Source organism: Loxodonta africana, chromosome 7 (assembly GCF_030014295.1).
Source record: "Loxodonta africana isolate mLoxAfr1 chromosome 7, mLoxAfr1.hap2, whole genome shotgun sequence".
NCBI lineage: Eukaryota > Metazoa > Chordata > Mammalia > Proboscidea > Elephantidae > Loxodonta > Loxodonta africana.
Genome location: NC_087348.1, coordinates 25,714,560 through 25,786,648, shown reverse-complemented (window position 1 = coordinate 25,786,648; position 72,089 = coordinate 25,714,560). Strand labels below are relative to the sequence as shown.

Sequence of the window (72,089 nt, the reverse complement as noted above, 5' to 3'; positions counted from 1 at the left end):
ACAAAGAAATGTCTCTATATCTCATGTATTATGTTTTAAGTTCCCTCAGAAGATAGCATCTCAAGCATAATAACAACTGATGTTATATCTCACACAGGTAACTAAGATGAACCAAATGGAGAAACACAATCATACGGCAGTGACTGAGGTAACTGAATTTATTCTCACGGGCATCACTGACAACCCAAGGCTGCAAGCACCGCTCTTTGGAATCTTTTTCTTCGTATACTTAGTCACGGTGGTAGCCAATCTGGGCATGATTATCTTGACCCATTTGGACTCCAAGCTACACACTCCCATGTACTTTTTCCTTAGGCATTTGTCTATTACTGATCTTGGTTACTCCACTGTCATTGGTCCTAAAATGATGGTAAACTTTGTAGTACACAAAAATACAATTTCCTTCAATCGGTGTGCCACCCAGCTAGCATCCTTTGGGATTTTCATCACCACTGAACTGTTTATTCTGTCAGCAATGGCCTATGATCGCTATGTGGCCATCTGCAAACCTCTTCTCTATGTGGTGATCATGACAGAGAAAGTGCGCTGGTTGCTTGTGCTTACTCCCTATCTCTACAGCACATTTGTGTCCCTATTTCTCACAATTAAGTTATTTAAATCATCCTTCTGTGGCTCGAACATTATCAGCTATTTTTACTGTGACTCTCTCCCTCTGATGTCCATGCTGTGTTCTGACACACATAAATTAGAATTGATCATTTTGATCTTTTCAGGCTGTAATTTGCTCTCCTCCTTCTTGATTGTTCTTGTATCCTACATGTTTATTCTTGTGGCCATCCTCAGAATGAATTCAGCTGAAGGAAGGCATAAAGCCTTCTCCACCTGTGGCTCCCATCTGACAGTGGTGGTTGTATTCTACGGGACACTATTGTTTATTTACTTGCAGCCTAAATCCATCCATACATTTGATATTGATAAAATGGCTTCTGTGTTTTATACTCTGGTGATCCCTATGCTGAATCCATTGATCTACAGCCTAAGGAACAAAGAAGTAAAAGATGCCATAAAGAGAACATTAAGTAACCGATGCAAAATTCTCAATATATTTTAATATTTGCTTATGAAGGTGGGTCCAGTAATCTTTGTTTAATAGTGTTAGTTCAATAATGGTATTAAATGTGAAACTATTTTATCAGTTGTTTTTTGTTTGTTTGTTTGTTTCTGAACAAAACACTTTGTCTTATATCTCCCTATACTCTTCCTCTTCACTTCAATAGATATAAATATTGTAGCTAGATAATACCCCAAGTAATTTGTAAAGTCATAATGCAACCCTCCATTATTTATAAATAAGACAAACCATATCAAATTTGGGTTAAATGTAGGCTTACAAAGATAAATTAGCGTAAAATAGCCAAAATGGAGCAACATTAACCAGAAATTTAGTATTATATATTTTATAGTGGTCACTGGGTATTAAAGATAAGTAAGGTTGAACCCTGAAGAATATGTACACTAGACAAGAAGCAGGAAATAGTAACAAGTACTCATTACACAAAATGAAAATTATGTTTCAAGAATCTAGGCTAAATACAGAAACAAAATATGTCCCCTCAGGCTGTGGTTTTCAATCAGGTCGATTTAATATTTTATATGTCAAGGATGGAGTAAGAATCAGGAATAGTTCTCATTCCGAGCCATGAGAAAAATGCTGAATAGTTCTAGATCAGCCTGGATAGATCCTCACACTATAGTCTCTTCTGGTTTATGTGAGCTTCCAAATGAACAAGCTGACTTAAATTTTGTAAACCAAGTTAAGTGACTCACTTGGCTAGTTAAAAGAGTTGTATCAGTATATTTTGAAGTCATTGGCAGTGATAACACAGCAAAAAGATAACTGATACGCTCAATCATTAACTGTGTTTTCATTGCGACTATATTGTCTACTTCATGAGCTTGTATACACAGCAATCTTACCTTATGTGCACTCTGCTAACACCATGCTTATTTCACAGGTATACTTGCTCAGCAAATAAACCATTTCCTTACACTTTAGTGTTTTCCTCATCATTTGAATGGGCATTCTCAGATTTTTTAAATATATTTACTAACTTCATGGAGCTTGTTTTAATCTGCCCTAATATTTAAAGTGAACATTTAAGAAATTGAATCAGAATTTGAACCAGTGACTCTTGATCCCAGACGCATGCTTTTTCTGCTTCTTTTAGTGTACTATATTTTATTAAAAACATAAATCGAACATAATTAAAGAAATACAAAACTACATTCCCAATCAAATCAATTTTGTTTACCATGGTATCTTCAGATCCTATCCCTCAGCATGGTTAATATTATGAGCAATTTTTATTTTCTACAGTTATATTTTATGTCATATTGCACAGATTTAACCTGTATTTTTTTCCTTCCTCAAATTATATCATCCCCATCAATTTTTACAACCAACAGAGAAAGTTAAATATCAATAGCATTCTTCAACATCATCCATCTCAAATGTACTTTAAAAATATCAGACATCAATTTCTCCACAACTTGCTTTTCTTACTTAAGACTGAATCATCATCATCATCATCATCGTCATCATCCTCATTTTTCTTGGTCAACAAATATTAAATATTTTTCATTTTTAACACCAGCGTACAACTGTGGAGCATAGCTCAATCACTTTGTACTTAACCAGTTCTTGATTTACGAATGCTTGATTGGTTGCAGCTTTTCTTCTCTTTTTTTTGCTACTATAAAAAATACAAAAAGTTAAAAAAAAATGCTCTAATAATCAGTCATGTGCTTATAATGTAGTACATGAATGCTTTTTATTTCTAAAATACATGTGTAAGGACTCTTCCACATTCTAAAGATGTGTTAGTGGGTAATTTTTTTCACTTATATACATAATAATATAATTTTTTCAAAAATCCCAGAAAAAAGTGCTACGAATTTTGATTTTATCCAAGTACTATTTTTTTTTTTACCCATCTTCCACAAAGTAACACTAACATTTACTGATAAATCTTCCTCTTTGTGTGATGGAAAAAGTGTACAGTGAAAATAATAGTGCTTGACATCAGCTACCTGATATCACAGAGTCAACCTAATGGTTCTCAAAGATCCACTTCTTTCTTTCAGGAATTTTGCAGCATTCTAGACCTCATGGGACAAGCTACTGCCCTTTCCTTAGTTGGCACAAAGTAAATATTCTAATTATAACTAAATGATGAACAGTTCAGAAATAATGTTGCCTGCCTACATGGATGGGTATTTGCACATTGTCAAAATGCTTTCCAGCTTTAAAAACTTTAGCTTTCTTTTCATTATTTTCACTCCATATGCAACTGATGTCTTGATTCACAAAGAATTTTTAGCTAGGAAATTGGACTGTATTGTATTAATGCTTAAATAGCAAAAGTTGCAAGGTTCTAATACTGGATTGAATAAACTCAGCCTCCATTCATTTCTAAAAAACCCTCAAGGTTGGTTTCTTACATGTGCTATGTAATGAATTTCCCCAATTTGTATTCTCTTGTTTCTTTATTCAGCAGTAAGACATACTCTTCAAGCTATTTTTCTCAAAGTATTCAAATTTTCCATATGGAACAGGGAGCCATTTTGGCTCTAGGATATTGGAGAAGGATGGCATAAAAGCCAAGCTTATAACTTTTAACATTTTAGCTTAACCATGCAAGTGATCCATCCCTAATTTCACACTATAGGGTTGAAACCAAGATATAACTTTTACAAGACTCTATTTTAAGTTAGGGGTAAAATTTTAATACTAAAATAACATAGCTGTTATAACATATAGCTGTTCTCACAGCAGGTAGGCCTAGACTTAGTCTCAAGGTATAAAACAAGCTACTCTACTCCATATCTGACTTGAGGTCTGTTCCCATATTCTAGAGGCAAAAGACTCAGAATAGCTAAACCAAACTTGAAAAAGAACGGTATTAAATACTCATTGCCATTGAGTTGATTCCAACTCATAGCAACCCTATAGGACAGAGGAGAACTGCCCCATAGGATTTCCAAGGAGCAGTTGGTAGATTTGAACTGCTGATCTTTGGTTAGAAGCCATAGCTCTTAACCACTACATTTTCCCTGCACCACGTACTTATGTATATTGTCTTTAAAATTTCAAGGTGGTATAGTATTTTGTAAACATAGATAAATAGTGGAACAAAATAAAGAACCCAAAACATATGGTCTTATGTATGTTCAAATGATAATCACCCAAGAATCTAAAGTAATTCTACGAGATCTAGAATTAATATAAATATCCTCCTAAAATTGATTAAAAAAAAAAAAACAGCGCAAATATATAAAAGATGTGCACAGACACCCTGCAAAAGAAATATTAATGACCAGTAAACATTAAAAAAAAAAAATTCCAACACTCTTATCCATCAGGGAAATTAAATTACAATGAGATGCCACTTCTTACCCACTAGGTTGGCTAAAGTTAAAAACACTGATTTTACTAAGGGTTGGCTGCTACTTGCAGCTCCTGGAATTTTCATGCATTGCTGGTTGGAGTGTACAGTGGTATAAGTCACCTGAGAAAACAGTTTGCCAATTTCCAATAAAGCTAAACATATAACTACAATGTATCCCAGGAATTCTCCTCCTGGATTCTTACCAAAGAGGAATGAAAAAAAATATACCCAGAAAAGAACTGGTACATTAATGTTCATGATGTCTTTATTCTTTATAGTCTAAGCTAGGAATATTCTGGTTGACTATCAATAGATTTTTAAAAAATGAACAATTTGTGGTATATTTGTACAGCAAAAAACTACTCAACAATAAAATTGAATGAGCTTCTGCTACAAAGCCATGTGAAAATTTCAATAATATTAAGCTGTGCAAAAGAAACCAGATACAAACATACAGTATTATTGCATTTGTATAAAGTTCTAGAATAAGTAAAACTGGTCAATGGTGAGAGAAACCATATCAATTTTTAAATTTTGACCTGAGACACAGTGTGGGAGGATTTACTGCAAAGAGACATCGAGGAACTTTCTGGGATAATGGAATTACTCCCTTGATTGGAGCAGTAGTAACAAAGGTGTCACACTGGTCAAATCTCAGCTGTGCATATATAAATCTGTGTATTTTATTATACTTAAATTACACCTAAGTAGCTCTGATGGTTCAAAGGTTAAATGCTCTACTGCAACCAAAAGTTTGGTGATTTAAAGCTGCCAGTGGCTACACGGGAAAAAAGACCTGGCAAACTGCTTCCATAAAGATTAAAAAAAAAAAAAAGTATAAAGATTACAGCTTAGGAAATACTATGGGATGGTTCTATTCTGTCACATAGGGTTGCTATGGACAAAATCTTACAAAAACTGCAACATATTGGAGAGAGAGCCAAGATGGTGGAATAATCAGATACACTAAGCCACCATGCTGCAACAAAGATCCAAAAAGACTAGTAAAACAGATACAGATGTCAATCCTAGAAACTTGAATCTTAAATGAAGGGAGAAAGTATTAGATTTTAAGTCACTGAGAAAAGGAAGAAACTGATAGAAAATGGGAAAGAATGGTGGTAGTGAGTGGAGTTTCCAGATCAAAAAGCATGACTCAGCATTGCCATCTTGAAATTAATCCACCAACCCACCACACAGAAAGGCACCACCACAGAATTCCCAGTAGGAGATAGAGATTGAGAACCAACAATGTCAGACAACCATCTGAATACAGGACACAGGTCAGTATCAGCCAAATACAGACTTGGGAAGGAACTCTCAATGACTTAAAAAAAAAAAAAGATTCAAAACAAGGAACTAGATCATTAATATGTAAATGACAACAATGTCAGAACAGCAAAAGGGGAAATACACGGTGTAGATGTAGAACTTTCAAGTGGATAGGAAATCAAGGTGATATCAAGTAATAAAACACTGGTTCAAACTTAAGAAAATAAGAGTAAATTTCAAGGTAACCACAAAGAAAGTTAACAAACCTGTTCATCAAAATAAACAAGAAAAACATAAAGTCTCTGTTAACACAACACCTACTGTAATGAAAGAAATGAAAGGAAATTTCACAAACAAAAGGAACTCAGCACAGGAGAAAGAGGAACAAAGAATATGTCAGCATCACCAAAAAAAAAAAAATAATAAAGCACTACAAAATGACTAATAAACTCACACCTATGGAAAATTGCTTAAATGCACTCATAAAGAGACAGAGAGTGACAGAATGCATTAAAAAAAAAATGACCTATCAATATGCTATCTACAAGAGACACACCTTAGACACAAAGACAAAAATATATTAAAAATCACATAATGGAAAAAAATACATGTATCTAGTGAACAGCAATCAAAAAAGAGAAGGAGTGGCAATACTAATCTCAGACAAAATAGACTTTAATGTAAAATCCATCATAAAAGACAAGGAAGGGCACTATATAATAATTAAAGAGAGAGTCCACCACAATGACATAACCATAATTACTAAAGGACATAATTGTAAAGGACAAAACATCTAGAAAGAAACTCAGCAAAGATACAGAAGACCTTAAGGCAACAATCAATGGTCTTTACCTCATAGACATATGTAGAATACTCCACTCAATAGCAGCAAATTATACATACTGTTCAAATGCACATGGAACATTCTTCAGAATAGACCACATCTTAGGCCAAAAAGCAACACTCGACAAAATCTAAAACACTGAGATAATACAAAGCATCTTCTCTGATCAGAACATCATAAAAGTAGAAATTAATAACAGGAAGAAAAAAATCAAATACATGGAAATTGAAGAACACCTTGCTTAAAAACCACTGGGAAATAGAAGAAATCAAAGATGGAATCAGAAATTTCTAGAATTAAATGAGACTGAAAATACAGCATACCAAAACCAATGGGGCACAACTAAGGCAGTGCTAAGAGAAAATGTAAATAAAAAAGATCATAAGAGAGTACTATGAAAAATGGTATTCCATCAAATTTGAAAATCTAGAAGAAATGGACAAGTTTCTAGAAACACACAACTTACCTAAACTATCACATATTGAGGTAGAAAATCTGAACAGACCCATAATATGAGAAGAGATTGAAAAGGTAATAAAAAATAAAAGTAATAAAACTCCTAATAAAAATGTCCTCACTCAGATAGCTTCCCTGGAGAATTCTACTAAAATTCAGAGAAGAACTCACAGCGGCACTACTCAATCTATTTCAGAACACAGAAAAGGAAGGGATACTTCCAAATTCATTTTATGAACCCAGCATAACCCTGATAACAAAACCAGGGACAGACCCCACAAAAAAAGAAAATTTCAGACCAGTATCTCTCATGACCACAAAATTCTAGCCAACAGAGTTCAGAAACATGTAAGAACAAAGAAAAGTAATACACCACAACCAAGTGGGATTCTTACCATATATGCAAGGATGGTTCAGCCTTAGAAAATCAATCAATGTAATCCACCACATTAATAAAATAAAAGAATCACATGACCATTTCAAATGGCACAGAAAAGGCATTCCATAAAGTCCAGCAACCATTCCTGATAAAAACTCTCAACAAGATAGGAATAGAAGGAAAATTCCTCAACATAAAAAAGGGCATCTATAAAAAAATGACCTATGAAGAACTGACACTTTTGAATTGCGGGGTTGGTGAAGAATATTGAATACACCATGGATTGCCAAAAGAAAGAGCATATCTTGTCTTGGAAGGAGTACAACCAGAATGCTCCTTAGAAGCAAAGATGGTGAGACTACGTCTCACATACTTTGGGCAAGTTATCAGGAGGAATCAGTCCCTGGAGAAGGACATCTTGCTTGGTAAAGTAGAAGATCAGGGAGAAAAGGAAGATCCTCAACAAGATGGACTGACACGGGCGGAGCCAAGATGGCGGACTAGGCAGGCGCTACCTTGGATCCCTCTTACAACAAAGACTCGGAAAAACAAGTGAATCGATCACATACATAACAATCTACGAACCCTGAACAACAAACACAGATTTAGAGACGGAGAACGAACTAATACGGGGAAGCAGCGATTGTTTCCAGAGCCTGGAGCCAGCGTACCAGTCAGGTACGGCACAAGCACAGAGAGCTGCTCCACCCCCCTGAACTAACCCCGGGAGGGGGACCAGCCGGTTCCACGGGCGGCATGGGACGCAGCCGGTAGGAGAAGTCCCCGGGAGGCAGTGCCTGGTCTTGGAGCAGAAAGAGCAGCGTCCGAGCCGGGGAACCGTCCCGCAGGGATTTGGACTGGACGCAGGTACGGCATAAACACGGAGAGTTGCTCCACCCCCCTGAACTAACCCCGGGAAGGGGCCCAGCTGGGTCGCACGGGCGGCGTGGGACGCAGCCGGTAGGAGAAGTCCCCGGGAGGCAGCGACTGGTATTGGAGGGGGAAGAACAGCGTCCCAGCCAGGACACTCGGTCATGGCACAAGCACAGGGAGTTGCTCCACCCATCTGTACTAACCCCGGGAGGAGGCCCAACTGGTTCTCGGAGGCGGCACGGCCACGTGGCTGGAGGGACGAGAAGTCCCCAGGAGGCAGCGACAGATTTTGGAGTCGAGAGTGCACCGTCCCAGTAGGGGAGCCTTGACGCTGTGCGTGGGGCTGGAAGCGGAGGATCTGACCGTGACTCCAGCAGGCCAGACCCCCCGGGGGCAATCTCCACACAGCCAGCACACATAGGCGAGGCGCCTGCGGGAATCTCAGATATAATAGTCATTACAAGCAAGACAAGCAACTCTGGCTATATTCTGAGGTGCTATTCTCCTATCTCTCTGTTCCCTCCCCCACCCTCCCCAGGCGGCTTCATTAACATCTGAATAGCCTGAGCCAGAGGGAGAACTCTGATAGGGATCTGACTGCATTTTTTTTTTAAGCGGATTTTCTGGAAAAACTAGTTTCCCAGTGATGGCTCGGAGACAACAATCCATATCAAACCACTTAAAGAAGCAGACCATGACAGCTTCTCCAACCCCCCAAACAAAAGAATCAAAATCTTCCCCAAATGAAGATACAATCTTGGAATTATCAGATACAGAATATAAAAAACTAATTTACAGAATGCTTAATGATATCACAAATGAAATTAGGATAACTGCAGAAAAAGCCAAGGAACACACTGATAAAACTGTTGAAGAACTCAAAAAGATTATTCAAGAACATAGTGGAAAAATTAATAAGTTTCAAGAATCCATAGAGAGACAACATGTAGAAATCCAAAAGATTAACAATAAAATAACAGAATTAGAAAACGCACTAGGAAGTCAGAGGAGCAGACTCGAGCAATTAGAATGCAGACTGGGACATCTGGAGGACCAGGGAATCAACACCAACATAGCTGAAAAAAAATCAGATAAAAGAATTAAAAAAAATGAAGAAACCCTAAGAATCATGTGGGACTCTATCAAGAAGGATAACCTGCGGGTGATTGGAGTCCCAGAACAGGGAGGGGGGACAGAAAACACAGAGAAAATAGTTGAAGAACTCCTGACACAAAACTTCCCTGACATCATGAAAGACGAAAGGATATCTATCCAAGATGCTCATCGAACCCCATTTAAGATTGATCCAAAAAGAAAAACACCAAGACATATTATCATCAAACTCACCAAAACCAAAGATAAACAGAAAATTTTAAAAGCAGCCAGGGAGAAAAGAAAGGTTTCCTTCAAGGGAGAATCAATGAGAATATGTTCTGACTACTCAGCAGAAACCATGCAGGCAAGAAGGGAATGGGACGACATATACAGAACACTGAAGGAGAAAAACTGCCAGCCAAGGATCATATATCCAGCAAAACTCTCTCTGAAATATGAAGGCGAAATTAAGATATTTACAGACAAACACAAGTTTAGAGAATTTGCAAAAACCAAACCAAAGCTACAAGAAATACTAAAGGATATTGTTTGGTCAGAGAACCAATAATATCAGATATCAGCACAACACAAGGTCACAAAACAGAACGTCCTGATATCAACTCAAATAGGGAAATCACAAAAACAAACAAATTAAGATTAATTAAAAAAATAAATACACATAACAGGGAATCATGGAAGTCAATAGGTAAAAGATCACAATAATCAAAAAGAGGGACTAAATACAGGAGGCATTGAACAGCCATATGGAGAGTGATACAAGGCGATATAGAACAATACAAGTTAGGTTTTTACTTAGAAAAATAGGGGTAAATAATAAGGTAACCACAAAAAGGTATAACAACTCTATAACTCAAGATAAAAACCAAGAAAAACGTAACGACTCAACTAACATAAAGTCAAGCACTATGAAAATGAGGATCTCACAATTTACTAAGAAAAACGCCTCAGCACAAAAAAGTATGTGGAAAAATGAAATTGTCAACAACACACATAAAAAGGCATCAAAATGACAGCACTAAAAACTTATTTATCTATAATTACCCTGAATGTAAATGGACTAAATGCACCAATAAAGAGACAGAGAGTCACAGACTGGATAAAGAAACACGATCCATCTATATGCTGCCTACAAGAGACACACCTTAGACTTAGAGACACAAACAAACTAAAACTCAAAGGATGGAAAAAAGTATATCAAGCAAACAATAAGCAAAAAAGAAGAGGAGTAGCAATATTAATTTCTGAAAAAATAGACTTTAGACTTAAATCCACCACAAAGGATAAAGAAGGACACTATATAATGATAAAAGGGACAATTGATCAGGAAGACATAACCATATTAAATATTTATGCACCCAATGACAGGGCTGCAAGATACATAAATCAAATTTTAACAGAATTGAAAAGTGAGATAGACACCTCCACAATTATAGTAGGAGACTTCAACACACCACTTTCGGAGAAGGACAGGACATCCAGTAAGAAGCTCAACAGAGACACGGAAGATCTAATTACAACAATCAACCAACTTGACCTCATTGACTTATACAGAACTCTCCACCCAACTGCTGCAAAATATACTTTTTTTTCTAGTGCACATGGAACATTCTCTAGAATAGACCACATATTAGGTCATAAAACAAACCTGTGCAGAGTCCAAAACATTGAAATATTCCAAAGCATCTTCTCAGACCACAAGGCAATAAAACTAGAGATCAATAACAGAAAAACTAGGGAAAAGAAATCAAATACTTGGAAAATGAACAATACCCTCCCGAAAAAAGACTGGGTTATAGAAGACATCAAGGAGGGAATAAGGAAATTCATAGAAAGCAACGAGAATGAAAATACTTCCTATCAAAACCTCTGGGACACAGCAAAAGCAGTGCTCAGAGGCCAATTTATATCAATAAATGCACACATACAAAAAGAAGAAAGAGCCAAAAGCAGAGAACTGTCCCTACAACTTGAACAAATAGAAACCGAGCAACAAAAGAATCCATCAGGCACCAGAAGAAAACAAATAATAAAAATTAGAGCTGAACTAAATGAATTAGAGAACAGAAAAACAATTGAAAGAATTAACAAAGCCAAATGCTGGTTCTTTGAAAAAATTCACAAAATTGATAAACCATTGGCTAGACTGACTAAAGAAATACAGGAAAGGAAACAAATAACCCGAATAAGAAATGAGAAGGACCACATCACAACAGAACCAAATGAAATTAAAAGAATCATTTCATATTATTATGAAAAATTGTACTCTAACAAATTTGCAAACCTAGAAGAAATGGATGAATTCCTGGAAAAACACTACCTACCTAAACTGACACATTCAGAAGTAGAACAACTAAATAGACCCATAACAAAAAAAGAGATTGAAACGGTAATCAAAAAACTCCCAACAAAAAAAAGCCCTGGCCTGGACGGCTTCACTGCAGAGTTCTACCAAACTTTCAGAGAAGAGTTAACACCACTACTACTAAAGGTATTCCAAAGCATAGAAAATGATGGAATACTACCCAACTCATTCTATGAAGCCACCATCTCCCTGATACCAAAACCAGGTAAAGACATTACAAAAAAAGAGAATTATAGACCTATATCCCTCATGAACATTGATGCAAAAATCCTCAACAAAATTCTAGCCAATAGAATCCAACAACACATCAAAAGGTAATTCACCCTGATCAAGTGGGATTTATACCAGGTATGCAAGGCTGGTTTAATGTCAGAAAAACCATTAATGTAATCCATCACATAAATAAAACAAAAGACAAAAACCACATGATCTTATCAATTGATGCAGAAAAGGCATTTGACAAAGTCCAACACCCATTCATGATAAAAATTCTTACCAAAATAGGAATTGAAGGAAAATTCCTCAACATAATAAAGGGCATCTATGCAAAGCCAACAGCCAATATCACTCTAAATGGAGAGAACTTGAAAGCATTTCCCTTGAGAACGGGAACCAGACAAGGATGCCCTTTATCAACGCTCTTATTCAACATCGTGCTAGAAGTCCTAGCCAGGGCAATTAGGCTAGACAAAGAAATAAAAGGTATCCGGATTGGCAAGGAAGAAGTAAAGTTATCACTATTTGCAGATGACATGATTATATACACAGAAAACCCTAAGGAATCCTCCAGAAAACTACTGAAACTAATAGAAGAGTTTGGCAGAGTCTCAGGTTATAAAATAAACATACAAAAATCACTTGGATTCCTCTACATCAACAAAAAGAACACCGAAAAGGAAATAACCAAATCAATACCATTCACAGTAGCCCCCAAGAAGATAAGATACTTAGGAATAAATCTTACCAAGGATGTAAAAGACCTATACAAAGAAAACTACAAAGCTCTACTACAAGAAATTCAAAAGGACATACTTAAGTGGAAAAACATACCCTGCTCATGGATAGGAAGACTTAACATAGTAAAAATGTCTATTCTACCAAAAGCCATCTATACATTTAACACACTTCCGATGCAAATTCCAATGTCATATTTTAAGGGGATAGAGAAACAAATCACCAATTTCATATGGAAGGGAAAGAAGCCCCGGATAAGCAAAGCACTACTGAAAAAGAAGAAGAAAGTGGGAGACCTCACCTTACCTGACTTCAGAACCTACTATACAGCCACAGTAGTCAAAACAGCCTGGTATTGGTACAACAACAGACACACAGACCAATGGAACAGAATTGAGAACGCAGACATAGATCCATCCACGTATGAGCAGCTGATATTTGACAAAGGACCAGTGTCAATTAACTGGGGAAAAGATAGCCTTTTTAACAAATGGTGCTGGCATAACTGGATATCCATTTGCAAAAAAATGAAACAGGACCCATACCTCACACCGTGCACAAAAACTAACTCCAAGTGGATCAAAGACCTAAACATAAAGACTAAAACGATAAAGATCATGGAAGAAAAAATTGGGACAACCCTAGGAGCCCTAATACAAGGTATAAACAGAATACAAAACATTCCCAAAAATGATGAAGAGAAACCCGATAACTGGGAGCTCCTAAAAATCAAACACCTATGCTCATCTAAAGACTTCTCCAAAAGAGTAAAAAGACCACCTACAGACTGGGAAAGAATTTTCAGCTATGACATCTCCGACCAGCGCCTGATCTCTAAAATCTACATGATTCTGTCAAAACTCAACCACAAAAAGACAAACAACCCAATCAAGAAGTGGGCAAAGGATATGAATACACATTTCACTAAAGAAGATATTCAGGCAGCCAACAGATACATGAGAAAATGCTCCCGATCATTAGCCATTAGAGAAATGCAAATTAAAACTACAATGAGATTCCACCTCACACCAGCAAGGCTGGCATTAATCCAAAAAACACAAAAGAATAAATGTTGGAGAGGCTGCGGAGAGATTGGAACTCTCATACACTGCTGGTGGGAATGTAAAATGGTACAACCACTTTGGAAATCCATCTGGCGTTATCTTAAACAGTTAGAAATAGAACTACCATACAACCCAGAAATCCCACTCCTAGGAATATACCCTAGAGATACAAGAGCCTTCATACAAACAGATATATGCACACCCATGTTTATTGCAGCTCTGTTTACAATAGCAAAAAGTTGGAAGCAACCAAGGTGTCCATCTACAGATGAATGGGTAAATAAATTGTGGTATATCCACACAATGGAATACTACGCATCGATAAAGAACAGTGACGAATCTCTGAAACATTTCATAACATGGAGGAACCTGGAAGGCATTATGCTGAGCGAAATTAGTCAGAGGCAAAAGGACAAATATTGTATAAGACCACTATTATAAGATCGTGAGAAATAGTAAACCTGAGAAGAACACATACTTTTGCGGTTACGAGGGGGGGAGGGAGGGAGGGTGGGAGAGGGTTTTTTATTGATTAATCAGTAGATAAGAACTGCTTTAGGTGAAGGGAAAGACAACACTCAATACATGGAAAGTCAGCTCAACTGGACTGGACCAAAAGCAAAGAAGTTTCCGGGATAAAATGAATGCTTCAAAGGTCAGCGGAGCAAGTGCGGGGGTCTGGGGAACATGGTTTGCGGGGACTTCTAAGTCAATTGGCAAAATAATTCTATTATGAAATCATTCTGCATCCCACTTTGAAACCTGGCGTCTGGGGTCTTAAATGCTAACAAGCGGCCATCTAAGATGCAGCAATTGGTCTCAACCCACCTGGAACAAAGGAAAAGGAAGAACACCAAGGCCACACGACAACTAAGAGCCCAAGAGACAGAAAGGGCCACATGAACCAGAGACCTACATCATTCTGAGACCAGAAGAACTAGTTGGTGCCCGGCCACAATCGATGACTGCCCTGACAGGGAGCACAGCAGAGGACCCCTGAGGGAGCAGGAGATCAGTGGGATACAGACCCCAAATTCTCATAAAAAGACCAAACTTAATGGTCTGACTGAGACTGGAGGAATCCCGGCGGCCATGCTCCCCAGACCTTCAGTTGACACAGGACAGGAACCATCCCCGAAGACAACTCATCAGAAATGAAAGGGACTGGTTAGCGGGTGGGAGAGAGACGCTGATGAAGAGTGAGCTAATGATATCAGGTGGACACTCGAGATTGTGTTGGCAACTCTTGTCTGGAGGGGGGATGGGAGGATAGAGAGAGAGGGAAGCCGGCAAAATTGTCAAGAAAGGAGAGACTGAAAGGGCTGACTCAAGAGCGGGAGAGCAAGTGGGAGTAGGGAGTGAGATGTATGTAAACTTATATGTGACAGACTGATTGGATTTGTAAACGTTCACTTGAAGCTTAATAAAAGTTATTAAAAAAAAAAAAAAGATGGACTGACACAGTGGCTGGAACAGTGGGCTTAAGCATAACAATGATTGTGAGGATGACACATGACCAGGCAGTGGTCTATTGTACATACCCTCACTATGAGATGGCACCTAACAATGACAACATAAAAAAACAACAGCAAACAACATTTTTCAAGAGAAGAAAGGCAGAAAACATTCCCCTCTGAGAATAGAAACAAAACATGGTTGCCCTTTATCATCACTCCTATTTAACATTGTGCTGAAAGTCTTAGATGGAACAATAAGGTAAGAAATAGAAATAAGAACATCTAAATTGTAAGGAGGAAGTAAAACTGTCCCTATTCACAGATGATATAATACTACACATAGAGAACCCTAAAGACTCCACAAGAAAACTACCGGAACTAATAGAAAGATTCAGGAGAGTAGCAGGATACAAGATAAATGAATCCAAAAATCAGGTAGATTTCTATACACCAAAAAAGAACTACGAAAAGGAAGTCAAGAAAGGAATACCATATATAAAACCAAAACAAATCCCATTGCCATCAAGTCGATTCCCATTCATTGAGACCTTATAGAACAGAGTAGAACTGCCTCATACAAGGAGCACCTTGTGGATTAGAAATGCCAACCTTTTGGCTAGCAGCAGTAGCTTTTAGCTCTCAACCACTGTATCACCAGGGCTTCACTTCTAAGGGCTTCTTTCCTTTCCATATAAAGTTGGTGATTAGTTTTTTTTAAAATGCTACAGATGATAACCAAAAGATTGGCAGTTCGAACCTACCAGGTGCTTTTTGGAAACTGTATTTAATTTAGGGGCTATTATAAATTAAATACCATTTATAATAGACCGTGAAAAAATAAAATACTCAGGAGTAAATCTAACTAGGGATGTAAAAGACCTATAGAAAGAAAACAACAAAACACTACTGCAAGAAATCAGAAGAGAGTTACATAAAATTGAAAAACATATCATGAATAGGAAAATGCAACATTGTGAAAATGTAAATTCTATCCAAAGCAATCTATCAGTACCATGCAAACTGGACTCAACTACCAACAGCATTATTTAATGAGATGAAAAAAACTAATTACCAACTTCATATGGAAAGTAAAGAGACCTTGAGAAGTGAAGCATTATTGAAGAAAACAAAAAAAGTAGAAGGCCTTGTGCTACCTAACCTCAGAACCTACTATACAGCTACAGTAGTCAATAAAACTTGGTCCTGGTACAACAACAGACACATTGACCAAAAAATTTAAATCCATCTACCTATGGCCACCTGACCTTTGAAAAAGGCCCAAAGTCCATGAAATGGGGAAAAGACAGTCTTTTTAACAAATGGTACCAGCAAAACTGGATATCCATCTGTAAAAAATTGAAACAGGACCCATACTTCACACTATATACAAAAACTAATTCAAAATGGATCAAAGACCTAAATATAAAACCAAAAACTATAATAATCATGGAAGAAAAATTAGGGTCAACATTAAAAAAACCCAACAACAACAACAACAAAAATTAGGGTCAACATTAGGGGCCCTTATATGCTGGGTAAACAGCATACAAACCATAATTAACAATACACAAATACCAGAATATGAGGTAGATAAATAGGATCTCCTAAAAATTAAACACTTATGCTCACCAAAAGACTTCACCAAAAGGATAAAAAGAGAATCTACAAAATGGGGAAATTTTTTAGCTATTAAACATCAGATAAAGTCTAATCTCTCAAAATCTATAGGAAAATCTAACACCTCTACAATAAAAAGACAAATGATTCAATTAAATAATGGGAAAAGGATATGAGCAGACACTTCATCAAAGAAGACACTCCGGTGACTAACGGGCACATAAGGAGATCCTCATGATCACTGGCTGTTATAGAAATGCAAATCAAAACTGACATTGTTGTCATGAATCAAAAAAACAGAAAATAAAAAATTTTGAAGAGGCTGCAGGTTAATGGAATTCCTATGGACTGCTGGTGGGAATGCAAAATGGTACACCATTTTGGAAAACGATATGGTGCTTCCTTAAAAACCTACAAATAGAAATATTACATGATCCAGCAATCCCACTCCCAGAAATATAACCCAGAGAAATAAGAGCTGTCACATGAATAGACATATGCCTGCCCACATTCATTGCAGCACTATTCACAATAGCCAAAAATGGGAACAACCTAAGTGCCCAACAAGCGATGAGTGGATAAACAAAATATGGTACATACACACAATGGAATACTACGCAATGATAAAGAACAATGATGAATGTGCAAAACATCTCACACCATGGATGAATCTGGAGGGCATTATACTGAGTGAAATGCCAATCACAAAATTATAGGTGCTATTTGAGACCACTATTATAAAAGCACATGTGTGCAAGGAAAAGCACTAGCTAGATGGTAGATAAGTTGTAATGTTGGTGAAGGGTAAGACAGTACACAATACTGGGGAAGTCAGTACAACTTGACCAGGTCAAAGTCATAACAGGTTCACAGACATATCCAAATGCCCTGAGTTCAGGGCTGGGGACCATGGTCTCGGGGGACATCTGGCTCAATTGGCATAACAGAGTCTATAAACAAAATGCTCAACATCCAACTGATATGAGTGGAGACTAGGGTCTTAAAAGCTTGAGAGCAGCCATCAAATATACAGCTACCGGTCCCATCCCAGCTGGAGCAAAGGAGAACGAAAAAGACCTAAGACACAAGGGAAAGATGAGTCCAAAAGACTAAAGAACCACAACTGCCATAACCTTACCAGACTGAGCCCAGAAGTAGATAACTCTCTGTTACCACCACCAACTGCTCCGGAAGGGATCACAACAGAGGGTCTCGGACAGAGCAGAGAAAAATGTAGAACAAAATTCAAATTCTAATTAAAAAAAAAAAAAAAAAAGACATGCTCTGCTTGTTTGACAGATACTGGAGAAACACCAAGAGTATGGCCCCAGGACACCCTTTTAACTCAGTACCGAAGTCACTCCTGAGGTTCATCCTTCAGCCAAAGCTTAGGGCCAAATGTGTCTGTCAGTTTGTGGTACTGCGGTGGCTTTTGTGTTGCTGTGATGCTGGAAGCTTTGCCACTGGTATTTCAAACACTAGCAGGGACACACTTGGTGGGCAGTTTTCAGCTGACCTTCCAGACTAAGACAGACTAGGAAGAAGGACTTGACAGTCTACTTTTGAAGTGGCCAGTGAAAACCTTTTGAATGGCATATTTCATACTTCGTCTCTCATACTTTAAGCATGTTATCAGGAGGGAACAGTCCCTGGAAAAGGAAATCATATTTGTAGAGTTTCAGGGAAAAAAAGGAAGACCCTCAAAGAGATGGATTGACACAGTAGCCGCAACAATGAGCTCAAGCATAACAACAATTGTGAGGATGGCACAGGACCGGGCAGTGTTTCATTCTGTTGTACATAGGGCAACAATAAGTTGGAACTGGCTACATGGCACCTAACAATAATGACAACATAGGGCCAACAATAAGACACATGAGGGGCACGCTTCATAGTTTAATCATGTATGTGAGACTAATGGGCACACCAGCCCCAAAACAAAGAGAAGGCAGGAAGGGACAGGAAAACAGGACTAATGGAAAAAGACAGCCTAGGGTGGAGAAGGGGAAAGTGTTGACACATCACTGGGTTGGCATCCAGTGTCACAAAACAATTTGTGTACTACTTAATGAGAAACTAATTTGCTTTGTAAAATTTCACCTAAATCACAATTAGAAAAATAAATACCAACAAGTTATACCTTAATAAAGTTGTTTTAAAATAGAAAATTGTAGCTTGATCATCTGAATAATATTTTTATTTTGTTTCTCAGAAACTTTGTCCAAATTTCTAAACAATCTAAACAAACAGAAAAAAAAACCCCGCTGCCATTGAGTCAATTCTGACTAAAAGCGACCCTATACAACAGAGTAGAACTGCCCCATAGGGTTTCCAAGGACAGCCTGGTGGGTTCAAACTGCTGACCTTCTGTTAGCAGCTGTAGCTCTTAACCAGTACACTACCAGGGTTTCCAATCTGTATAAAATTTTAAAGACTATATAACGTATATATGTTCATAATTTACTTAATAAGTTTCTATGGTATATAGTTAATATTTTCCCAGTATTTCACTATATTGAACCATGATCTTGTACAGGTTTCCATTTGTATATTTTAGTAACTCGTATTACTTCTGCAAAGCAGATTTCTAGAAGTTGATTTTATATGCTAATGAAGATACACATTTTTTCAACTGCTTTTGGACCTTAGGCAAAAGGTTTAGAATGACTATGTTTATGTTCCTCAGTTCATGGCACATTTTCATTATTAGTCCAGGCAATGCCCCTTATGCCTCTCCCTCCTTTATTTTTAATCCCACTTCAACATTATTCCTTTATCCAGTTATTTCTGCCACTACCAAGTAAACATCCCAATTACATTAAGATGGTTGTGTTTGTTTTCTTACTAAATGAACATTACTGTTCTCTTGCACATGAATTTATACTTTATATAAATGGCACCTTCCAGTTTTAAATTTAAAGCCTGCAGTGTCACAAATGGACAATCTCATGATAAATAAAAAAAAAAAAGGAATTATTGTTGTTCAGAAGACTTAAGCCAAGAAAAGAGAATTGTCTCAGTAACAATTCTTTTCTCCATAATTCTATTAGCCATGACAGCAATAAAATATATTTAAAATCTTCAGTGTTAAAAAAAAAAAAATGAGTTTGTATCTCCAGAAATTTAATACTCAAACAGAAGAAAAAAACTTCAATTTTAAGTACTGTATTTTACTCTTCTCCAGTAGTTATCTTCTGGATAACTACCTTTTTCTCACCTGAAATACAAGAGTAAAGAAAAAAGAATATTTTTATTAAATTAAGGTTGGTTTTTGGAGATTGTTTCCTCTACTTTAGTTCATTTCTTAAATTAATGATTATGATAATTGTGTTCTTTTAGGTAAAAGAGGGGCAGAAAAATAACATGGAGTGACATAATGAAAATATTATTGGTGTCAGACTGACTACATAGGTATACAGATTAAAAACAAACAAACACATCATCTTTGAGTCATTTCCAACTCACAGCGACCCTGTAGGACAGAGTATAACTGCCCCACAGCATTTCCAAAGAGCAGCTGGTAGATTTGAACTGCCCACCATTTGGTGAGCAGGGCACTATGCCACCAGGGCTCCAACATAGTGTATTAAAACTTGACTGCTAGACCTTTCGTTCCTAGACCTTCCGTACCCGATGTTTGCAATAGTCAATCTCTGAATTCAAATGAGTTACTTTGGGAAATAGACTTTAATCACTGTGTCCCTTAGATGCCATGGAGTTTCACTCACTCAATAATGTAGGCCCAGGCTACCTTTGGGGCCACTTTGTTGCAGGTCTTGTTAAGGAACCAATTCCTGGTGGTCCCTTCCCCCAAGGAGATCTGAACATTACCTGTGCTTCAGAGGTAAGGTCTCAAAACTTATGCCCACCACTTCTCACTAAGAACCAGAAGCAGGTTTTCCGTTAGAGGTGGGTAGAAAATATTTATCTCATTTACACATAATGGGCTTTAAAATATCCAAAGCCTATATCTTAACATGAACCGTTTCAATTCACTTTTTGGAAAACACTGGGTATTAAGTATAATCCAGTAATATAATGTTTAAAGTAAGGTTTGTTTCCAGGCTGTGTAACTCTTCTGGGATCATAGGCTGTCAGATATGATACAGGAATACCAGAATCTCAAAAACAAAGGGTTGACCCTCAGTGAAAAAGCCTTCGGATTGGTTGAAGAACATATTAGGAATTTTTGGCTATATATAACAAAAATCAAAACTTGAGATAAATGATTAAAAAAATACTGTATCATCACTGTTTTGGATTGAATTATGTCCCCCCAAAGTATGCGTACCCTAGCTGCATAGTGGTTAAGTATGTGTTATAAAGCCTAATCTCTGTGCCTGTGGTTCTAATACCATTGGGAATGGGTTGCCTTTGCTACTTAATGAGGCAGCATTAGTGTAATGTGTGTCTTGAGTCAATGTCTTACAAAATAAAAAAGAAGCAGATTAGCAAGCAGAAATGGGGGAAGATAGATGCCAAGGTACAGGGAGATCTCCAAGGAACCTGGCAATGAAAGATGAAGAGACAAGGATCTTCCCCCAGAGCCAATACAGAGAGAGAAAGCCCACCCCTAGAGCCAGGACCTTGAATTCGGACTTCTCAACATCTAAACTGTGAGAAAATAAATTTCTGTTTGTTACAAACTTCCGCTTATGGTATTTCTGTTATAGCAGTACTAAATAACTTAGACAATGACATAGATTTAAGTTTCTAAATTATCTACAGTCTAACCACACCTGTGCTCTTAAATATTAGCTTCCCTAAATGGTTACTTGAATGTCTCATAGGCACCCAAAATGTAACATGCTTTTCATTTTGATCAACTTCACCTTAAACCAGTTTTTTCTGATATTCAGAATGTATCATGGCCATTCATCTAGTTGCAAGAGCCAAAAACACAAAAGTCTTCCTTAATCTATCCCCATCTCTCTTTCCTTCATATGTCTCTCATATAATTCACTGTATGAATTATGGTAAGGAGGACGTCTTGTTTTTATGCTCATCTGTCTGTCAAATTTACCTCCTTCTTGCTGTCGTCAGCTCATCCACTTTGAACCAAGCCAACACTCTTGTTGACCAGTAATCTCATAGCAGTGTCTTGCCTCTTTTTTTTCTCCAAATCTACAGTTCATTATCTTCCTAACTGCCAAAATAATACAGTAAAACCTGCGAAAGTCGAAACATGTGTAAGGCGGAAACCTGTCAGAGAAGAAAAACTCAACACTAAAACGAGGTAAAGATTCTTAATAGAGAACAATGCTAAGCACCCTGTCAAAGGCAGAAATCTCCAAGTCCCAGAAAAATAAGACAGTCCTTCGAGTTCTGGCTTTTGCAAGTTTTACCGTATTTTTAAAACTTAAAGCTGATCATTTTTACTCACCTAAATGAAAACTTAATTTTAATCATTAGGTAAGGAGCTATGGTGGGACTTCTTTGAGTCTGGTTACCACCTCTGGAACTCTCAATTGTGACTGGGAAGGGACTCCAATTGCCTTAGTTAGGGCAGGTGACCATCCCTGAAATACACAATTCTAGGAAAGTATTTAGGGTATTATAATAACATGCTGCTTCTTTGGCACATATATGTCATATGTGAAAAAAAGATCAAGATGCTAAAAATTAAGTTTATTCTTCATATTCATCACACTGTGTTTTTATTCCTAATCACTAAATAAAAATAGCAATCCAAAATTTAAACAATAGTGGGAAAAATATAAGAAATTGCATAAACTTGAGAGCAAGAAAAAGGTTATGAAAGAGAAGGAAAAAGTAATGTTATACAGTAAATTACAACGCAAGCTTTATAGAAGTGATTTAAAAAAATGATAAAAAATGATAGTTATCATTAAAAAATAAAACTAAGGTGAGTATAAGTGATCTGAAAAATAAATCTGAAGACATACCTCCATACATTTTTGTCAGAGGTAATGAAATAAAAAATGAGAAAAAAAAATACCATCTATGCATAACAGAATTAGCAAGATCAACATAAATCTAATAGAAATTGTAAAAAGATAAAAAAGGAAGACTACAGAGGATGGGTCAGGGTAGTGGTTAGAACTGTCTATTCTTAGCAAACAGCAGGAAAACTTAGATTAAACATCACAAGGAACCATTAAATTATTTGGAGATAATTTCTCAAGCCTTTCTTATATACAATTGAGAGAAATATTAATCGTGGTTTAAAACATTTGCAAGTAAGTAAAATATTCAAATTTTAGTAATAGTGCATGAGTTTGGATCATCTGTTTAATTTCCCATACTAGTAGTTTCTCTGTCCCAAATGATTATGAAAAAGTACAGGATAAAAATAAGTTTATGATCCATGGGAGAGTAAAGTTGAAACAATGCCTAGATTGTTTTTTATCAGAACTAGAGTCTTGAGTTTAGTAACTGACAGACTAATACATGATTGAAAAAAATTTCAGCAAGGAATTATTCTTGCCATCTAACGGCAGTCACGGAAAATAATTCCTTGAAATTTTAACTCCTTTTTCTTTTATTCTTCCAACAGATGAATTTCCACACTCTTACATGGCTCCTGAAAATCTCACTGGGGTGACGGAGTTCATTCTCATGGGAGTCTCAGACCGTCCTGAACTTCAGCTCCCTCTTTTCTTTGTCTTTCTTGTAATCTATGGGCTGACCGTTGTAGGCAACCTGGGCATCATCACCCTCACCAGTGTGGACTCCCGTCTTCAAACCCCCATGTACTTTTTTCTGCGACAGTTGGCTATCATCAATTTTGGCAATTCTACCGTCATTGCCCCTAAAATGCTGACCAATTTCTTAGTAAAGAAGAAAACCACTTTTTATTATGAATGTGCCACCCAAATGGGTGGGTTCTTATTTTTCATTGTAGCTGAGGTTTTCGTGCTAGCTGTGATGGCCTATGACCGCTATGTGGCCATTTGTAACCCCCTGCTCTACATGGTGGTGGTATCTCCGCAGATCTGTCTTCTGCTGGTATCCATAGCATATGTCTATGGCTTTTCTACAGGTATCGTGGTTCCTTCTTGTGTATTTGCTATGTCTTACTGTTCTTCCAATGTCATCAACCATTTTTACTGTGACATTGTTCCCCTGTTAGCATTGTCCTGCTCTGATACTTATTTCCCAGAAACAGTAGTCTTTATTTCTGCAGCTACAAATTTGGTTCTCTCTGTGATTATAGTTCTAATATCCTATTTCAACATTGTCTTGTCCATTCTCAGGATACATTCATCAGAAGGAAGGAAAAAAGCCTTCTCCACCTGTGCTTCACATATGATGGCCGTCACAGTGTTCTATGGAACACTGCTATTCATGTATTTGCAGCCTAAAACTGACCATTCATTAGATTCTGATAAAATGGCTTCGGTGTTCTATACACTGGTGATCCCTATGCTGAATCCTATGATCTACAGCTTGAGGAACAAGGATGTGATAGCTGCCTTCAAGAGATTCCTGTCAAACCCATGCTATTCCTTTAAACCAATGTAATTTCAGACGATTTTAGTAAATGATAAAATGTTAATGTAGGTTGCAGGTTATTAGCATAATGGAAATTTTCATATAAATTGAATCATACAATAATAGTCATTTGTGTCTGGTTTCTTTCATTCATTTTATTTATTTATTTTTGCATTTCGTTCATGTTGTAACATGTATCAGAATTTTGCTCCTTTTTAATTTTAATGGATGTACTACATATTTATTTATTTATTTAGCATTAAATCAACACTTGGATCATTTCCAATTTTTAGCAATTAATGCTGCTCTGAACCTTTGAGTAGCAGTCTCCTGTGATTATATAATTTTTCATTTTGCTTAGGTAGATACCTAGAAGCAGAACTGCTAGGAAATTGCTAAGCTTATATTAATTCTTTTAAGAATACACCAGAATATTTTCCAAAGTTTCCCCCCAGCATATATGAGGGTTTCAGTGTCTGCACGTATTTGTCAAGCTGATATTGCCAGTTGTTTTGGTTATAGCCATTTGATTTGGTATGTAATGATAGCTTGTTGTGGTTTTAATTTGCATTTTGCTGGTGGCTAATGATTTTTTGCATCATTTTAGGTGTTTATTAGTTATGTGCATATCTTCTTTGGTAACATATCTATTCAAATATTCTACTCTTTTCAGTTGGACTATTGGTCTTCTTATTACTGAGTTGTAAATGTTCTTTACATATTCTGGATACCAGGCCTTTATCAGATATATGATTTGCTAATGCTTTCTCCCATTCTGTGACTTCTCTTTTAATTTTCTAAGTGATATTTTTGAAAATCAAAAATCTTTATTGTTGATGATGTGCAATTTTTTTTTTTAATATGGATAATTTTTGGCATTATATCTATAAACTGTTTGCCCAACTGAGGTCATAAAAATTTCTCTCTCACGTTTACTTCTAGAAGATTTATAGTTTCAATACTTAATGTTCATGCCTATAATCATTTTGATTAAAATTAGCCATAAAGTGAAGGCCAAGGCTTTTTCTTTTTTTTTGCCTTTGAGCATCCAATTACCACAGGACCGTCTGATGCAAAGACTAAAAATTCCCTACAGAATTTCCTTGCAATTTCTGTCAAAAAGAAACTGCTTATAAATAGATGGCTTTATTTCTTGACTTTCAGTTCAGTTCCCCTGATCTATTCATCTGTGTTTATGCCAATGACATGTTGTCTTATCTATTCTAATTTCATAGCACATTTTAAAACAGAACAGGGTAAATTCCCTCACTTTGGTGAGCTTTACCAAGTTCGCCACCGAGTCATTCTGGAGGTACTACCTTTCCCCGCTCTGGGATATAATTAAAGTTGTCCTTCATAGGACCTTGATACTGCTACTTGAGTGGATTGTTTCCCTTTCCAGTCCTCCCTCCTTACCATCTCCATGATTGTTTTGGGAAAAATTCCTAATAAATTGCTTACACACAAATTTTTGTGTTTGGGGCCCCTGGCTAGAGAACCCAAATTAAACATTATTATAATTTCTATATACTATATTATTTATATTTTCTTGAATATGATGTTGTGATAAAAAATTTAATTCAAAGCATTAAAATATTTTATTGAACACCTGTTAGAATGGCTAAAAACTGAAAATAAAACAATATCAATTAGTGGTGAGGATGTGGAGTAACAAGAACAATCATTCATTGCTGGCAGGAATACATGTTGGTGCACCATCTTTGGAAGACAAATTGGCAGATTCTCTTAAAGCTGAACATAATCTTACTATACCCACTGCCATCAAGTTGATTCCGACTCATAGCAACCCTGTAGGACAGAGTAGAACTGCCCCGTAGAGTTTCGAAGGAGGGCCTGGTGGATTTGAAATGCTGACCTCTTGGTTAGCAGCCATAGCACTTAACCACTACGCTGCCAGGGTTTCCAGTCTTACTATACAATCCAGCAATCACACTCCGAGGTATTCACTCAATTGATTTGAAAACTATTTCCACACAAAAACCTATATGCTAATATTTATAGCAGCTTTATTCATACTTGTTAAGACACTAGAAGCAATCAAAATGTCCTCCAACAGGTGAATGAAAAATCAACTGTGACACATCCATAAATGGAATACTATTCAGTGATTTAAAAAAAAATAAGCTATCAGACCATACAAAGACATGAATAGGTCTTAAATGTGTATTGATAAGTGAAAGAAGCCACACTGAAAAGGGTACATACTCTGTGATTCCTACTACATGACATTCTGGAAATGCCAAAACTAGAGAGACAATAAATTAATCAGTGTTGCCATGGGTGGTGGAAGGGAAAGGTCAAATATATGAAGCAAGAAGGATGTTTTAGGGCAGTGAATCTATTCTGCATAATACTGTCATGGTGGATACGTGACACTACGCATTTGACCAAAACCCACAGAATTTTACAGCACAAAGAGTAAATCTTAATGAATTCAAACTTTAAAACAAATCATTTAGAAGGTCAGGGAATCTCAAAATGGAATGCAGAATATGACAAGAGAATCTCACTGTATTATAAATGCATGGACCGATCTCAGTGAATTGGGTGGTTGAAAAGATACTGACCAAAGTAAATTTTATAAACTTTATTTTATAAAGTTATTTCTCATGCAGGTAGAGGTTAACAATTCTGAAACCATTATACATGTATGCTGAAATTTAATGATGAAGTAAGTGGATGGCAGAGGGTGGGGGCCAGGTTTGTCACTGTTAGAATTCTGCCTGTACCAGCTACGAATTAGTTTGAATCATGATTGCTTTGACTATCTTGTAGGCATAAGCTTTCAGTGTATCGGGGTGGCAAGGTTTTTTTAACATGGTTATTCTAACTTAATATTTACATATAATATCCTTTTATTCCTCACAACAACCCTTTAAGACATGTACTAGCACATTTTATAGATGGGGAGACGGAGAACTGAATGTAGAACTCACCAGGGTCTAGGATTAACATAGCTAGAAAGTAATAGAAACAAATTCAATTCCTAAAGCACACTACCAATCAAGGTCTTTCTACTATGTTCTTCTTACTTTAATTTCCAATGTAGATTTGAAATTTGAGTTTTATATTTATATCCATAATTGTGTCTATATCTATCTATACAAACAGATAGATGTACATCTCGTTGCAGATGAGATTGACCTTCACAGAAATGCATCTCATCCTACTAACGCCATTGCAACTATATGATTTTTGTCTACACAGAGCAGATAGGCCTAGACTTAGTCTCATGGTGTATAACAAGCCGCTTTACTCCATGTCTGGCTTGAGTTCTGTTTCCGTATTCTGGAGGCAAAAGACTCGGAATAGCCAAAGCAATCTTGAAAAAGAATAGTGTTAAAAACCAGTTGCCATGGAGTTGATTCCAAATATATTAACCCTTTAGGAGAAAGTAGAACTGCCCCATAGAGTTTTCAAGAAATAGCTGGTGGATTCAAACTGCTGATCTTTTAGTTAGTAGCCATAGTTCTTAACTACTGAGCCACCAGTGCACCATGTATCTGTATATACCAGGTTTAAAAGCTGCAAGATGGTACAGTTGTAAAAACAGCATGGGAGCAGTATCTGACCTCTTCTCACTTCCCAAGGGAAAAGGAGAATCACAACAAGGAACCCAAGACTGATTTCTATGAAAAGGTGGTCAAACATGCCCCCTTTCTCCACCAGCCTTACAAATTGTGACAACAACCTTCCCTCCCATGGCACTTTCTGCTTTTCCAGCTGGATTTGATAATTCATTGCAATGGCCACCCAGAACTTACAGACCATTCTCATGATTTGGGGGTTTTTAGGGAAGTAACATGCTACATTTCAAGCTCAGGAATACACAGGATACAGTTTTTCCATCTGGACAGCCTCTTTTCAGTTGTGCTCACAGGTGTTCCTTTCCCTCCTGTCTTATGCTGGATTCTCTAAAGAAGCAAAACTAGTAAAGTGTATAAATATGTATACAGAGAGATTCATATCACAGAAACAGCTCACACGATTGCAGATGTTGGAATGTCCCAAGTCCTTGGATCAGGACTGAGGCTTTTCCCAATTCACAGAGCTGCAGAAGCTGGTGAATGCAAGATAAGCAGGTTAGACAGGGCTCCCACTCACCGGCTGTGAAGGGTGAGGAATCCCAAGGTTGCCAGGCAAGACTGCAAGGTTTCTCCTGATTCATGTAGCTGCAGGGGCTGGTGAACCCAAAACTGGCAGGTTATGGAGCAGACAGATCTCTTGCTCGCAGGCTGTGAAGATCATGGAATCCCAGGATGGACAGGTAAGCTGCTAGCTCAAGTCCCAAGAACCAGAGGTCAGACAAGAGGCAGCTGCTGGATGCAGAACAAGCCAACAACTTTGAGAAGGTAAGCAGGAAGTGAGTAGGTGGCAGAAGGCAGAGAGAGGCCGCCGCATGCCTTGCCCCACTGGTACCACTCAGCAGATTCCGTCATGGGAATTATCACATATCAAATTTCGACAAGGAAGTGATCACAACATTGTACAACCCCCACAACCTGAGAATCATGGCCTAGCCAAGTACACACAATCTTAACCATCACACTGGCCCTCTGCCTCTGCCCAAAGCCACTCAGCTTTCTCTCTCTGTGGGCTGGGAAGTCTACCATGCAAACTCCTGCTGCCAGGTCTCTGCTGCCACTTTTTACTGCCTTTAGTGTTACAGTTCTCTCTCTCTGTCTGCTGGTTCCAGGAGCTTCTCAGTACAGGAATCCCAGGTCCAAAGGACACACTGGCTCTTTTTCCTTGTTGATGGTGCTATCTTCTCTTTATTGCCTCTGGGATGGCTCATTTGAAGCCCAGTATGATGGCAAAGCTGACAAATCCCCTTGGTGGGCTACCAACACCCTACCACACAGTCTGCCTAATCACTTGGGTGGGAGTTTTAAGACCATGCTTAAAAAGGTCACACAGAAGTGATCCATCACCATGCAGGCCACCCCTGGCTGTTCTAGGCATGGTTCTTTAATATTTGGAAGATAACTTCTCCCAATAGCTTTACCAGCCCAAAACAGTCATCAACAATTAGTCTTGCAGTAGGGCAAAGTATCCTAAGGGTGAGATTACGCAGGTACCAGCATTTAGGTCTGCTTCGGGTTTCGAACTGATCTGGTCAGGTTCTTCAAAAGTCACCTTGTCTTCACTCTTTCTATCCTCTGATAAAATTTAACCAGAGATTATTCCTTTTCTCAGAGGCTCACAAGGCATCAGCATAGAAAAACCTTTAAGGGACTTTATGTTTTTCCATTGTACTGGAGTCCAGTAGTGCCTCTCCCTTCGTCTGCTCTTTCACACTTACAGCTTCTACAATTACAATTTTTATAATCACAATTAATCCTTTTAACAGTCAAACACTCACAACTGAATCATACAACTCTATCAGCATCTTTCCCCACCCTCTCTTCCTCAGACCCATCAGGAAAAGAGAAATCTATTCAGTGAGGACCCTCCCTTGTCCCCCTCATTTAATGTAAGTACACCCACAAAATATGTAATTGAGCCTCTTCATGCCTTTATCTACCTCCCATTTGAGATAGCCAATGTTTAAATTGCCCAGCCTATCAAACCAGTACTCTGAGGAGACAAGCATATTCCTTGGTCTTGAAGAATCTTCTGTTCCGATTGGAACGTTAAACATCTGCTCCCATAATCAAAGTCCAGTCCAGAGCAAGCCATCACATTGCAGCAATCTACACCATCTCACAGTGTCAAACATCTTTCTCTTCCTTTGGTAGGATTCTGGTCAGCTCATCCCAAGTTAGGTCACAATGAGTAGCAACCTTAGGCTCAAGTGTTCACACACACCTCCCAGTGCTTCAGACAGCTCCTTCACACTCTATCATCCCTAGCCCCCTTGGGCTAGGTCAGTGGGTTCAACCTGTAAACTTAGGAGTCCATACACAACTCCCTTTACTTCTGACCAGGCAGACCATCATCTCTCTCATTCCTAGCCTCCATGCGATAGGTCAATGTGTGCAAATGAAACATTTCCAAGCTCAGCCCATCTCTTCGTTGCTGTACTTCCCCCACTTCCCCTCATTAGGTGGGCCCAGGTGGTCACCACAAGTGAGCAAAGCTATCTACTCACCAGCTCCTTTTAAATTCCAGTTCTGAAAAGGATTCCTTCTGATGAGCACTGAATTTTTCTGCCTTGATGCATTCAACACAAATCCCTTGCTCAAAATTCAAAAAGCAAAACAGTTGCTTTTTTTTTTTTCTGTGCAGGTTTTCGATTCTCTCAGAAGTTCTGGGTGGTGTTGCACGTCTTTTCAAATGAAAATCTGGGTAGGGCTCAGGTTTTCAACCTAAGCCCCTACTCTATACACAAGACTACCACATTCAAACGGTCTGTGTTTCCCTGGGGGCAAATCCTAGATCCCCTCTTAGCATATCCAGTCAAGTATCGGCTGAACGCAGAGCTACACAATCTTTGCAATCTATAAAAAAAAAAAAAAAACAATATTCATTTCTACCATACATTTAGGTCTGCCTTACAACACTAGGTAGGAGAAAGATTCAGTAACTATAGTACATTCAGATAAACACATTACCTTTTTAAAACACTCCAGTTGCATCTTCTCCAACCCTTGACTATCTTTCCATTTATATGCATATGGCCTTGGGCCTCTGGCTGAGTGGAACCAGTAGACCCTGGCCCCCACATCAATCATCCTGCTTATCTGACCTGGGATGGGCCCCAGGCCACTCCAGGTGGGGTTTTTCTCCCCTCAGCTGCAGCATAACCTTTCCTTCAGCCATTATAGGCAACAACACCAAAAAAAACAACCAGGAATCAAAACTTTCACTTCTCAACCCCCTTCATTCTTTCTCTTACAAAATCCCATGCTTTCACGAGCCTGGGGACATCACAAAGAATCTCACCCCAACTGTAAAAATAACATGGGGGCAGTGTCTGACCTCCTCTCACTTCACAAGTGGGGAGGAAAAACAAGTTCTACAGCCCAAGAATGATTTCTGTGAGGCAGAGGTCAAACATGGCCCCTTTCTCTGCCATCTTTACCAATTCTGACACCAACTGTCCTCCCATGACACTCTCTACTGCTCTGCTGGGTTTGATAGTTCATTGCAATGGCCACAACAAACTCACAGACCATACTCATGATTACGGAGTTTATTAGGTAAGTAACAGGTTACAGTTCAGGCTCAGAAACACTCAGGATACAGTTCTTCCATCAGGACAACCACTATTCAGCTGTGCTCCCAGGCACACCTCTCCCTGCCCCTGTCTCTACCCAAAGGCACTCAGCTTTCTCTCTCCATTGGCTGGAAAGCCCACCACACCATCTCCTGCTGCCAGGTCTTTGCTGCTGGCTGTCTGCTGCTGGGTCTCTGCTGTCGCTTCTCACTGCCTTTAGTGTTACAGTTCTTTCTCTCTCTGTCTCCTGGTTCCAGAAGCTTCTCAGCACAAGGATCCCAAGTCCAAAGGACGTGCTGGCTCTTATTCCTTGTTGATGGTGGTATATTTTCTTTACCACCTCTGGGGTGGCTCATTTCAAGTCCGGCAGAACGGCAAAACTGACCAACCCCCTTGGTGGGCCACAGTTATCCTAATACACAGTCCACTCAATCACTTGAATGGGAGTTACAAGACCATGCTTAGAAAGGGTACAAAAAAAATGATCCCTCACACTACAATAGCATTTGTAAAGATAAATAATGGAACAGAATGGAGAGTCCAAAGTACATGCCCATGTGCATGTTTGATTATCACCTAAGAATCCAAAGGAATTCTATGGGATTCAGGATTTATGTAAATATCCTCCTCCAATCAATAACAAAAAGTCAACCCGATACAAATATACAAACAGCCTGAACAGACACTCTATGCAAGAAATATTAATGACCAATAAATATTTTAAAAAGCTCAATATGCTTAGTCATAAGGGAAATTAAGTTACAATGAGATATCACTTTCATCCACTAGATTGGATAAAATTAAAAGCACTGCCATTACTAAGTATGGGCTACTACTTACAGCACCTGGAATTATTATGCATTCTGGTTGGAGTGTGCAGTAGTATAAGACACTAGGGAAACCAGCTTGCAATTTCTAATAAGGCTAAACACATAACTACGATATATACCAGCAGTTCTCCTCCTGGATTCTTACCCAAAACAAATGAAAATATATGCCCAGAAAAGAGCTGGTACATTAATGTTCATGCTATTTTCATTCATTATAGTGTAAACTAGGAATATTCCAGTTTCCCAAAAAACGGATTTTTAAAAATGAAGAAATTGTGGTATATTCATACAATAGAATACCGCTCAGCAGTAAAATTAATGACACTGATACATATAATACTATGGATGAAATACAACAATACTAAGTTGTACAGTAGAAACCAGACACAAACATATGGCATTATTCCATTTACGTAAAATCCTAGAAGAAGTAAAACTGATCCATGGTGATAGAAATCATATCAATTTTTCAATTTTGACCTGGGGTATGGTGTGAGAGAATTTACTGTAAAGAGACATCAAGGAATTTTCTGGGATAATGGAATTTCTACTTTGATTGGGGCAGTATTATCACCAGTGTTAGTTACATTGGTCAAATTTCAGTTGTGAGCATATAAATCTGTGTATTTTATTATATATAAATTATACTTAAGGAGCCCTGATGTTGAAAGTTTAAGTGCTCTGCTGCTAACCAAAAGCTTGGCAGTTCAAACCTACCAGCAGCTCCACAGGAAAACAGACCTGGCAAACAGCTCCCGAAAACATTACAGCCTAAGAAACACGATGGGGCAGTTCTATGTGTGTCATGTGGGATTCCTATGAGTTGAAATCTCCTCGAAAGCACCTAACAAAAACAACAGCAAATTATACTTTAATAAAGTTGTTTTAAAATAAACCATAGTAGCATGATCTTTAGTATAACATTTTTATTTTGCTTCTAAGAGCCTTTGCCCAAATTTCTATGCAATCTATGTAAATAATTTTAAAGACTATATAGCAAACCGAACCCAGTGCTGTTGAGTCAATTCCAACTCATAGCGACCCCATAGGACAGAGTAGAACTGCCCCATAGAGTTCCCAAGGAGCGCCTGGCAGATTCAAACTGCCAACCTTTTGGTTAACAGCCGTTGCACTTAACCACTATGCCACCAGGGTTTCCATATAACCTATATATGTTTATAAATCATTTAATAAATTTCTATGGCATTTAGTTAATTTGCTCCCATTTTTCACCATATTGAATCATGATCTTGTGCAGATTTTCATTTACATATTTAAGTAACTTGTATTACTTATGCAGAACAGATATTTTTTTAATTTTTATTGTGCTTTAAGTGAAAGTTTACAAATCAAGTCAGTCTCTCACACAAAAACTTATATTCACCTTGCTACATACTCCCAATTAAAAGCCCACTGCCATCGAGTCAATTCCGACTCAAAGCGACCCTATAGGCAGAGTAGAACTGCCCCACAGAGTTTCCAAGGAGCACCTGGTGGACTCGAACTGCTGACCTCTTGATTAGCAGCCATAGCAGTTAACCACTACGCCACCAGGGTTTCCATACTCCCAATTACTCTCCCCCTAATAAGACAGCCTGCTCCCTCCCTCCACTCTCTCTTTTCATGTCCATTTCACCAGCTTCTAACCCAATCTACCCTTTCATCTCCCCTCCAGGCAGAAGATGCCAACATAGTCTCAAGTGTCCACCTGATCCAAGAAGCTCACTCCACACCAACATCCCTCTCCATCCCATTGTCCAGTCCAATCCTTGTCTGAAGAGTTGGCTTTGGGAACGGTTCCTGTCCTGGGCCAACAGAAGGTCTGGGGGCCATGACCACCAGGGTCCCTCTAGTCTCAGCCAGATCATTAAGTCTGGTCTTTTTATAAGAATTTGGGGTCTGCATTCCACTGCTCTCCTGCTCTCTCAGGGGCTCTCTGTTGTGTTCCCTGCCAGGGCAGTCATAAGTTGTAGCCCAGCATCATCTAGTTCTTCTGGTCTCAGGCTAATGTAGTCTCTGGTTCATGTGGCCCTTTCTGTCTCTTGGGCTTGTAATTACCTTGTGTCCTTGGTGTTCTTCATTCTCCTTTGCTTCAGGTGGGTTGAGACCAATTGATGCATCTTAGATGGCTGCTTTCTAGTTTTTAAGACCCCAGATACCAGTCTCCAAAGTGGGATTTTTAGAAGTGGATTTTATACATTAATGAAGATACACATTTTTTCAAATGTTTTTGGACCTCAGGCAAAAGGTATAGAATGACTATGTTCCTCAGTTCATGGCACATTTTCATTATTGATCCAGACAACGTCCCTTGTCCCACCTACCCTCATTTTTTTTTTTTAAATCCTACTTCTTCTTTATTCCTTTATCCAGTTCTTTCTGCCATTTCCAGATAAACATCTCAATTAAAGATGGTCCTGTTTATTTTCTTACAAAATGAATTTTATTGTTCTATGTATAAAAATTTGTACTTTATATAAATAACACTGTGCCATTATTTTAACTTTCAGTTTTAAATTTAAGGCCTGCATGTCACTAGTGGACAATCTTCTGATACAAAAGGAAGTATTGGTCTAAAGAAGACTTAAGCCAACAGACGAGAATTGTCTCAGTAACAATTATATTCAACATAATTCTATTACCCATGACATCAATAAAATATATTTAACAGCTTCAATGTTTTAAAAAAAGGGTTTGCATCTCCAGTAATTTCATATTCAAACATAAGAAAAAAGCTTCATTTTTAAATACTGTATTTTACTCTTCTCTAGTAGTTATCTTCTGTATAACTACTGTATTTTACTCTTCTCTAGTAGTTATCTTCTGTATAACTACATTTTTCTCTACTTTTTTTCTCACCTGGAATAAATACAAGAGTAAAGAAAAGAATAAAGAAATATTTTTATTAAATCAAGGTTTTTTTTTGGAGGTTATATCATCCATTTTACCTCATTGCTTAAATTAAAGTCCTCACAACTGGACCAATAAGCAACATCACAAAACATGGAGAAAAGATTGAGGTTGTTCAGGATTTCATTTTACTCGGATCCACAATCAACACCCATGGAAGCAGTAGTCAAGAAATCAAAAAATGCATTTGTGCCGTGGATTGAATTATGTCCCCCCAAAAATGTGCATATCAATTTGGCTGGGCCATGATTCCCAGTATTGTGTGGTTGTCCTCCATTTTGTGATTGTAATTTTATGTTAAAGAAGATTAGGGTTGGATTGTAACACCCTTACTAAGGTTGCATCCCTGATCTAAGGTAAAAGGAGTTTCCCTGGGGTGTGGCCTGAACTGCCTTTTATGTTTACAAGTGGTAAGAGGAAAAGGAAGCAACCAGAGAGTGGGGGACTTCATACCACCAAGAAAGCAGTGCTGGGAGCAGAGTTTGTCCTTCGGACACGGGGTCCCAGGACAGAGAAACTCCTAGTCTGGGGGAGATTGATGAGAAGGCCGACAGAGAGACAAAGCCTTCCCCTGAAGCTGATGTCATGAATTTGGACTTTGAGCCTACTTTACCGTGAAGAAATAAGTTTCTATTCATTAAAGCCATCTGCTTGTGGCATTTCTGTTATAGCAGTACTAGATGACTACGACACATTGCATTGGGAAAATCTGCTATAAAAGACCTCTTTCAAGTGTTGAAAAGCAAAGATATCACTTTGAGGACTAAGGTGAACCTGACCCAAGCCATGGTGTTTTCAATCACCTCATATGCATGCGAAAGCTGGACAATGAATGAATGAGGAAGACCAAAGAAGAACCGATACCTTCGAATTGTGGTGTTGATGAAGAATATTGAAAATACCGTGGACTGCTAAAACAACAAACAAATCCATCTCAGAGGAAGTTCAACCAGAATGCTTAGAATCAAGGTTGGTGAGGCTACATCTCACATACTTTGGACATGTAATCAGGGGAATGGGTCTCTGGAGAAGGACATCATGCTTGGTAAGGTACAGTGTCAGTGAAAAAAGAGGAAGACCCTCAACGACATGGATTGACACAGGGGCTGCAACAATGGGCTCAAGCATAGCAAAGATTGTGAGGATGGTACAGGACCAGGCAGTGTTTCTCCCTGTTGTGCATTGGGTCACTATGAGTCAGAACTGACTCCACTGCACTTAACGACAATGATGATGATGCTAATTGTATACTTTTAGATAAAAGAGAGTGAAAAAACAATAGATAGTGGCATAATGAAAATATCATTTGCACCAGACTCACTGCATAGGTATGCAAAACAAACAAACAAACCCATTGCCTTCAGTGGATTCTGACACACACTGACCCTACAGGACAGAGTAGAACTGCTGCACAGAGTTTCCAAGTAGCAGCTGGTGGATTTGAACTGCTGACCTTTTGGTTAGTAGCTAAAATGTTAACCACTGCACTGCCAGGTCTCCACATAGCTATACAGATTTAAAAAAAAAAAAAAAGTCATTTCCATCCAGTTGATTCCAACTCATAGTGACCCTGAAGGACAGAGTAGAACCGCCTCATAGGGTTTCCAAGGGGCAAATAATAAATTCAAACTGCCAATCTTTTGGTTAGAAGCCCATTATACCACCAGGGCTCCAGTATAATGTGTTCTAATTTGACTGCCAGACCTTTGGTTCCTAGCCCTTCAATATTACATGTTTGCAATAATCAATTCCTGAATGTGAATGAGCTATTTTGGGAGACAGACTTTAATCACCATGTCCTTTAGAGCCCATGGAGTTTAACTCACTTCAATAATACAGGCCCAGACTGCCTTTGGGGCTACTCTGTGGCAGATCTTGTCAAGGAACCAATCCCTGATGGCCCCTTCCCCAAGGAAATAAAAGACAATTTGTGGATCCAAACATCACCTGTGCTTCAGAGATAAGGTCTCAAAGTTTTCTAGAGCCCACCCCCTCTTGCTATTGAAGTCATACAGCGATGCTCACTAAGAACCAGAGGCAGGTTTTCCATTAGAGGTGGGTAGAAAATATTTATCTCATTTATGTAAAATGGGCTTTAAAAGATCCAAAACCTATGTATTTAAAATGAGCCATTTCAATTTACTTTTTGAAAAACTCTGGGTGTTATGAATAATCAAATAATATGATGCTTAAACTAAGGTTTGTTTCCAGGCTTTGTAACTGTTTTGGCATCATAAGCATCTTGCTTTTACTCCCACCTATCCGTCGCATTTACCTCTTTCTTTCTACCTTCACTCATTCACTTTGAATCAAGCCAACACTCCTGTTCATCAGTAATCATATAGCAACGTCTTGCCTAGTTTCTTTAATCTTACAATTCATTATCTTCATAACAGCCAGAATAATATAGTAAAACCTGCAAAAGTCAGGACCTGTGTAAAGTAGAAACCTGTCAGAGGAGAAAAACTCAACACTGAAAGGAGGGAGAATTCTTAATAGGGAGTCATAGTAGGCACCCTGTCAAAGGCAGACGCCCCCGAGTCCCAGAAAAATAAGACAGTTCTCTCAAGTTCTGGCTTTTAAGGTTTTATCGTATTTTTAAAACTTAAAGCTGATCATTTTACTCACCAAAATTAAAACTTCACAATGGCTTACAATTTACTTAGAGTAAAATCTTTTTTTTTTTTTTTTTTGTGAACTACATTATTTGTTCTTGTTAGCTGTCGTTGGGTTGGCTCCAACTCGAAAGGAAATGCTGCCTGATCAGTTACAGTTCGAACCATTGTGATGCCTCTAGTTTTTATTGGCTGATTTTTAAAAATAGATCACTAGGCTTTTCTTCTTAGCAAATATTACCCACTGCCATCAAATATTAGTCTGGAAGATTCCCTGAAACCTGATCAGCATCATAACAGGATGCTCCGTTGACAGAAGGTTGGTGGCCATGCAGGACGTGATTAGCTGGGAATCAAACCTTGGTCTCCCATACGGAAGGGAAGGGTTTTACCATGGAACTACCAATGCCTCACTGCATCATCTGATCCTACTTTTATTTTTCAGTTCTCTCGTTATAATTCAGTCACCACAATTAAAAAAAAAAAAAAGCAAACACCTAAGTTCGTTTCTACCACAGAGAATTTGTAAGAATGCACCCCTGCTTTATTTTTTTAATTCCTTGTACATCAGTTTCCTTCTCATTCTTGATTTCAGTTCAAATGGCAGCCTCTCAGAAACTTTCTCTTAATATCACACATAAAGTAATTCTCCCAAAATATCTTCTTGTTTAATTAACTTACTACACTATCACAGTCTTCAGTTGTACTGTTGTGTACTTCCTCACTGGCTTTATGTCTGCTGCTCATCATTGGAATGAAAGGTCCATGTAGTGAGGAATAAGTGATTTATCTACAGCTGGACCATTGCCTGGTACAAAGTAGAAACTCAACAAATATGTGATAAATACATGAAGAAGGTGTTCCAAAGAAATCAAGTGAAAGAATGATGTTGGATTTAATAAACAAACAGACAGCAAATGCATAAAAATGGGAGGGTTTATTTTGGTCTTATTTCTCTGATTTTTTTACTTGTCTTTTTGTTTTTTTCTCACTTTAGAATGAATTTCTATTTTTTTTTATTTTATTATCTATAAAAGAGAGAGTAAACAAAATGGGGCAGGGTCAAGAAAGATATTACTTTCAACAGTTCTGAGATTTTACAGTTCAGACCCCAAGATCATATAGCCTTGACTCTCTAGAACTTAAGTCCAAATGCTGTAGTGAGACTTTGGGCCACTGGAACTATCAATTGTGACTGGAGAGACTCTAATCAGCTTCATTAGGGGCAAGGGACCACCCCTGAAACACATAAATCTAGGAAAGTATTTAGGATATTATAATAACACTTGATTGGCAAGTATATGTCATATGTGAAAAAAATTAAGGTATTAAAAATTAAGTTTTTTCTTCATATTCACTCCATTATATTTTTATTTCTAATCACTAAATAATAGTAATCCAAAATAAAATGCAATGGAAAAAATATGAGAAATTGCATAATCTTGGGAGCAAGAAGAGTAAAAATCATGAAAGAGAAGGAAAAAGTAATGGTGTATGGTAAATTACAATGGAAGGCAATTACAGAAATTATGTTATAAAAATTGGTAGATATCATTAAAAAACAAAACTGAACAGATCATCATTGATCTAAAAAATCGATCTGAAGGCACATCTCCATATATTTTTGTCAGGGGTAATGAAATAAACAATGAGAAAAAAAAGATTTAACACCTATGCATGATAGAATTAGCAAGATCAACATAAATCTAATAGAAGTTATAAAAGGATAGACTACAGAGAATGAGTCAGGGTAGTGTCTAGGATTGTCTATGCATAACAAATGTCATGAAAACTCAGATGAAACATCACAAGGAACCATTAAATTATTTGGTGACCAACCACTTCTCAAGACTTTCTCATATGCAATTGAGAGACCTAAGATATTAATCATGATTTAAAATGTTTGCAAGTAAGTAAAATATTCAAATTTTAATAATATTGTGAGAAAGTACATGTCTCGAAATAGTGCATGAGGCTGGATCGTCTCTTTAATTTACCATAATTGTATTTTTTCTCATGAGTCGAAATCGACTCGCCGGCACTGGGTTTGGTTTTTTTTTTTTTTTTTTTGGTATTTTCTCTGTCTCAAACAATTGCAGAACAGTATAGGATAAGAATAAGCTTATATGTGGAAGAGTACAGTTGAAAGAATTCCTAGATTGTTTTTTATGATAACTAGAGGTTTGAGTTCAATAACTGACTTAGAATAATACATGATACAAGAAAATCTCACCCAGGGAATTATCTTTGTCATCTAATGGCAGTCCTAGAAAGTAATTCCTTAATGTTTGTAATACGTTTTCTCTTTATTCTCCAACCAGATGAATTTTGAAACTCCTACATGGCTCCTGAAAATCTCACCCGGGTGATGGAGTTCATTCTCATGGGAGTCTCAGGCCATCTGGAGCTGCAGATCCCCCTTTTCTTTGGCTTCCTTGTCATCTATGGGCTGACCGTGGTAGGCAACCTGGTCATCATCACCCTCACCAGTGTGGACTCTCGCCTTCAAACCCCCATGTACTTTTTTCTCCGACAATTGGCTATCATCAATTTTGGCAATTCTACCGTCATTGCCCCTAAAATGCTGACCAATTTCTTGGTAAAGAAGAAAACCACTTTTTATTATGAATGTGCTACCCAAATGGGTGGGTTCTTGTTTTTCATTGTAGCTGAGGTTTTCATGCTTGCTGTGATGGCCTATGACTGCTACGTGGCCATTTGTAACCCCCTGCTCTACATGGTGGTGGTATCTCGACAGATCTGTCTTTTGCTGGTATCCATCACATACGCCTATGGCTTTTCTACAGCTATTGTGGTTACTTCCTGTGTATTTTCTATGTCTTATTGTTCTTCCAATGTTATCAACCATTTTTACTGCGACACTGTTCCCCTGTTAGTATTGTCCTGCTCTGATACTTACTTCCCAGAAATAGTAATCTTTAGTTCTGCAGCTACAAATTTGGTTCTCTCCATAACTGTAGTTGTAGTATCCTATTCCAACATCGTCTTGTCAATTCTCAGAATACGTTCATCAGAAGGAAGGAAAAAAGCCTTCTCCACATGTGCTTCACATATAATGGCGGTCACAGTGTTCTATGGAACACTGCTATTCATGTATTTGCAGCCTAAAACTCACCATTCATTAGATTCTGATAAAATGGCTTCAGTGTTCTATACGCTGGTGATCCCTATGCTGAATCCTATGATCTACAGCTTGAGGAATAAGGATGTGATAGCTGCCTTCAAGAGATTCCTGTCAAACCCATGCTATTCCTTTAAACCAATGTAATTTTAGACTAGTTTAGTAAGTGATAAGAGAGGGATTAAAGTAGATTGCAGAATATTAATGTAATGGGAATTTTCATAAAAATTGAATTATACATGTCATTGTCTGGTTTCTTTCATTAATGTGTATATATGCATATATATATATTGCTTTTCTTTCATGTCACAACATGGATCAGAATTTTGCTCCTTTTTAAAATTTTAATGGATATACTACATTTTATTTATTTTTTTACTATTTGATCGATGCCTGGATCTTTTCCAATTTTTGGCAATTACAAATAATGCTGCTATGAATTCTTGAGTAGCAGTCTCATGTGATTATATAATTTTTCATTTCTCTTGGGTAGATATCTAGAAGCAGAATTGATGGGACAATTGGTAAGTCTATATTAATCCTTTTAAGAATAAATTGTTCCCCCAGCATATAAGAGGGTTCGCTATGAGTTGGAATAGGCCAGATGGCAACAGAATATATATATATATATATATATATATATATATATATATATATATATATATATATATATTGACTGTGAGAGTCCCAGTGTCTTCACATACTTGCCAATCTGCTGTTGTCAGTTGTTTTGACTTGAGCCATTTGAATGGGTGTGTACTGGCACTTTGTTGTGGTTTTAATTTAATGATTTCGTGCAGCATTTGCAAATGCTTTCTTCCATTCTATGGCTTCTCTTTTCATTTTCTAAGTGATACATTTTGAAAATCAAAGGTCTTCATTATTGAGGATTATCAATTTTTTTTCTTATATCAGTATTTTTGGTATTACGTTTGTAATATCTTTGCTTAAGTGAAGTCATAAAAATTTTCTCTTATGTTTCCTTCTAGAAGTTTTATAATTTTGATGCTTAACATTTTTGCCTATGGCCCATGACCCATTTTATTAAATTTATGTGTAAAGTGAATGCCAGGATTTTTTTTTTGCACACGACTATCCAGTTGTCCCAGGACCATCTGATGCAAAGACTAAAAATTTCCCACAGAATTTCCTTGATGTCTTGGTCAAAAAGAAATTGCTCATATATATAAAGCTTTATTTCTTGGCTTTAAATTCAATTCCACTGATGCAGGTATCTATGTTTATGCCAATGATGTGCTGTCTCATTTATCTAATTTTATAATAAGTTTTTAAAAGTTTTTACTTTGGTGAGATTTACCAAGTTCTTCCCAGAAGTCATTCTGGAAGTACTACCTTTTTCTCCTCTGGGATATAACCAAAGTTAACCTTCATAGGACTTTGATACTGCCACCGGAGTTGACTATTTCCCTTTCCAGTCTCACCTTCTAACCATCACCAAGATTCTTCAGTGGGAAAAACTTCTAATAAGTTGCTTTCACTCAAATTTCTGCCTTTGCAACTCCTGACTGGAGACCTCAACTTAAACAGTATTACGATTTCTACATGCTATGTTATTTCACATTTTTCCTGAATATTATGTCTTGTGATGAAAAAAAATTAGTTCAAAGCATTAAAGTATTTCATTATTAGAATATATTACAATAACTAAAATCTGAAAAAAAAACAAAAAAAAAACCCAAAACCTGATAATATCAATGTTACCAGTGAGGATGTGGAGCAACAGGAACTCTCATTCATTGGTGGCAGGCAGGAATACTCATTGCTGCAGCAACTTTGGAAGACAAATTGGCAAATTCTCTTAAATCTTAACATAATCTTACTATATGTTCCAGCAATAACATTCTTAGGATTTTACTCAACAAATTTGAAAACTATGTCCACACAAAAATCTGTATGCTAATATTTATAACAGCTTTATTCATATACCTAAAAAAACTGGAAGCAATCGGGGTGTGAAACATCCATAAATGGTATACTATACAGTGATAAAAAAAGAATGAGCCTTCCATCCATGCAAAAACATGGATGGACCTTAAATGCATATTGATGTGACTGAAGCCACTCAGACGAAGGTATATACTCTGTGAGTCCAACTACATGACATTATGGAAATGCCAAAACTATAGAGACAATAAATTAATAATTGTTGCCATGGGTGGTGGAAGGGAAAGGTCAAGTACGTGAAGCAAAAGGGATGTTTTAGGGCAATGAATCTATTCTGCATGATACTTTCATGATGGATACATGACAGTACGCATTTGTCAAAACCCACAGAATTTTACAGCACAAAGAATAAATCTTAATGAATGCAAACTAAAATAAATCATTTAGGAGGCCAGATGATCTCAGAATGGAATGCAGAATATGACAAGACAACCTCACTATATTGCAAATACATGGGCCAATCTCACCAAATTGGGTGGGTGAAAAGGTGTTGACAAAGTACCTTTGGAAATGGGTGGAATGTGTTAAGACTAAAGGCAAAGTAATTTCATATAATATTGTATTCTAGTTTATAAAGTTGTTTCTCATGTGAGTAAAAAGTAGAGGTTAACAATTCTGAAACCGTTATTCAGGTATGCTGAAATTTCATGATTGAGTGGATAGCAGATGGCGGGGCCCAGAAGGCTTTTAGACTTCTGCCTGCACCTAGCTACCAATTAATATGAATTATGATTGCTTTGACTCTCTTGTAGACTTAAGAGCTACGTGTATCAAGGTGGCAAGCTTTCTTTAGCATGGGTATTCTAGCTCAATATTTACATGTATTGATATGTGATGTAAGTAGTTTCTTTTACTTCTCACATCAATCCCTTGTGATATGTACTAGAACATTTTATAGATATGGAGACTGAGAAATTGAATACATAACTCACCAGGGTCCAGGATTAACAATAGCTAGCAGGTGATAGAACGAATTCAATTCTTAAAGGCATACTATTAATCAGTCTTTCTACTGTATTCTTCTTACTTTAATTCTCAATATAGATTTGAAACATAAGGTTTTTTTTTAAATATATATCTCTCATTCTAAATGATATTTTTTCAAGAAATACGTCTTGTCCTCCTAACATCATTTCCTCAAGTTTCTCATTGATCTATGAAGCAAACTGAAAATTTACAGAAGAGAATATACGACATCAGTAAAACATTTCACAATTTGCAAATTAAGTGTGGTTTACAGTCTTTAATTTCTCATGCTAACTCTGCATGCAGGGCTTCTTTTTATTCTATAGTTCAGCAAACATACTAAGAAAGATTAAGTAATATGACAGAAGTTACTTAATTACTAATACATGGCACTATTGAGGAAACCCTGGTGGCATAGTGGCTAAGTGCTACGGCTGCTACCAAAGGGTCAGCAGTTCGAATCCTCCAAGCACTCCTTGGAAACTCTATGGGGCAGTTCTATTGTGTTCTATAGGGTCGTTATGAGGCAGAATTGTCTCAACAGCAACAGGTTTGGTTTTGGGGTGGGCACTATTAGGACTCAAACTTTAAACCCCAAAACCAAACCTGCTGCCATCAAGTCTATTCTGAATCATGGCGACCTCGTGTGTTACAGAGCAGAACTTCTGCTTTGGATTTTCTTGACTATAATCCTTTTGAAAGCAGGTTGCCAGGACTTTTCCATGGGACTGCTAGGTGTGTTCAAACCACCAACATTTGGTTTAGTAGCTGAGTTCAAACCATTTCTGTCCTCCATGGATCTGGACTTAGACTCTATTTTTGTATTTCTTATGCTATATCGTTCTACCTTCTTCAATGAAAGATCTCCATTATTGCAATAAATTAAAATATTTGAATGTACTTGTAGGTGCAGTTAATCAGAATGTATGGACAGAATGTGGTGTAAGACTATAACAGAGCATGAGAGAAAAGCATTTTTACTAAACTCATAGCTTCATGCAAGAAGTTCCTTTGGGAAAAATGGCAAGCATCATATACCTTTACCCAAAGGATGATAAATTCCTTGTAGACGTAAATATATTTAACAATTTTAACAGAAACTTGATTACCTATCTATAAAAGGGGGGATAAATGGAGTTTTCTGTTTTCTCTTCATAGACATGTACAATAAAATCATTGGTGTAGATCCTAAGTATAAAGAGATAAGTGCACTTTATGATGGAAAAGCAGTGAAGAAAATTGCATGGCAGATGGAAGAAATTGCTAGGAGATACTTTTAGGAAGTGGTAGTTGTGTTTGTATTTATGAAGATGGGGCTAGTTTAGAACGGAGTTTCTTAAAACGTGCTCGTGCATCATTAGTAGATTGCAAATTAAATTTAGCAATTTTTAATCAGCATTCTTTCCCACTTTGGGATTTCTGGTCTAAAAGGTTTATGTTTCCTTCAGTGTTCATGTTGGTCATTACACATAAAAAAAAAATAAAAAAATAAATCACCTTTTTCAGGGTCCCATGAGGAAATTTGACACATTTATTGGGGATACAATAAAATTGAATTTACATTTTTTGAAAATTGTTAATTACCCCATTGTAGTTGTTCAATAAACATGTCAATTGAAATAAATCATAACCTACAACTTTTGCTGAGACAAGCTGTAGTACATAAGGGACTTTAGTGAATTTTTAACTCTAATTTATACACTATTTATTCATGGCTATTTTCAAGAGTTATAAATAAATTTATAAGTTTTTTTTCAGAAAGCATTTTTTTATGTATAAATAAGAAATGATATTTAGAGAGAGAAAAGAGATAAAATGTATCCATGTTTTAATAGTAAGTATATGTGTATGTTTTAATTGTAAGAATTCTTAATTCTATATCTGTGTCATCCTAAATTAAAATGTAATGGTAGAGAAAAAACTAGAGCAACATTAATTGATCCAAATCTATTTGAAACAGTTCTGTTTCAATCTAGAAATATATATGTAAAAACATGAATATATGTATTGCTTTCAATCATATAATTTACAAATTGGAAGATGTACATTTCATTATTATATCAAGCAAAATATAGAGACAATATAACTATCCAACCACAGAATAAACAGGGTATATCGAGAGAAAAATGATGAGAAACTCTGTACTTCCGAGTCAGAAAACCATGAATGTACTACATGTATACTACACACTAGTCATCTGACCTTGCTTTAAGTTCTTAACCTGTTTGAGGCTTTGCTTCTTCAACTGTAAAACATAACAATTTTATCTCCATACCAAGGTATTGATGAGTATGAAATGAGGTAAATAAATGTCTTAAGAAGAGTTTTCATTGTTTCTTCCTTAGAGCTAGCCATTTTTAGTTCTTACATTAAACAATTTTTTAAGAAGAAAGCAACACCAGGATTGGAAGAAGATTTATTAACAACCTCTGATATGCAGGTGACATAACCTTGCTTGCTGAAAATCAAGAGAACTTGAAGCACTTACTGATGATCAAAGACTTCAGCCTTCAGTATGCATTATACCGCAACATAAAGAAAACTAAAACAACAACAGCAACAAAATAGCAACATCAAGATAACCGGGAAAGAAGACGGAAGTTGTCAAGGATTTCATTTTACTTGAATCCAGAATCAATGCCCATGAAAGCATCAGTCAAGAAATCAAAGGACAAAGGTGGGGCCAAGGTGGTAGAGTAGTCAGAAGATTACTGTGGTACATCTTACAACAAACCTCTAAAAAAAAAACAAGTGAATCGATAATATATGAAAATCTAGGAACCCTGAACATCAAAGTTTAGATGTTGACTGAGGGGCAAGGGAGGAGAGAGAGCTCAGAAGGAGTGAGGATTTGTCAGACTTGACCTGGTTGGCACCCTTCAGGCTGAATTGGCCTACACACATGGGCTGAGGCAAGCAGTAGAGCTTGGGATATGTTTTTCACGTTGAGAGAAACCAAGCAGTGGAGATTCTGCACAAGACTTCTGAGCCAAAGGAAAGTGGTACTGGACTGAGAAAGTTAAATGCAAGCATCTAACCTACCACACAGGATCAAAATAACCCTTAGTCCCCCTAAGAAGTACCTCTATCCCCTTCACCTGCCCCCTTGCTGCTCTGCTCTGATTCCAGGCCAGCTTCAGTGATTGACAAGCCCCTTGGGACAGAAGTGAGATCCATCAAGCACACTGATCCATTCTTCCAACTTTGGAGAGGGAACAAATTAACATACAAATAACAAAGAGGAAAAAATAGTTTGCCGGCTCCCCTAAACTAGAACCTCAGAGCAGGCACAGCTCCTTTGCCTATTCACAGGCATAAAGGGTCCATGGATTTTGAATGCCTTTTACCCCTGCTTAGAACTGTGTGGGCTGATTTTAATGTGTACCCCCTCTTTAGCATAGTACAACAGGGTATGTACCTGAAGCCTATTTTCAACTGCAACAGCTAAGGGGGAGTGGCATATTTGTGACATTTGACACCACCATACCCATTAAGCAGGGTCCTCATCTAGCCACATCAAGGGCCTGAAGACCGGTGGGTTCACCCACTCTACCTAGCCACTGAAGACAGGGGTCCGAGAAGAGTTGGTGCCTCCCAGTTCTTACAGCCAACAGCACTGGGTGCCCAAGGTCTGGTACAAAACCCATCCATCTATGAGCTCTAGGGAATAGGGACATTTGCTCCACCCAACCATTCAGGGGCAGCCATCAGCCCCCTTACCTTGCTCAGTACTTAAGCCCCTAGTGCTGCCAGTTATTTGTGCCTGCTCCAATCACCCCTAAGTAGCCCCACCCATCTGGGACTGTAGGTGACAGCCTGCACCACGTACAAGTTGACCAATGACCTGGACACCTGAGCTGAACCCATACAAGAAAATAAAGAGATTCCTGGGCTCACACACCTAGCAGCAGCTCTAACCACCTGGTGACAGGATGTGAGAGTTTCAAAACTCTAATAATCAAACTAGCTCACACAAGCAGCCTATTTGGGCATACCAAAACAAAACAAAACATGAAGCTAAGACACAGTAAGCAAACATAAAATAAATAAATATAACAATTTATTAATGGATTGGAGACAACTGCCGATATCAAATCACACAAAAAGGCAGACCATCATGGCTTCAGGAAGCTACCAAAACAAAGAACCAAGAAAACTCTTGGAGGAAGAAACAGTCTTGGAATTAGTGCAGGTAGAATTCAAAAGATTAACGTACAGAGATCATCAAGATCAGGCAAAATGCAGACCAAACCAAGGAACACACAGACAAAGCAACAGATGAACTTAAGAAGGTTATACAAGAGCATAATGACAAATTTAATAGGCTGAAAGAATATACAGAGAGAAAACAAACAGATATCCAAAGATTAAGAATAAAATCTCAGAATTAGACAACTCAATAAAGTCAGAGGAGCAGAATTGAGGCAATGGAAACCAGAATTTGTGAGATTGAAGGTAAATCATTGACACCAATTTATTTGAGGAAAAATCAAATAAAAGAATTTAAAAAAATGAAGAAACTCTAAGAATTATGTGGGACTCTATCAAGAGGCATAACTGATTAGTGATTGACTGGAGTACCAGAACAGGGCGAGGTAATAGAAAATACGGAGAGAATTGTTAAAGATTTGTTGGCAGAACACTTCCCTGATATTGTGAAAGATGAGAAGATATCCATCCAAGACGCTCATTGAACCCCACACAGAGTAGACCTCAAAAGAAAGTCACCAAGACATATTATAATCAAACTTGCCAAAACAAAAGATAGAGAAAGAATTTGAAGAGCAGCTAAGGACAACCGACAAGTCATCTACACAGGACAGTCAAGAAGACTAAGCTCTGACTACTCAGCAGAAACCAGGCAGGCAAGAAGGCAATGGGATGACGTAGACAAAGCCTTGAAGGAAAAAAAAAAATTAGCAGCCAAGAACCATATAACCAGCAAAGATGTCTCTCAAATATGATGGTGAAATTGAGGCGTTTCCAGATAAACAGAAGTTGAAAGAATTTGTAAAAACCACACCAAAATGATAAGAAATACTAAAGGACGTCCTCCAGTTAGAGGGTCAATAACATCAGGGAACAATCCAAAACTACAACACAGAACAGAACAACCAGGTACTAACCCAGAGACGGAAGTCACAAAAATAAAACAAAGCTAAAACACTGAAAATAGGGAAACAGAGACATCAATACATAAAAGGAAACACCATCAAAACAAACAAACAAAAAAGGACTAAATAATGTCGTTATAGAACTTTCAGGAAGTCAAGGTGATATCAAGAAGTAAAAGATTGGTTTAAACTCAGAAAAATAGAGGTAAATATTAAGGTAACCACAAAGGAAACTAACAATACTACACATCAAAATAAAAGAGAAGCATAAAGAATCGGCAAATACCAAATCAACAACAACGAAAAAGATGAAAGAAAATCCGTAAAGAAATATGACACAGCACAGAAAACTAAGTGGAACCAAAAAACTGTCAACCACACACACACACACAAAAAAAAAATCAAAATGACAGCACTAAACTCATACCTATCAAAGATTACACTGAATGTCAATTGACTAAGTACATGAATAAAGAGACAGATGGTGGCAGAATGAATAAAAAAACATGATCATCTATATGCTGCCCTGCAAGAGACACACCTTAGACTTAAAGACACACAAAACAATTAAACTCAAAGAAAGGAAAATATATATATATATATATATATCTCAAGCAAACAACAATCAGAAAAGAGTAGGAATGGCAATATTAATCTCAGATAAAATAGACTTTAAAGTAAAATCCACCAAAAAGGATCAGGAAGGAAACCGTATAATGACTAAAGGGTCAATACACCAGGAGTACATAAATGTAATAAATATTTATGTACACAATGACAGCGCTCCAAAATACATTAAAAAAAAAAAAAAACCTCTAACAGTGTTGAAAAGAGAAATAGAGAGCTCCACAATAATAGTAGGACACTTCAACACACCACTTTCAGGACAGACAGAACATCCAGAAAGAAGCTCAATAAAGACACAGAAGAGCTAAATGCCATAATAACCAACTTGATCTCATAGACTTATATAGAAAACTTCATCTAACAGCAGCCAAGTATACTTCCTTTTCCAATGTACTGGGAACATTCTCCAGAATAGATCACATATTAGGTCATAAAGCAAGCCTTAACAGAATCTAAAGCACCAAAATGTTACAAAGCATTTTTTATGACCATAAAGCAATAAAAGTAGAAATCAATAAGAGAAAAAGCAAGGAAAAAAAAAATCAAACGCATGGACTCTGAACACCCTGCTCAAAACTACAGGGTTATAGAAGAAATTAATTATGCAATAAAGAAATTGATAGAATCAAATGAAAATGAAAACACATCCTACCAGGACCTTTGGGACACAGGAAAAGCTATGCTCAGAGCTTAATTTATAGCAATAAATGCACACATCCAAAATGAAGAAGGGCAAAAATCAAAACATTAACCCTACAACTTGAACAAATAAAGAGCAGCAAAAGAAGTGTTCAGGCACCAGGAGAAAGAAAATAATAAAAATTAGAGCAGAATTAAATGAAATGGAAAAACAATTGAAAGAGTTAACAAGACCAAAAGCTGGTTCTTTGAAAAGATTAACAAAATCGATAAAGCATTGGCCAAACTGACAAAGAAAAAACAGGAAAGGAAGCGAATAACCCAAATAAGAAATGAGGTGGATGATATCACAACAGACCCAACTGAAATTAGAAGATTCATAACAGAAGTCTACGAAAAATTGTACTCTAACAAATTTGAAAACCTAAAGGAAATGGACAAATTTCTAGAAACACACTACCTACCTAAACTAACACAAACAGAGGTAGAACAACTAAATAAACCTATAACAAAAGAGAGCAAAAAGGTAATTTAAAGGTAACAAAAACATTCCTGGCCGTGACAGCTTCACTGGAGAATTCTACCAAAGTTTCAGAGAAGAGTTAACACCACTACTACCAAAAAAAGGTACTTCAAAAAAAAAAAAGGTACTTCGGAGCACAGAAGAAGACGGGATACTCCCAAACTCATTCTATGAAGCCAGCACAACTCTGATACGAAAACCAGGTAAAGACATACCAAAAAAGAAAATTACACAGCAGTACCCCTCATGAACATAGATGCAAAAATTCTCAATAAAAATTCTAGCTAATAGAATTCAACTACATATCAAAAAACAATTCACCATGACCAAGTGGGATTCATGCTGGGTATGCAGGGATGGTTTACAATTAGAATAACAATATAATCCATCATATAAATAAAAGACAAGAACCACATAATCTTATCAACTGATACAGAAAATGCATTTGATAAAATCTAACACCCATTCATGATAAAAACTCTCAACAAAATAAAAATAGAAAGGAAATTCCTCAACATAATAATGGGCATCATCCTAAATGGAGTCTGAAAGCATTCCTCTTGAGAATGGGAACCAGAAAAGGATGCACTTTATCACCACTGTTATGCAACATTGTGCTGGAGATCTTCACCAGACCAATTAGGCGAGAAAACGAAATAAAGTGCATACAAATTTGTAAGGCAGAAGTGAATGTATCTTCATTTGCAGATGATATGATCTTATACACAGAAAACCCCCAAAAATCCGTAAGAAAACTACTGGAACTAGTAGAAGATTTCAGCAAAGTACCAGGATACAAGATAAATGTACAAAAATCAGTTGGATTCCCTTACACCAACAAAGACAACGTCAAAGAGGAAGTCACCAAATCAATATCATTTACAATAGCCCCCAAGAAGACAAAATAGTTAGGAATAAATCTAACCAGAGATGTAAAAGACCTATACAAACAAAACTGCAAGACAGTACTACAAGAAACTTAGAGACCTACATAAGTGGAAAAAATATAACTTGCTCATGGATAAGTAGACTCAACATTGTAAAAATGTTTATTCTACCCAAAGCGATCTATAGATACAGCACAATTCTGATCCAAATTCCAATGACATTTTTTTTAAACTTTTTATTGTGCTTTAAGTGAAAGTTTACAAATCAAGTCAGTCTCTCACGCAAAAACCCATATACACCTTGCTACACACTCCCAATTACTCTCCGCCTAATGAGACAGCCCGTTCTCTCCCTCCACTCTCTCTTTTTGTGTCCGTTTCGCCAACTTCTAACCACCTCCACCCTCTCATCTCCCCTCCAGCCAGGAGATGCCAACATAGTCTCAAGAGTCCACCTGATCTAAGAAGCTAACTCCTCACCAGCATCCCTCTGCAACCCATTGTCCAGTCCGATTCATGTCTGAAGAGTTGGCTTCAGGAATGGTTCCTGTCCTGGGCCAACAGAAGGTCTGAGGGCCATGACCACCAGGGTCCTTCTAGTCTCAGTCAGACCATTAAGTCTGGTCTTTTTACAAGAATTTGAGGTCTGCATCCCACTGCCCTCCTGCTCCCTCAGGGGTTCTCAGTTGTGTTCCCTGTCCGGGCAGTCATCGGTTGCAGCCGGGCACCGTCTAGTTCTTCTGGTCTCAGGATGATGTAGTTGTTGGTTCATGTGGCCCTTTCTGTCTCTTGGGCTCGTAATTGCCTTGTGTCCTTGTGTGTTCTTCATTCTCCTTTGATCCAGGTGGGTTAAGACCAATTGTTGCATCTTAGATGGTTGCTTGCTAGCGTTTAAGACCCCAGGCACCACTCTTTAAAATGGGATGCAGAAGTTTTCTTAATAGATTTTATTATGCCAATTGACTTAGATGTCCCCTGAAACCATGGTCCCCAGACTCCTGCCCCTGCTACTCTGGCCTTTGAAGCATTCGGTTTATTCAGGAAACTTCTTTGCTTTTGGTTTAGTCCAGTTGTGCTGACCTCCCTTGTATTGTGTGCTGTCTTTCCCTTCACCTAAGGTAGTTCTTATCTAATATCTAATTAGTGAATACCCCTCTCCCACCCTCCCTACCTCCCCCATCTCCTAACCACAAAAAAATGTTTTCTTCTCAGTTTAAACTATTTCTCAAGTTTTTATAATAGTGGTCTTATACAATATTTGTCCTTTTGCAACTAACTGATTTCATTCAGCATAATGCCTTCCAGGTTCCTCCATGTTATGAAATGTTTCACAGATTCCTCACTGCTCTTTATTGATGCGTAGTATTCCATTGTGTGAATATACCATAATTTATTTATCTATTCATGCATTGATGAGCACCTTGGTTGCTTCCATCTTTTTGCTATTGTGAACAGTGCTGCAATAAACATGGGTGTGCATATATCTGTTCGTGTAAAGGCTCTTACTTCTCTAGGATATATTCCAAGGAGTGGGATTGCTGGATCATATGGTAATTCTATCTCAAGCTTTTTAAGGAAGCGCCAAATCGATCTCCAAAGTGATTGTACCATTTGACATTCCCACCAGCAGTGTAGAAGTGTCCCAATCTCTCCACAGCCTCTCCAACATTTATTATTTTGTGTTTTTTGGATTAATGCCAGCCTTGTTGGAGTGAGATGAAATCTCATTGTAGTTTTGATCTGCATTTCTCTAATGGCTAATGATCGTGAACATTTCCTCATGTATCTGTTAGCTACCTGAATGTCTTCTTTACTGAAGTGTGTATTCATATTCTGCCCATTTTTTAATTGGGTTATTTGTCTTCATGCAGTTGAGTTTTTGTAGTACCTTGTAGATTTTAGAGGTCAGGTGCTGATCAGAAATGTCATAGCTAAAAACTTTTTCCCAGTCTGTAGGTAGTCTTTTTAGTCTTTTGGTGAAGTCTTTCAATGACCATAGGTGTTTGCTTTTTAGGAGCTCCCAGTTATCTAGTTTTTCTTCTACATTCTTTATATGTTTTGTATACTGTTTATACCATGTTTTAGGGCTCCTAACGTTGTCCCTATTTTTTTCTTCCATGATCTCTATCGTTTTAGATTTGATATTTAGGTCTTTGATCCATTTTGAGTCAGTTTTTGTGCATGGGGTGAGGTATGGGTCTTGTTTCATTTTTTTGCAGATGGATATCCAGTTATGCCAGCACCATTTGTTAAAAAGACTGTCTTTTCCCCATTTAACTATTTTGGGGCCTTTGTCAAATATCAACTGCTCATATGTGGATGGATTTATGTCTGGATTCTCAATTCTGTTCCATTGGCCCATGTATCTGTTGTTGGACCAGTACCAGGCTGTTTTGACTACTGTGGCAGTATAATAGGTTCTAAAATCAGGTAAAGTAAGGCCTCCCACTTTGTTCTTCTTTTTCAGTAATGTTTTATTTATCTGGGGCCTCTTTCCCTTCCATATGAAGTTGGTGATTTGTCTCTCCATCTCTTTAAAGAATGTCGTTGGGATTTGGATCGGAATTGCATTAAATGTATAGACCGCTTTTGGTAGAATAGGCATTTTTATAATGTTAAGTTTTCCTATCCACGAGCAAGGTATGTCTCTTTTGGTTTCTCGCAGAAGTGTACTGCAGTTTTCTTTGCATAAGTCTTTTACAACTCTGGTAAGATTTATTCCTAAGTATTTTATCTTCTTGGGAGCTACTGTAAATGGCATTGATTTGGTGATTTCCTCTCTGATGTTCTTTTTGTTGGTGTAGAGGAATCCAACTGATTTTTGTATGTTTATCTTGTATCCCGATACTCTGCTGAACTCTTCTATTAGTTTCAGTAGTTTTCTGGAGGACTCCTTAGGGTTTTCTGTGTATAAGATCATGTCATCTGCAAATAGAGGTACTTTTACTTCTTCCTTGCCAATCTGGATGCCCTTTATTTCTTTAACTAGCCTAATTGCTCTGGCTAGGACTTCCAGCACAATGTCGAATAAGAGCGGTGATAAAGGGCATCCTTGTCTGGTTCCCGATCTCAATTCGAATGTTTTCAGGCTCTCTCCATTTAGGGTGATGTTGGCTGTTGGCTTTGTATAAATGCCTTTTATTATGTTGAGAAATTTTCCTTCTATTCCTATTTTGCTGGGAGTTTTTATCATGAATGAGTGTTGAACTTTGTCAAATACCTTTTCTGCATCAGTTGATAAAATCATGCGGTTCTTGTGTTTTGTTTTATTTATGTGGTGGATTACATTAATTGTTTCTCTAATGTTGAACCATCCCTGCATACCTGGTATGAATCCCACTTGGTCATGGTGAATTATTTTTTTGATATGTTGTTGAATTCTATTGGCTAGAATTTTGTTGAGGATTTTTGCATTTACAGTCATGAGGGATACTGGTCTATAATTTTCTTTTCTTCTGGTGTCTTTACCTGGTTTTGGTTACAGGAATACGCTGGCTTCATAGAATGAGTTTGGTAGTATTCTGTCCCTTTCTATGCTCTGAAATACCTTTAGTTGGAGTGGTGTTAACTCTTCTCTGAAAGTTTTGCAGAACTCTGCAGTGAAGCCGTAGGGACCAGGGCTGTTTTTTTGTTGGGAGTTTTTTGATTACCTTTTCAATCTCTTCTTTTGTTATGGGTCTATTTAGTTGTTCTACCTCTGTTTGTGTTAGTTTAGGTAGGTAGTGTGTTTCTAGGAATTCATCCATTTCTTCTAGGTTTTCAAACTTATTTGAGTATAGTTTTTCATAGTAATCCGATATCATTCTTTTAATTTCAGTTGGGTCTGTTGTAATATTGCCCATCTCATTTCTTATTTGTGTTATTTGCATCCTCTCCTGTTTTTCTTTTGTCAGTTTGGCCAGTGGTTTATCAATTTTGTTGATTTTTTCAAAAAACCAGCTTTTGGTCTTATTAATTCTTTCAATTGTTTTTCTATTTCATTCAGTTCAGCTCTAATTTTTATTATTTGTTTTCTTCTGGTGCCTGTGGGTTTCCTTTGTTGCTCTCTTTCTATTTGTTCAAGTTGTAGGGATAATTCTTTGATTTTGGCCCTTTCTTCTTTTTGGAAGTGTGCATTTATTGATATAAATTGGCCTCTGAGCACTGCTTTTGCTGTGTCCCAAAGGTTCTGATAGGAAGTGTTTTCATTCTCATTGGATTCTCTGAATTTCTTTATTCCATCCTTAATGTCTTCTATGATCCAGTCTTTTTTCAGCAGGGTATTGTTCAGTTTCCAAGTGTTTGATTTCTTTTCCATGCTTTTCCTGTTATTGATTTCCACTTTTATGGCCTTATGGTCAGAAAAGATGCTTTGTAATATTTCGATATTTTGGATTTTGCTAAGGCTTGCTTTGTGACCTAATATGTGGTCTATCCTAGAGAATGTTGCATGTGCACTAGGAAGTACACCTGGTTGCTGTTGGGTAGAGTGTTCTGTGTATGTCCACGAGGCCACGTTGGTTGACCGTGGCATTTAGATCTTCCGTGTCTATATTGGGTTTCTTTCTGAATGTCCTGTCCTTCACGGAAAGTGGTGTGTTGAAGTCTCCTGCTATTACTCTGGAGCTGTCTATCTCACTTTTCAATGCTGCAGAGTTTGTTTTATGTATCTTGCAGCCCTGTCATTGGGTGCAGAAATATTCAATATGGTAATATCTTCTGGTGTATTCTCCCTTTAATCATTATATAGTGTCCTTCCTTATCCTTTCTGATGGATTTAACTTTAAAGTCTATTTTGTCAGAAATTACTATTGCCACTCCTGCTCTTTTTTAACTGTTGTTTGCTTGATATATTTTTTTCTATCCTTTGAGTTTTAGTTTGTTTGTGTCTCTAAGTCTAAGCTGTGTCTCTTGTATGCTGCATATAGACGGATCTTCTTTTTTAATCCATTCTGCCACTCTCTGTCTCTTTATTGGTGCATTTAGTCCATTTACATTTGGGGTAATTATGGATAGGTATTTTTTTTATGAGTTTATTTATTTATTTTTTGATAAGTTTAGTGCTGTCATTTTGATGTGTTTTTTGTGTGTGTTGTTGGCAGTTTCTTTTTCCTACTTGATTTTATGTGCTGAGTAGATTTTCTTTATATATTGTCCTTTCCTCATATTTGTTGTTGTCGATTTTGTTTCTGCTGAGTCTGTATTTTTCCCTTGTATTTTATTTTGATGAGTAGGGTAGTTTGTCTCCTTTGTAGTTACCTTATTATTTACCACTATTTTTCTAAATTTAAAACTAACTTTTATTTCTTTGTATCACCGTACCTTCCTCTCCATATGGAAGGTGTATGATTACATTTCTTCGTCCCTCTTTATTATTTTAATGTTGCCTTCTTTTATATAATAACATTGCTGTTACCCTGTTTTGGGCTTTTTTTTTTTTTTTTTAATAATCTTGCTTTGTTTTTTTTGGATTTCCCTGTCTGGTTTGACGTCTGGCTATTCTGTGCAGTGTTCTAGTCTTGGGATGATACATGATATTATTGATTTTCTAACCAAAGAACTCCTTTAGTATTTCTTGTAGTTTTGGTTTGTTTTTTACGAATTCCCTCAACTTGTGTTTATCTGGAAATGTCTTAATTTCACCTTCATATTTAAGAGAGAGTTTGATGCATATATGATTCTTGAAAGACATTTTTTTTTCCTTCAATTTTTTTAATTATGTCATCCCATTGCCTTCTTGCCTGCATGGTTTCTGCTCAGTAGTCCAATCTTATTCTTCTTGGCTCTCCTTTGTAGGTGACTTTTCATTTATCCCTTGCTGCTCTTATAATTCTGTCTTTGTCTTTGGTTTTGGAAAGCTTGATTATAATATATCTTGGTGACTTTCTTTTAAGATCTACCTTATGTGGAGTTCGATGAGCATCTTGGATAGATATCATCTCACGTTTCACAATATCACGGCAGTTTTCTGCCAACAAATCCTCAACAATTTTCTCTGTATTTTCTATTATCCCTCCCTCTTCTGGTACTCCAATCACTCGTAGGTTATTTCTCTTGATAGAGTCCCACATGATTCTTAAGATTTCTTCATTTTTTTTTTAATTCTTTTATCTGATTTTTCTTCAAATATATTAGTGCCAAGTGATTTATCTTCAATTCAGAAATTCTAGCTTGTACTTGCTCAGTTCTGCTCTTCTGAATTTCTATTGAGTTATCTAATTCTGTAATTTTATTGTTAATCTTCTGAATTTCTGATTGTTGTCTGTCTATGGATTTTTCCAGCTTATTAAACTTTTCATTATGCTCCTGAATAATCTTTCTAATTTCTTCAATTGCTTTATCTGTGTGTTCCTTGGCTTGTTCTATGTATTGCCTCATTTCCTCCCTGATGTCTTGAAGAGTTCTGTATATTAAACTTTTGTATTCTTCATCTGGTAATTCCAGGAATGCACTTTCACCTAAAAGATCCCTGGATTCTTTGTTTTGAGAGCCTGTTGAGGTGATCATGGTCTGTTTCTTTACGTGACCTGATATCGACTGTTGTCTCCAAGCCATCTATAAGTTACTGTATTAGTTTATGCTTGCTTACTGTGTTGTAGCTGCTTGCTTTGTTTTGTTTTTGGTATACCCCTATGGGTTGCTTGAGTGAGCTAGCTCAATTATTTTCACTTTTGGAGCTCTGCTGTCCTGTCCCCAGCTGGCTAGAGCTGTTATCAGGTATATCAATCTGGGTGTCCTTTTGGTTTTCTTGCATGAATTCAGCTCAGGTTTCCAGGTAGGTGACTGTCAAGTGTGTGGTACAGTCTCTGTCCTACAGACTTAGAGGGGCAGGGGTGACTGGCATATGTACCGGCATCTGACTGTAGCAGGGGGTCACACTCTGAACAAGGCAGGAGCCTGAGAACCGACCCCCAACTGTCTCTGAGGAAAATGCATCTCTGTTCCCTAGATCATGCTGGTGGGTGGGTTCTGCAGAGGGACCATGGACACCCAAAGTTTTTGGTTGTAAGGACTGGGAGGTACCAGTTACCTTTGGACCCCTGTTGTGGGTGGCTGGGTGACCTGAGTGGAGCTACCAGTCCTTAGGTCCCTATGTGGGTAAGTGAGGACCTTGTTTAATAGGCAAAGCAATGGCAAAGGTCAAACACCCACCTCTCCACCGCACATCTGAAATGGTGCAGCCCAACAAGGGCCTATTCTCCCGAAATAGGCCCACACAGGTCCACGCAGAAGGGAAAGGTGCTCAAGGTCCATGGATGGTTTATGCCTGGACAGGAGCCACTTCTGTCCTGAGCTCCCCCAGTTAATAGAGCTAGCAAATTATCTTTTCCCCCAGATGGCTCTAGGTGCTCACTAGAATCTATCTCAGGCCCAGGGATCCAGCCGCTGAAGCCTGCTTGGGGGTGGGGGGCGCAGTAAAATATACGCAAGTACTTAGCTTTTGCCGAGAGCACCATTCCCTCAGGTTCCAGAGGTGTGTATAAGCTATTTGGCTGGCTGATTCTCCCTGAGGAAACTGTGGTGAACGTTAGTACCAGCCCACCGCTGCCACCACCACTGCTCCGGGAATGGTGCCTTAGGGCTCCCCACGATTTGGTCTGGTAACTCATCCCAGCTTCTGAAGAGTCTCTTCCTCCCCTTGACCCTCAGTTCATTGTCTAATCTTGCCTTTGATGCTCAGGGCTCCCAGCTTGTCACAAATGTACTAGTTTTACTTGTTTTTTTGGGTCTTTGTTGTAAAGAAGGCTCACCGGAAGCATCTGTCTATTCCACCATCTTTGCTCCACCTCCCCAATGACATTTTTTAATGAGTTGGAGAAGTAAATCACCAACTTCATATGGATGTGGAAGAGGCCCTAGATAAATGAAGCATTACTGAAAAGAAGAACAAAGTGGGAGGTCTCACATTATCTGATTTTAGAGCCTGTTATACCATCATGGCAGTCAAAACAGCCTCATACACATAGACCAATGGAACAGAATTGAGAATCCAGATATAAATTCATCCACCTATGGGCAGTTGATATTTGACAAAGGCCCAAAGTCTGTTAACTGGGGAGAAAAACAGTCTCTTTAACAAATGGTGCTGGCATAACTGGATATCCATCTGCAAAAAAATGAAAAAAGACCCATACCTCACACTATGCACAAAAGCTAACTGAAAATGGATCAAAGACCTAAATATAAAATCTGAAAGGATAAAGAACATGGAAGAAAAATAAGGACAACACTAGGAGCTATAATACATAGCATGAACAGAATACAAAACAATCCTAACAATTCATAAACACCAGAAGAGAAACTAGATAACTAGACCAAACCAAAAACCAAACCCAGGGCTGTTGAGTTGATTCCAACTCATAGCAACCCTATAGGACAGAGTAGAACTGCCCCATAGAGTTTCCAAGGTGCACCTGGCGGATTTGAACTGCTGACCCTTTGGTTAGCAGCCGTAGCACTTAACCACTACACCACCAGGGTTTCTATATAACTATAAGCTCCTAAAAATCAGCTACACTCATCAAAAGACTTCACCAAAAGAGTAAAAAGACAAACCAAAGGCTGGGAAAAAATTTTGGCAACAACATATCTGCTCAAGGTATAAACTCTAAAATCTACAAGGTACTGCAAAACTTCAACAACAAGAAGACAAATAACCCAATTAAAAAATGAGCAAAGAATATGAACAGTTACTTCACCAAAAAGACATTCAGGTGACTATCAGATACATGAGGAAATCCTCAAAGTCATTATCCATTAAAAAGAGAAATGCAAATCAAAACTACAAAACTACAATGAGATACCATCTTACACTAACAAGGCTAGCGTTAATCCAAAAACACAAAATAATAAATATTGGAGAGGTTGTGGAAAGACAGGAACAGTTATACACTGCTGATGGGAATGTAAAATGGTATAACCACTTTGGAAATCAATTTGGCTTTTCCTTAAAAAGCTAGAAATAATACTACCACAGGATCCAGCAGCCCCACTCCTTGGTATACATCCTAGAGGAGTAAGAGATATATGCACATCCATGTTCATTGCAGCACTGTTCACAACAAAAAGATAGAAACAACCTAAATGCCCATCGGTGGATAAGTGGATAAACAAATTATGGTATATTCACCCAGTGGAATACTTAAACCCAAACACAATGATAAAAACACAGATGAATCTGCAAAACATCTCATAACATGGATGAATCTGGAAGGCATTATGCTGAGTGAAATTAGTCAGTGACAAAATGACAAATATCACATGAGTCCACTATTATAAAAACTTAAGAAAAGGTTTAAACACAGAAGAAAACATTCTTTTGATGGTTATGGGGAGGGGAGAGGTACCCGGTAACTAGATAGTAGGCAAAAGTTACCTTAGGTGAAGGGAAGGACAACACACCATAGAGGCGAAGCCAGCACAACTGGACTAAATCAAAAACTTAGAAGTTTCCTGAATACAACCAAACACTTCAAGGGACAAAGTGCAGGGGCTGGGGTTTGGGGACCATGGTTTCAGGGGACATCTAGATCAACTGGCATAATAAAATCTATTAAGAAAATTTTCTGCATCCCACTTTGGTGAGTGGCATCTGGAGTCTTAAAAGCTAGCAAGGGGCCATCTAAGATGCACCAGTAGATCCCAACCCACCTGGAACAAAGAAGAATGAAGAACACCAAAGACACAGGGAAATCTTAGCCCAAGAGATAGAAAGGGCCACATAAACCAAAGACTTCATCAGCCTGAGACCGGAAGAACTAGATGGTGTCTGGATACCACCAATGACCGCCCTGACAGGGGATAAAACAGAGAGACCCTGATGGAGCAGGAGAAAATTAGGGTGCAGAACTCAAATTCTAGTAAAAAGACCAGACTTAATGTTCTGACTGAGACTGGAGGAACCCCAGAAGACATGGCTCCTGGGCTCTCTGTTAACCAAGAACTAAAATCATCCCCAAAGGACAAAGATTAGACTGGACTGTAAGACATAAAATGATACTAGGGATGAGTGTGCCTCTCAGTCCAAGTAGATACAGGAGATTAAATGGGCAGCTCCTGTCTGGAGGTGAGATGAGAAGTAAGAAAGGTACAGGAGCTGGTTGAATGGACATGGGAAATCCAGGGTGGAAAGAGGGAGCGTGCTGTCACGTTACAGAGAGAGCAACTAGGGTTATATAACAATGTGTGCATAAATTTTTGTATGAGAATCTAACTTGAGCTAAAATCTTTCACTTAAAACACATATCCACACACAAAAATTATCGCAGTAAAATGTACATAACAACAACAACAAAAAAAGATTACAGTCTAGGAAACCCTATGGGGCAGTTTACTCCATCACATGGGGTTGCTATGAGTGGAAATCTACACAAAAGCATCTAACAAAAACAACAGCAAATTATACTGCAATAAAGTTGTTTGAAAATAAACCATTGTAACATCGACTTTTCTGTAATATTTTAATTTTGCTTCTCAGAACTTTTGCCCAAATTTCCATATAATCTATATATACAAAATTTTAAAAGCAATAGGCAATGGGTTTGGTTTTGGGTTTTATATAACATGTACATGTTTATAATTTGTTTAATATATTTCTATGATATTTAGTTAATTTTTTTCTGATATTTCACCATATTGAAGCATAATCTTGTGCAGATTTCCATTTATATATTTCAGTAACTTGTATTACTTCTGCAGAATAGATCTCTAGAAGCGGATTTTCTACAATAATGAAGATGTACATGTTTTCAACTGTTTTTGTACCTAAGGCAGTAGGTTTAGAATGACTGTGTTCCTCAGTTCATGGCACATTTTCATTATTGGTCCAGGCAATGCCCCTTATCCTCCTCCGCCTTTTTTTTTAGTCCCACTTTATCATTATTCCTTTATCCAGTTATTTCTGTCACTGCTGGGTAAGCATTCCATTTAATTTAAATTGGTTGTGTTTGTTTTCCTTACAAAATGAACATTACTGTTCTCTGCACATGAATTTATACTTTATATAAATGGCACCCTGCCAGATACCTCAACTTCCAATTTTCAATTTAAGGCCTGCAGTGTTTCAAGTGGACAATCTTCTGATTAAAAAAAAGGAAGTATTGCTGTAAAGGAGACTTAAGGCCCATAGAAGAGAAATTTCTCAGTAACAATTCTTTCTAGATAATTCTATTACTCCTTACATGGAAAAAAAAATACATTTAAAACCTTCAATATTAAAAACAATGAATCTCTATCTCCAGAAATTTCACATTCAAATATAAGAAAAGAGCATCACTTTTAAATACTGTATTTTACTCTTCTCCAGCAGCTATCTTCTAGATTAGCCACCTTTTTTTTTTCCTATCTTTTTCTCACCTACAAGAGTAAAGAATATTTTTATTAAACTCAGGTTGTTTTTTGGAGGTTGCATCATCCACTTTAACTTATTCCTTAAATTAATGACTATGTAACTGTATTCTTTTACATAAAGAGGGGTAAAAAAAACTGCAGATAGTGGCAAAACAAAAACATTGTTTACACCACACTCACAACTTAGCTATACACTGTGTGTGCTACCAGGGCTCAATAAAGATATAGTATGTTTTAATCTGACTGCTAGACCTTTGGTTCCTAGCCCTATCATGCTCCATATTTGCAATAATCAGTCTCTGAATGCAAATGAGCTACTTTGGGAGACAGACTTTAATCAGTGTCCCTCAGATGCCGTGGAGTTTAGCTCATTTCAAAAATATAGGCCCGGATTGCCTTTGGGGCTACTATGTCATGGATCTTGTTAAGTACAAATCCCTGGTGGCCCCTTCCCTAAGGAGATAGAAGACAATTTGTTGATCTGAGCATTGCCTGTGCTGCAGAGATAAAGTCTCAAAGTATTATAGAGCCCACCACCTCTGACTATCGAAGTCATGGAGTGATGCTCACTAAAAACTAGAAGCAGATTTTCCATTAGAGGTGGGTAGAAAATATTTATTTCATTAATATGTTAAAAAAAATGTTTTGTTGAGTCCATTTTGACTCATAGTGACCCTATAGGAGAGAGTAGAACTGCCCCATAGGGTTTCCAAGGACTGCATGGTAGATTTCAACTGGTGACCTTTCGGTTAGCAGCCGTAGCTCTTAACCGCTATGCCACCAGGGTTTCCCATTAATATATACTGGGCTTTAAAAATCCAAAACCTATATTTTCAAATGAGCCATTCAATCTAATTTTTGGAAAACACTGGGAGTTCCATATAATCAAGTAATATAATGCTTAACTAAAGTTTTTTTAACTGAAGTTTGTTTCCAGGTTTTATAGCTCTTTTGGGATCATACACTGTCAAATATGATACAGGAATGCTAGAATCTCAAAAATCAAGGGTTGATGGTCAGTGAAAAAGGCTTCAGATTGGTAAAGAACATACTAGGAATTTTTGGCTATATATATAGCAAAAATCAAAACTTGAGATAGATAGCCAAAAAAACACTATATCCTCACCGTTATGGGCTGAATTATGCCCCCCTACGATATGTGTTGTAAATCCTAAACTCTATGCCTGTGATTATAATCAAATTTGGGAATGAGTTGCCTTTGTTACAAAAAATGAGGCAGGATTAGTGTAGGGTATGCCTTGAGTCAACCACCTACCAAATCACGAATAGGAGGTTAAGCAAGCTGAGATGGGGGAAGAGAGATTCCAAGCTACTGGGAGATCGCCAAGGGACCAGGAAACAGAAAATGAAGAGAAAAGTTCCTTCCCCCAGAGCTGATAGAGAAAGAAAGTCTTCCCCTAGAGCCAACACCCTGAATTTGGACCTCTAGCCTTCTAAACTGTAAGAAAATAATAGATTTCTGTATGTTACAGCCATCCACTTATAGTATTTCTGTTATGGCAGCACTAAATAACTTAGGCAATCACCTAGATTGAAGTTTCTCAAATGTCTATAGCCTAACCACACCCATGTTCTCCAGACTTAAATATTAGCTTCCTTAAACTGTTGCTTAAATGTCTCCTAGGCTTCCAAAACATGTTTATCATTTTGATCAACCCCACCTTCAACCAGTTTTTCTAATATTCAAAATATACCATGGCCATTCATCCAATTACAAAAGCCAAAAACACAAGTCTTTCTTATTCCACCCCCATCTCTCATTCCTTCATAGTCTTTAGTATAATTCAGTGCATGAATTATGTTAAAAAGGGCATCTTGTTTTTACGCCCATCTGTCTGTCAAATTTACCTCCTTCTGTCTTCAGCTCACCCACTTTGAACCAAGACAATACTTCTGTTCACCGACAATCTTATAGCAATGTCTTGCCCCATTTCTTTAATCTTACAATTCATTCTCTTCGTAACAGCCAAAAGAATATAGTAAAGCCTGTGAAAGTCAGAGCCTGTATAAGGCAGAAACCTCTCAGATAAGAAAAACTCAACAGTAAAGTGGGGTAGAATTCTTAATAGAGAACGACACTAAGCACCCTGTCAAAGGCAAAACTTCCAAAAAACTAAGGCAATTCCCTTTAGTCCTGGCTTTGGCAGGTTTCACTGTATTTTTAAAACTTAAAGCTGATCACTTTACTCCTCTAAATTAAAACTTTACAAGGGCTTGTAATTCACATAGAGTAAAATCTTTTATTTATTTGTGAAATATCTGTTGTTATTGTTAGATGTCATTGGGGTAGCCCCATCTTGGAAGGAAATGGTACCTGATCAGTTGGCGTTTCAACCACTGTGATCCCTCTGGTTTTTACTGACTGTTTTTTAGAAGTAGATCACTAGGCCTTTCTTCCTAGAAAATCTTAGTTTGGAAGGTCCCTTAAAATCTGATCAGCATCACAACACCACACAAGCCTCCAGTGACAGAAGGGTGGTGGCTGTGCATGAGATCGTTGGCTAGGGGTCAAATTGTGATCTCCCATATGGAAGGGAAGAATTCTACCACTCAACCACCAATGCCTCGCTGCATCATCTGATCCTACTTTAATTTTTCAGTTCTCTCATTATAATTCAGTCACTTCAAATATGTAACCATCTCCACAACGTGAAAAAAAAAAGAATTATTTTCTACCACAGAAAATTTTTAAGAATGCACCCCTATGTTTTTTTTCTAATTTCTTATATAGCTGGTTCCATCTAATTCTTGATTTCAGTTCAAAAGTCACCCTCTCAGAAACTCTTTGTATCACACATAAGTTGCCACAGATTCTCACAGTATATCTTCTTGTTTAATTAACTTATTGCACTATCATAGTCTTCCATTGTCCTGTTTATATATTTCCTTGCCAGCTTTATGTCTGTTGCTCAATATTGGAATGAAAGGTCTGTGAGGTGGGGAACAAGTAATTTATCTACATCTTGAACATTGCCTGTCACAGAGTAGAAACTCAACAAATATTTGATAAATACATGAAGGTGTTTCAAATAAATTAAGTGAAAGAATGATGTCAGGTTTAAGAAACAGTTATCAGGTACTTAAAGTATGAGGATTTTTTGTTTTGTTTTGTTTTTTGGTCTTATTTCTTTGATCCCTTCACATGGCTTTTTCTGTCTTTCTCACTTCAGAATTAATTTACATCTAATCCTGTAGATTGAGTCCTGCCTCACTACTACAACTTCCATCCATCCTCCCTCATTAACATCATAGAGGCAGGATTTACAAGATACAGGAAAATCACACAATACTGGGAATCATGGCTGAGCCCAACTGATAACACATTTTTGTCGGGACACAACTCAATCCATGACAAAGGTAATGAAATTAAAAAATGAGAAAAAAAATTAACGCCTATGCACGACAGAATTAGCAAGATCAACATAAATCTAATAGAAGTTATAACAGGATAGACTGCAGAGAATGGGTCTGGGTAGTGGCTAGGATTGTCTATTCTTAACAAACAACAGGAAAACTTAGATTAAAAATCACAAACAGCCATTAAATTACTTGGGACAAAAAATTTCTCAAACTTTTCTTCTATGCAGTTGGGAGACTTAAGCTATCGATCATGATTTCAAATGTTTGCAAGTGTCTTAGTCATCTAGTGCTGATACAACAGAAATACCACAAGTGGATGACTTTAACCAAGAGAAATTTATTCTCTCACTATCTAGTCTAGTGCACTACAAGTCCAAATTCAGGGAATCAGCTCCTGGAGAAGGCTTCCTCTCCCTGTTGGCTCTGGAGGAAGGTCTTTGTTGTCAGTCTTTCCTTGGTCTGGGGGCATCTCAGTGCAAGAACCTCAGGTCCAAAGGAAGCGCTCTGCTCCCAGCGCTGCTTTCTTGGTGGTATGAGGTTCCCATTTGTCTCTGTTCAATCCTCTCTTTTATATTTCAAAAGAGGCTGGCTTAACACACTATCTAATCTTGTAGACCTCATCAGTATAACTGCTGCTAGTCCCTGTTATTACATCATAGTGATAGGATTTAAAACACTTAGGGAAATCACACCAGATGATAAAATGGTAGAGAACCATACAAAGGAATCATGACCTAGCCAAACTGACATATTTTGGGGGGGCACAATTCAACCCATGACAGCAAGTAAGTAAAATATTCAAGTTTTAATAATATTGTGAGGAAGTACACTTCTTCAAAACGGTGCATGACGTCGGATCATTTATTTAATTTACCATACATATACTTTCTCTGTCCCAAATGATTGAGAAAAAGTATAGGCTAAGAATAAGATTATAGTTCATGGAAGAGTAAAGTTGAAAGAATACATACATTTTTTATCATAACTTGAGGCTTGGGTTCAATAACTGATTTAGAATAATACAGAATTCAAGAAAATCTCACCCAAGGAATTATCTTTGCCATCTAGAAAATAATTCCTTAAAGTTTTAACCCCTTTTCTGTTTATTCTCCAAACAGATGAATTTCAAACTCTTATATGGCTCCTGAAAATCTCACTGGGGTGATGGAGTTCATTCTCATGGGAGTCTCAGACCGTCCAGAGCTCCAGGTCCCCCTTTTCTTTGTCTTCCTGGTGATCTATGGGATGACCGTGGTAGGGAACCTGGGCATTATCACCCTCACCAGTGTGGACTCTCGACTTCAAACCCCCATGTATTTTTTCCTCCGACATTTGGCTATCATTAATTTCGGCAATTCTACCGTCATTGCCCCTAAAATGCTAATCAATTTCTTAGTAAAGAAGAAAAATACCTTTTATTATGAATGTGCCACCCAAATGGGTGGGTTCTTGTTTTTCATTGTAGCTGAGGTTTTCATGCTAGCTGTGATGGCCTATGACCGCTATGTGGCCATTTGTAACCCACTGCTCTATATGGTGGTAGTATCTCGACAGGTCTGCCTTTTGCTGGTATCCATTGCATACAGCTATGGCTTTTCCACAGCTATTGTGATTGCTTCTTCTGTATTCTCTATGTCTTATTGTTCTTCCAATATCATCAACCATTTCTACTGTGACACTGTTCCACTGTTAGCATTGTCCTGCTCTGATACTTACTTTCCAGATACAGTAGCCTTTATTTCTGCAGCTATGAATTTGATTTTCTCTGTAACTATAGTTACAGTATCCTATTTCAACATTATCTTGTCAATTCTCAGGATACATTCATCAGAAGGAAGGAAAAAAGCCTTCTCCACCTGTGCCTCACATGTGATGGCGGTCACAATGTTCTATGGAACACTGCTATTCATGTATTTGCAGCCTAAAACTCACCATTCATTAGATTCTGATAAAATGGCTTCGGTGTTCTATACACTGGTGATCCCTATGCTGAATCCTATGATCTACAGCTTGAGGAATAAGGATGTGATAGCTGCCTTCAAGAGATTCCTGTCAAACCCATGCTATTCCTTTAAACCAATGTAATTTTAGTCTATTTTAGTAAATGATAAGATGGTTAATGTAGGCTGTAGGTTATTAGTGTAATGGGAGTTTTCATATAAGTTGAATCATATAGCAGGTAGTAGTTTGTGTCTGGTTTCTTTCACTCATAATTTTGTGTGTGTGTGTGTATGTGCATTTCATTAATGCTGTAACATGTATCAGAATTTTGCTCCTTTTTAATTGTAATGGGTATACGACAGGTCATCTATTTACTTACTATTTGGTCAGCAGTTGGATCACTTCCAATTTTTAGCAATTACAAATATTGCTGCTCTGAACCTTTGAGTAGCACTCTCATGTGATTATATAATTTTTCATTTCCCTTGGATAGATACCCAGATGCTGAATTGCTGGGACAATTGGTAAGTCTATACTAATCCTCTTATGAATATGCCTTAAAATTTTCTGAAATTTTTCCCCAGCTTATATGAGAGTTCCAGTGTCTTCACATACTTGCCATTCAGGCGTTGTCATTTGTTTTGATAAGAGCCATTTGAGTGTGTGTGTACTAATACCTGTTCTGGTTTGAATTTGTATTTTCTCAGTGGCTAATGATTTTGTTCATCATTTTAGGTGTTTCGTTAGTTATTTGCATATCTTCTTTGGTAAAATATCTACTCAAATATTTTACTCTTTTTTAAATTGGGCTACTTGCCTTCTTGTTACCAAGTTATAAATCTTTATATATTCTGGATACCATGCCTTTATCAGATACATGATTTGCAAATTCTTTCTCCCACTCTGTGACTTCCCATTTTCTAAGTGGTATCTTTTGCAAACCAAAGTATTACTGATAATGTTCATTTTTTTTTTAATATGAGGCATTTCTGATATTATATCAATAGAACCTTTGCCTAAACTGAGTCATAAAAATTTTCTCTTATGAGTGCTGACATGTCCTGGGGTTGGCAACCAATTTTACAAAACAATATGTATATTAATTGTTTAATGAGAAGCTAATTTACTCTGCAAACATTCATATAAAGCACAATTAAAATTTTTTTTCCTGTGTTTACTTCTAGAAGTTTTGTAGCTTAAATACTTAATGTTTATGTCTATGATATTTTTTTATTACATTTGTCTGTAAAGTGAAGGCCAGGGTCTAAGTCTTTTTTTTCACATACAAATATACAGTTGTCACAGGGCCAGCTGATGCAAAAGACTAAAAATTCCCCATAGAATTTCCTTGGCGTTTTTGTCAAAAAGAAATTGCCCCTAAATATAAAGCTTTTTTTTTTTTTTTTATAAAGCTTTATTTCTTGTGTCTAAATTCAGTTCCACTGATCTATATAACTATTTTTATGCCAAAGACATGCTGACTCACTCATTCTAATTTTATAGTAAGTTGTAAAACAGGGAAAAGTAAATTCTCTCACTTTGGTGAGATTTGCCAAGTTCTTCACGGAATCATCCTGCAAGTACTGCCTTTCTCCCCTCTAGGATGTAATCAAATTTACCCTTGAAAGGGCTTTGATCCTGCAACCAGCATGGACTATTTTCCTTTCCAGCCTCGCCTCTTAACCATCCTCATGATTGTTTAGTGGGAAAAAATCCTGATAAATTGCTTTTGCAAAAATTTTTGTCTTTAGGTTCCTGGATGGAGAACCCAACTTAACCAATGTTATAATTTCTACATGCTATATTTGTTTTCATATTTTTCCTGAATGTTGTGTCTTGTGATAAAAATTTATTTTAAAGCATTAAATATTTGATTTTACACCTATTAGAATGTTTAAAATTAAAAAAAAAACTGACAATATCAATTACTGGTGAGGATATGGAGCCACAGAAACAATCATTCATTGCTAGCAGGAATACACATTGGTGCAGCATGTTTGGAAGACAAATTGGCAGATTCTCTAAAATCTGAACATAATCTTACCATACGGTCCAACAATCACACTCTTAGGTATTTACTCAACTGATTTGAAAACTATGTCCACACAAGAACCTGTATGCTAATATTTATAGTAGCTTTATTCATACTTGTGAAAACACTAGAAGCAATCTAGATGTCCTTCAACAGGTGAATGAATAATCAACTGTGACACATCCATAAATGGAATACTATTCAGTGACTAAAAAAAAAAAAAAAGAGCTACCAAACCATTCAAAGACATGGGCAGGTCTTAAATGTATATTGATAAGTGAAAGAAGCCACACTGAAAAGGGTACATACTCTGTGATTCCAATCACATGACATTCTGGAAATGCCAAAATTATAGAGATAATAAATTAATCAGTTTTGCCATGGATAGTGGAAGGGAAAGGTCAAATATGTGAAGCCAAATGGATGTTTTAGGGCAGTGAATCTATTCTGCATGATACTTTCATGATGGATACATGATACTATGCATTTGGCAAAACCCACAGAATTTTATAGCATAAAGGATAAACTTCAACAAATGCAAACTTTAAAATAAGTCATTTAGGAGGTCAGGGGATCTCAAAATGGAATGCAGAATATGACAAGGCAATCTCACTGGATTATAAATGGGCCAATCTTACTGAATTGGGTGGGTGAAAAGTTGCTGACCAATGTAATCTCGGAAATGAGAGGAATGTGTTCAGACTAAATGCAAAAGTAATTGCGTATAATCTTGTATTCTAGTTTATAAAGTTGTTTCTCACGAGGGTACAGGTTAACAATTCTGAAACCAGTATACAAGTGTGATGAAATTTAATGATTAAGTGAATGGCAGATGGTAAGGGCCAGGTTTCTCAATGTTAGAGTTCTACCTTCAGTGTTTTTGTTGTCAGGTGCCACTGAGTCAGCTCCAACTCATAGCAACCCTATGTACAACAGAATGAAACACTGCCCAGTCATGTTCCATCCTCACGATTGTTGTTATGCTTGTTGTTATGCCACTATGTCAATCCATCTGGCAGAGGGTCTTAGTAATTTTTCCTGGCCCTCTACTTTACCAAGCATGACATCCTTCTCCAGGGACTGATCCCTTCTGATAACATGTACAAAGTATGTGAGACGTAATCTTACCATTCTTGCTTCTAAGGAGCATTTTGGTTGTACATCTTCCATGACAGTTATGTTCATTCTTTGGCAGTCCATGGTATTCTTTACCAACACCACAATTCAAAGGCATCAGTTTTTCTTCAGTCTTCCTTATTCGTTGTTCAGCTTTCACATGCATATGAGGTGATTGAAAACACTATAACTTGGGTCAGGTGCACCTTATTCTTCAAGGTGACATCTCTGTTTTTCAACACGTTAAAGAGGTCTTTTGCAGCAGATTTGCTCAATGCAATGTGTCTTTTGATTTCTTGACTGCTGTTTCCATGGGTGTTGACTGTGGATCCAAGAAAAATGAAACGTTGACAAGTTCAATCTTTTCTCCATTTATTATGATGCTTATTGGTCCAGTTGTGAGGGGTTTTGTTCTCTTTATTTTAATATGTAATTCATACTGAAGGCTGCAGTCTTTGATCTTCATCAGTAAGTGCTTCAAGGCCTCTTCACATTCAGCAAGCAAGGTTGTGTCATCTGCATAATGAAGATTGTTAAAGAGTTTTCCTCCAATCCTCATGTCCTGTTCTTCTTCATATAGTCCAGCTTCTCATATTATTTTCTTACCATAGAGATTGAATACTTATGGTGAAAGA

The 72,089-nt window shown here is 37.4% G+C and overlaps 4 protein-coding genes across 4 annotated transcripts; all 4 read left to right on the top strand.

Moving 5' to 3' along the window:
* The first annotated feature begins 79 nt into the window (after nucleotides 1–79).
* On the top strand, nucleotides 80–3,099 carry LOC135231660 (olfactory receptor 8K1-like). The gene has a single exon (XM_064288084.1). The coding sequence runs from the start codon at nucleotides 80–82 to the stop codon at nucleotides 1,070–1,072; it is 993 nt and encodes a 330-aa protein (XP_064144154.1). The 3' UTR covers nucleotides 1,073–3,099.
* Nucleotides 3,100–22,518: 19,419 nt separating this feature from the next.
* On the top strand, nucleotides 22,519–27,890 carry LOC135231659 (olfactory receptor 8J3-like). The gene has a single exon (XM_064288083.1). It carries the CDS (start codon nucleotides 23,341–23,343, stop codon nucleotides 24,286–24,288), a length of 948 nt encoding a protein of 315 aa, XP_064144153.1. The 5' UTR covers nucleotides 22,519–23,340; the 3' UTR covers nucleotides 24,289–27,890.
* A 12,037-nt stretch (nucleotides 27,891–39,927) lies between these two features.
* LOC135231658 (olfactory receptor 8J3-like) lies at nucleotides 39,928–41,552 on the top strand. Its single transcript, XM_064288082.1, has one exon. It carries the CDS (start codon nucleotides 40,135–40,137, stop codon nucleotides 41,080–41,082), a length of 948 nt encoding a protein of 315 aa, XP_064144152.1. The 5' UTR covers nucleotides 39,928–40,134; the 3' UTR covers nucleotides 41,083–41,552.
* A 25,576-nt stretch (nucleotides 41,553–67,128) lies between these two features.
* On the top strand, nucleotides 67,129–69,561 carry LOC135231657 (olfactory receptor 8J3-like). Its single transcript, XM_064288081.1, has one exon. It carries the CDS (start codon nucleotides 67,503–67,505, stop codon nucleotides 68,448–68,450), a length of 948 nt encoding a protein of 315 aa, XP_064144151.1. The 5' UTR covers nucleotides 67,129–67,502; the 3' UTR covers nucleotides 68,451–69,561.
* The last annotated feature ends 2,528 nt before the right edge of the window (nucleotides 69,562–72,089 follow it).

Excerpts from the sequence above, each read along its gene's own strand:
- LOC135231658 (XM_064288082.1), top strand. The coding sequence starts at position 40,135 with ATGGCTCCTGAAAATCTCACCCGGGTGATGGAGTTCATTCTCATGGGA.
- LOC135231657 (XM_064288081.1), top strand. The coding sequence starts at position 67,503 with ATGGCTCCTGAAAATCTCACTGGGGTGATGGAGTTCATTCTCATGGGA.
- LOC135231659 (XM_064288083.1), top strand. The coding sequence starts at position 23,341 with ATGGCTCCTGAAAATCTCACTGGGGTGACGGAGTTCATTCTCATGGGA.
- LOC135231660 (XM_064288084.1), top strand. The coding sequence starts at position 80 with ATGTTATATCTCACACAGGTAACTAAGATGAACCAAATGGAGAAACAC.